Source organism: Heptranchias perlo, chromosome 15, assembly GCF_035084215.1.
Source record: "Heptranchias perlo isolate sHepPer1 chromosome 15, sHepPer1.hap1, whole genome shotgun sequence".
NCBI lineage: Eukaryota > Metazoa > Chordata > Chondrichthyes > Hexanchiformes > Hexanchidae > Heptranchias > Heptranchias perlo.
Genome location: NC_090339.1, coordinates 36,598,193 through 36,670,281, shown reverse-complemented (window position 1 = coordinate 36,670,281; position 72,089 = coordinate 36,598,193). Strand labels below are relative to the sequence as shown.

Below are 72,089 nucleotides of genomic sequence, written 5' to 3'. Positions count from 1 at the left end.
TAGAGATCAGGCAGGAAAATGGAGTTGAGGTCGAAGATCAGCCTGATCTGATTGAATGGCGGAGCAGGCTCGAGGGGCTGCGTGGCCTACTCCTGCTCCTATTTCTTATGTTCTTATGTTCAGAGAAAGTAAAACACAGAAAACTTTACTTCACTTATATCAACTTCACAGAGAATTTCATGTCAGGCTTTGTATAAATGTGTGCTATGCATTTTGACTGTGCATTCCAGACTGGACCTTCATGAGACAGTTGGGTGACTCATCTATCAATTGTTTTCCCATCGTCCTTGCATGGAAATAACCTGAATTTACTTCCCTCTTTCTCAACAATCTGAGAAATCATAAGCACAAAGCCTGAATTCTAACATTCCATGGCTTGACTATGTTGATACACTTAACTACAGGTACCAGATTGCAACTTTTCGCCACCATAATCTTTACTGATATTCTGCCAGTTTATAATGAGGCCTAAATTCCTGCTGAGCCAATGATGTGAGCCAATGACATCACAACAATATCACAGAACAGCATTCAAAGGTAAAGCCAGCCCTTTCTAATTTGCTTGACAATTCTTTTTTTTCTCTCCCTCCTCTCTTAAAGTGGCTAGCTCAAACTGGGGTGCAGTTTCAGATATCTATTGTCCTCCACTACCTTGCCCAAGCAGCCATTCTTCATGTCAATATTGGCAGGTCATTTTACTGTGGGGGTCTTGCACAACCAAGTCCAATCCTGTCCTCACCCAGCCTCCACACATGCATACTTTCCAGCAGGAATGCCCATTCTTCTGGCCTCAAATATCAGCAGAGCATAGCTCCCTCTAGATCAACTTATCAGCACTCCTGAATCCGGTACAGCACAAGTGCAAAGTAAAGTTCCTTCTACATTACTGTCAACAATGTGCCTTAAAGCAACCAAAATGTATTCCTTGTTTGTTACAAACACGGACACCATTTTTCAAATTATATCAAAGACATAAGGGTCGATCTTCCTCTTTCGGTGCTGACCAGGAGCACTGAGAGGAGAGCATACCAGAAATTTTTCTTTGAAAGTAATGGGACAGGATCATTAGCTGGACAATGTCTGATGAAGAATGGTAACTTTTTTAATTAATGTATGCGTGCCAGAAGCATGTCGGTGGTCTTTACATTTCTTTAACGGGTCTATACCCTGTGAACTAGTTGATTTTTTGCAATATGGCTTATTTAGAGGTAGATGAGGGGAACCAACCACAAGACCATTTGACAGCTGCTGAAGTCATTCGCCCAGCTAACCCCTGAGCCACAAAGACCTATTTTCCTTCCACAGAGTGGGAAACCCCTGCCTCCCTGTGACGATCCGGATTCTTTCCCCTCAGTCTGGTTCAGTAATAACTGAAGTCGAATACATTTTAAAGTTCAACACATCTTTAATAGCAGGGTTCTTAGTCTGCAGCATTGATTTGGACTCCTGATAGAGTCCCTCTGTGCTGGCAGAGCAAGAACAAAAACATACAGAAATCCACACGTTTTTATACAGTTGAATAGGGGTTGGAACATACTTAACGAGGGTCAACACCAATCATAAGCCGGGCATAGGTTGCCATGTGAGGTTACATTATTGCCGGCCAATCATAGATCGTCCATGTGCTGATCATGCTGCTGTTAGACATCAAAGGGGATAACTTCCTCACTTTCCAACTTAGAATGTTCTTCCCTGTTCCTTCTGTTCCTTATCTCCCAACCTGGAATGTCTTTCAACTTTGGCTAAGCTCGTTACCTATATTGATCTGCCATAAACATGGAGACATTCAGACCAGTCCTTGACTCACATCAAAGACCTATCATTGATAAGACAATGCAGGCCTGCTGACTAAGCAAACATATGGCCCAGCAGGAGGGCCAGGCCACTTGTATCAATCTCAGTTACTAACTAATTAACCCTTTCTAACCATTTTGCATTCTGCTTCTTTGCCACGTAGACATTTTAATATTTTACCGAAAACTGACCATGTAGGGATTCTCACCTGACTGTACAACAGCTCCATGCCACCTAGAATGAAAAAGGAAGCCAGGGCCGGGATGATAGCAGTGCCACAACACTGTTGTGCCAGGGCTGGGATGATAGCAGTGCCACAAGCTGTAGGCTGGACACCCTCACAGTGTGCCTTGGAGGGAGCTAGCAAGAGGATGGTACCACTGTGCCAAGCTCCAACAGCACTCAAGAAGCTCAACACTATCCAGGACAAAGCAGCCCACTTGATTGGCACCCCGTCCACCACTTTAAACATTCACTCCCTCCACCACCGGCACACCGTGGCTGCAATGTGTATTAGCCACAAGATGCACTGCAGCAACTCGCCAAGGCTTCTTCGACAGCACCTCCCAAACCCGCGAACTCTACCACCTAGAAGGACAAGGGCGCATAGGAACACCACCACCTGCCACATTCCCCTCCAAGTCACACACCATCCTGACCTGGAAATATATTGCCGTTCTTTCATCGTCACTGGGTCAAAATCCTGGAACTCCCCACTTAACAGCACTGTGGGAGAAACTTCACCACACGGACTGCAGCTGTTCAAGAAGGCGGCTCACCACCACCTTCTCAAGGGCAATAAGGATGGACAATAAATGCTGGCCTTGCCAGCGACGCTCACACCCCATGAATGAATAAAAAAAAGAATGATGCTGCAGCAAGAGGAGGAAGTTGCTGCATTGACTGGGAGGCTTCCTTTTTTTTCTAGATGGCATGGAGCAGTTGTACAGTCAGGGAGGGAGGGGTTTCCCACACTGAGGTAGGGAAACAGGCCTTTGTGGCTCAGGAGATAGCTGGCCGAATGACTTCTGCAGCTGTCAAGGGGTCTTGTGTTTGGTTCCCCTCATTTGCCTCTAAATAAGCCATGGTGCAACACTGAACATGGCCTCCATCACTAACTGTAAAGGAATAACAGCATTCTGCAACAAGTACACAAACAGCCAAAAAGCCAAAAATAAAGATACTTCTTTAGCCTGTCCCTGGAGTTGCCATAAGACCATAGACCATAAGACCATAAGAGATAGGAGCAGGAGTAGGCCATTTGGCCCTTCGAGCTTGCTCCACCATTTAATGATATCATGGCTGATCTGATTATTACCTCAGCTCCACTTTCCCGCCTTTCCCCCATATCCTTTGACTCCCTTGCTGATCAAAAATTTGTCTAACTTAGCCTTGAATGAATTCAATGACTCAGCCTCCACAGCTTTTTGGGGTAAAGAATTCCAAAGATTCACGACCCTCTGGGAGAATTCCTCCTCATTTCGTCTTAAATGGGCGACCCCTTAGTCTGAGACTATGCCCCCTAATTTTTGATTCCCCCATGAGGGATAACATCCACCCTATCAAGTCCCCTCAGAATCTTATATGTTTCAATAAGATCTCCTCTCATTCTTCTAAACTTCAATGAGTATAGGCCCAACCTGTTTAATCTTTCCTCATGAGACAACCCTTCCATACCCGGAATCAACCTTGTGAACCTTCTCTGAACTGCCTCCAATGCAAGTATATCCTTCCTTAAATAAGGGCACCAGAACTGTACACAGTACTCCAGGTGTGGTCTCACCAGCACCCTGTACAGTTGTAGCATGACTTCCCTGATTTTATACTCCATCCCCCTAGAAATAAAGGCCAATAATCCGTTTGCCTTCCGGATTACCTGCTGCACCTGTATGTTGACTTTTTGTGTTTCATGTACGAGGACACCCAGATCCCTCTGTAATGCAGCATTTTGTAGTATTTCTCCATTCAAATAATATTTTGCTTTTTTATTTTTCCTCCCAAAGTGGGTGACTTCACATTTTCCCACATTATATTCCATCTGCCAAATTTTTGCCCATTCGCTTAACCTGTCAATATCCCTTTGCAGACACTTTGGGCCCGATGTTAGCAGGGCTGCGGGTTCTCGGCGGGGGGGCTATCGGGCGCGTGGGTAACGCGCCCGGTGAAATTAGTCAGCTCCCCGCACGATTGTAGCATACAATCCACTAATTGGATTCACTTACCTGCTCCTCCGGGTTCCCCACTGCTGATCTGCGCGTCAGGCGGACTGCGCATGCGCAGTAAGATCTGTCAGCTGGAGGAGCTCTATTTAAAGGGGCAGTCCTCCACTGACAGATGCTGCAACAAATAGGAAAAATCACAGCATGGAGCAGCCCAGGAGGAAGGCTGCTCCCAGTTTAATGATGCCTCACTCCAGGTATCAATACATGGGGTGAGGAGGAGGGGGAGGACAGAGATCTTCCTCCCAGTGGGCGGGAGGAAGCGGCCTGCCTCTGCGACCAGAAAGGCCTGGCTCGAGGTGGCAGAGGAGGTCACCAGCACCACCAACATATCGCCCACCTGCATACAGTGCAGGAGGCGCTCCAATGACCTCAGTAGGTCAGCCAAAGTGAGTACACTTACTCTTTCCCCTACACTCCGTCTGCCACATCACCGCCCCCAACCCACATCTCCTTCTGCACTGCCAACACTACTCTGTCACATCACCTCACATACCCACTCAAACCTCATCCTCATCGTACCTGCACCTACTCACCTCTCCAGTACTCATCCCGCCACTACCACTCAACCCAATCCTCAGACAATCTCATGGCTCTATCTCGTACTCACCCTCTCATGCATCTCTTTCACGGCCAGCCTCACTCAACCTGCCACTACCTGTGCTGCAGCCACAGGGCATGCATCACATATGTGCAGTAGGCAGCGTAAGGCAAACGTGTCGTGAGCATGAAGGGGATGCACAAGGGTGTTTGAGGGTTTGTTATGGTTGTTACTTATATTGAACTTCTGACCAACTCACATCACATATTATATTGGCACCACTACTGCCATGTCTTCGCGAATCTTGTCTGGTTTGTGCAATAATGTCCTTTCCTGAGGATCATAATGAAGACCCACACCTGATGCCACCCATTGTGTCACTGTAGAGTGGGTGTAGGTGTATTTGCAGGGCTCTTCTGTGCAGACGGCTGAGAGACGTCGGCGATGTCCCCGGTTGCACCCTGGAAGGATGCGGAGGAGAGGTTGTTGAGGGCAGTGGTGACTTTGACAGCGACAGGTAAGAAGATGGTGCTCGGGCCAGCCAGGAGCAGCTTGGCATGAAGGAGGCTGCAGATGTCCACGACTACATGTCGAGTGACTCTGAGCCTCCGTGTGCACTGCTGCTCAGAGAGGTCCAGGAAGCTGAGCCTTGGTCTGTGGACCCTGTGGCAAGGGTAGTGCCCTCTGCGACGCATCTCTCTCTGCAGTAGCCCTCCCTCCTGCTGTGCAGGTGGATGTGTCACAGCACTCTGTTGCGGAGCTCCACGTGTCAGAGGTGGACGGCGTGGATGGCGAGGCTGGTGATGCTGTTCGCCCTCCGAGGAGGTCATGACTGCAGCTACGGTGGCCCCCATCCGGAAGATGTACATCTGAGGGGGTCCGCAAGGTAGGTACATGTGTCTGGACACCGGGGTAAGTGTGCAAGTTGGTGACTTTGATTGTCTGGAGGAGGGTGGTGGAGGCCAAACTTTGTCCCAAGTGACAGAATGGCCTCCTGCAATGAGTGAGGGTCTCCCCCCCAACCTGTCAAATGGACCTTTGCAGCTGCCACTGGCTGATGGCTGCAACAGATCCATTTGAACTGGGAGTGTTTCCCCCAGTGTAGGAAACAGTCCCAGGTTGCTCTAAAATCCCACCCCTCCTCACATAATCCCTTAATCAGGTCAGTTAATGACCTGAACAAGCCAAATAAATACTTTCAAGTGGCATCCCGCTGGCTTTAATTGCCTGCGGGATTCCCACCAGCGGGGGCTGCGCGCGCACGCAGGCGCGTCAGCGGGGAACCCGGAAGTGCGCGGGTTCGAGGTGGGCTCCGGTCCCGCTCCAGGATTTCACGATTTTCGGGGCCCCCCCGCCAGGAACGCACCCGATAGCGGGTGCTAAAATGCTGCCCTTTGTGTCCTCCTCGCAACTTGCTTTTCCACCTATCTTTGTATCATCAGCTAATTTCACCACAATGCACTCTGTTCCTTCATCCAAGTCATTGGTATATATTGTAAATAGTTGAGGCCCCAGCACTGATCCCTGCGGCACCCCACTAGTTACAGATTGCCATTTTGAAAATGACCCTTTTATCCCGATTCTTCGTGTTCTGTTAGTTAGCCAATCCTCTATCTATGCCAGTATGTTAACCCCAACACCATGAGCTCTTATCTTGTGCAGTAACCTTTTATGTGGCACCTTATTGAATGTCTTTTGGAAATCCAAATATACTACATCCATTGGTTCCACTTTATCCACCCTGCCCGTTACTTCCTCAAAGAACTCTAATAAATTTGTCAGACATGATTTCCCCTTCATAAAACCATGTTGACTCTCCTTGATTGTATTATGAGTCTCCAAATGTCCTGCTACTACTTCCTTAATAATAGATTCTAGCATTTTCCCAATGACAGATGTTAGGCTAACTGGTCTATAGTTACCTGCTTTCTGTCTCACTCCCTTCTTGAATTGGGGTGTTACATTTGCGGTTTTCCAATCCGCTGGGACCATTCCAGAATCTAGCGAATTTAGTGAAAGTACTTTTTCTCCAGTGATAGTGATTGTTTTTAGTTCCTCCCTCCCCTTTGCCCCTTGATTATCTACTATCATTGGTATTTTTTTATTGCCTTCAACTGTGAAGACAGATACAAAATATCTGTTCAATTCCTCTGCCATTTCCTTGTTTTCCATTATTATTTTCCCAGTCTCATCCTCTAAGAGACCAATGTTTACTTTAGCTACCCTCTTCCTTTTTATATACTTGTAGAAGCTTTTACTGTCAGTTTTTATATTTTTTGCTCGTTAACTCTCATCATTTATTTTCTCCCTCTTTCTTATTATTTTAGTCATCCTTTGCTGGTTGCATGCAAGTTTCTCCTGCAACAGCAAAAGTAAATAAGGGTAAGGCTGGCAGGAGAGGAGTGTTCGACAAGTATGCCGGGAGAGGTGAAGGCAGAGATCTGGGGGGTGGGAAGATGTTAGAATAGATGAAGGTATTTTGATGGATACACAAGGCACTTTTTGTGTGTTAGAGGAAGTATATAGTCATACTGCAGGGAGTTAATAAGTGCCCTTAACCAGAGTGCAGTATGAAGAGTTATTAATGTGAGTGTTGCTTTAAGAGGGTAAGGACTGTAGTGGTGCCCAGTGTGGGCAAGAAAGAAAGGGACATTTTCAGGTTGGCAGGCTGTAACTAGTGGGGTGCTGCAAGGTTCGGTGCTTGGTCCTCAGCTATTTACAATCTATATTAATAACTTGGATGGAGAGACTGATTGTAATGTATCCCAGTTTGCTGATGATACAAAGCTAGGTGGGAAAGTAAGCTGTGAGGAGGACACAAAGAGTCTGCAAAGGGATAGAGACAGGTTAAGTGAGTGGGCAAGAAGGTGGCAGATGAAGTAAAATGTGGGGAAATGTGAGGTTATTCACTTTGGCAGGAAGAATAGAAAAACAGAATATTTTTTAAATGGTGAGAAACTATTAAATGTTGGTGTTCAGAGAGATTTGTGTGTCCTCATACAAGAAGCACAAGAAGTTAGCATGCAGGTACAGCAAGCAATTAGGAAGGCAAATGGCATGTTGCCCTTTATTGCAAGGGGGTTGGAGTACAAGAGTAAGGAAGTCTACTTGTACAGGGCTTTGGTGAGACCTCACCAACTGTGTACAGTTTTGGTCTTCTTATCTAAGGAAGGGTATACTTGCCTTAGAGGCAGTGCAACGAAGGTTTACTAGATTGTTTCCTGGGATGAGAGTGTTGTCCTAGGAGGAGAGATTGAGTAGAATGGGCCTATACTCTCTGGAGTTTAGAGGAATGAGAGGTGATCTAACTGAAATATATAAGATTATGAGGGGGCTTGATGGGGTAGATGCTGAGAGGTTGTTTCCCCTGGCTGGAGAGTCTAGAACTAGGGGGCAAAGTCGCAAGATTTGGTCGGCCATTTAAGACTGAGATGAGGAGAAATTTCTTCACTCAGAGGGTTGTGAATTTTAGGAATTCTCTACCCCAGAAGACTGTGGATGCTCAGTCATTGAGTATATTCAAGGCTGAGATAGAAAAAATTTTGGACTCAAGGGGAATGAAGGGATATGGGGATTGAGTGGGAAAGTGGTGATGAGGTCGAAGATCAGCCATAATCTTATTGAATGGCGGAGCAGGCTTGAGAGGGCGTATGGCCTACTGCTGCTCCTATTTCTTATGTTTATATGAAAACTACTGTGAGTGCCTCACCTTCCCAGATTTGGTGAGATCTTTTTTTTCTGTACTGTTCTGCTGTACTGGAAGTGAATTGACCAAGAGCGCCAGCACCACCCCCCTCCAGGCAGCATGGCTTACTGCTCTACCAGGCTCGCACGAGTGTAGTCCCAGGAGCCTGTGTCTCTTCTCTTCCACCTCTTGTAAGAGTACATCAAGGTACGCCTCACAGAAATTCACTGTTCTCCTCCTAGATCTTCTGCGTTGTTGCCCAGTGGGCACAAATGCCACCAGCATTGTCATGCTGCTGCCAACATAGAATAAAGATGTAGGTTAGAAATGATGTGTAGAGAATTGAGCAGAACTGAGAGAGAAAACACTTGCTGTAACCTTACCTGTCAGTCTCCAAGGGTTGCACTGAAGACAGGAGTCTGCAGAGTGCTTTGAAACAGTTACATAATTAATACATTCAAGTTTCCTCGGGTTCAGCTGCTTTCGCTTGTTTTACATGTGAATTATGCCAAAATTTATACCTGCTTATATGTAAATTAACTAACCCAGGAAACTTGCGTGTAACTCCCTCTGCTGGTGAATGGCATAACCTTGATGGCTCAATTGCAATGTAACTATGGCATAACTGACATCAAGGTTATTCAAGGCCTGTTGTCTTCAGATGTCGAAGGGTTAGAGAGCGGGAAATAGTTGGTCCAGGGCCTGCAGACATAATTCAGTTCCCACTTTAAAGTCACACAATATGTCCTTATTTTAATATAATAGTTTGACTTTATATTATTATGTATAGTTAAATAGTAAAACAATTTGGGAAGAAGAGAAAAAAGTTGGCTGGAGTGTAGCAATTTCTCTGCAGTACAGGCTGAGGAGCTGAGAGAAGCAAAACTGAGGCACTACAGCGACCAGAGGAATTCTTACCCATTGTGTAGTGAGAGAAAACAAAAGCGTGAATCATCTCAAGCTACTATCGCACACCTTCTAGTTTTTTTTTGTCTGTGCAACAGCATGAACTGGGTACATGGGAATAGGTCACATAAGCTGACAAAATAGCTTTTAGTAAGAACAAAGTGGAACTGAAGAGCGGGAGAGAAAAGCTTATTGCAGAAGGCAGAAAAAAACAAACTCTGAATCATTTTGTTTTTTGTCTTTGTGAGACATCAATAAGCTGTGGTACTGCCCGACTTTATACTTCGTGGTATAAATAGTAAACAGATGCAGTTGAAGAGTTGAATTTTCCAAACCTAAATTTGGGTCCGTGCTGTTGAAAGGATTGAAGTTAAATCAAACTGACCATAGACGCAATGGTGCATGTGGCTCTTCAAGTTGATTAAATTCTAATATTTTACTCTCTTGTGCCTTTTTCTCTTTTTTTCATGCCAAGTTAAATTACATTTTTTATAATGAGATGTCTGTTCTGTTTAGTATCTCCAAGCAAGGCCATAAGCTTTTGCTGGCTGAAGCCTTTCTGCCTTGTTAGGTTTGTTTATCACATAGTCATTAGCTCATGGTCGACTGGCAGATTCAAGTAAGTCAAATCAAAGATACAAAAAACGTGCAGACAGTGAGATTATATTGTTATACCCACCAGCTGATTTTTTTATATTCAAAGTGAGGTCATATGTGCCACATGCAAGCTCATCTCTTCCAGTACAGGCATGCCCTCTTAACCTGACAATCACAGCTCAGTAAAAGGGATGAGGATGGCAGGGGTAACTGAGTCAATGTGAGACATGATGCATCAATAAAGAGCAAGCTAGCCTGAAGCCAAAGCACTTGTCTGTGAAATGGGACATCATGAGATGGATGACAAGGGAGGGTTCAGCTAGAGTCCAAGGATAAAAGTTTGAAGCAGGTTAATGAACAAAAGCTACATTTGCCTTCAGATGAAGTTACGGTCAGCCGATCATTAATAGAATTTCACTACCCAAGACATAAGCCAAAGCATCATCAACAAATAGTCCATAGAGGGCCATATTTAGATAAATGCCTCTTTTTCATCATTATTTCCAATCTACTAACAAAATGGTAGAAATGTTCAGATTTGAAACATGAAATTTCATCATTAGTGGGAATGGAGAAAAGAAAACAATCACAATACACCTATAATAATAATCATTTAACAGTTCTGAAGCAACTAAGAAGCCATTTAATATGTAAGATTTATTAATCCAGGTGTGGAGTGACCAATATTTTTTGTGAAATAGTTAACCAGTGAGTTTCAAGCCCTGTTAAAAATGTGCTTGTGAGCTGCTTTATGGAGAAATAAGGGACCATTTTTGCTCACGTAGGTTCACCTCCAAATATGATTCAGAGGCAATAAGTGTAGGATATATCAGAGAGAATGTGACCTGAATGTCTAGTGCAATGAGGAGCTGGCAGGGAGTACAGAAGAAGGTGCAAAACTTAAAAACGTACAGCAAAATACTAATGTAAAAGGAGAATGATAAGGATCAGGCCACACACGAGTCCCTGGAGCATCAGACGACTCCATGTTCCTCCAGATTCTTTCACCTGGGTGAAATTAGATGATGTAATTGAGGATGTGACACCAGGTGATTGACGGAGCACGAGGGAGCTGAAGGATGGGGGAGTGGGTGAGAATGTGCCAGCTTCCCAGTGAAGGCTGCAGAGAAAGTTGCCCTTGGCTTCCAACTTATGGGACCTAGATAACATAGGTACTTGTCTGAAAAGAAAAATGTTTGAGGAACATCACATCTTTGCACAAGCTATGAAGTCAGTCTCTGAGCATACGCGGCAACTGACTTGTGTGACTCTGGTATCTACAGCCATCATTTGTGGTAACATCAGGGATGCGTTGTCCTCCTTGCAAACTTCAGTAGACCATGTGGCAGCTTCAGTGCTGTCTGAGGCATTCTCCCACCAAAGAAGCAGCTAGAGACCAGAGAGTGTCTCCTTCTCCACAGAAGTGCAGACTAGAGTCCTGGTGACTGTGGGGGACAACTTATACATAACCCTGCATACTGGCTTTCTGACACTTAGAGCTGGGATACAGATCATTGTCGCTCAAGGCTTTCAGAATTTGATAGTTGTCATTAGACCAGCCATTCCACTGGGCACTGGACAAACAGATGCAGGGCCCAGTAGAATGGCAATGGTTAGAGTGGAACTGCATGAGGCTGTCATTTCTCAGGACAGGAGCACATGCGAGTTATCTGAATGATACCTTCAGAGCATCATTCAAGTGATATGTAGGAAGCAACACCAGACTGACCCGGCAGAGATTGAAGAGATGCAGCCCTGCAGTGAGTTTGTTCCAGGACCAAACAGCCAACCACCTCTCACAATACTGACCTTAAGTTCACGCCTGGAGAAGCACTAGAATGGGAGAAATAAAGGTATGTTTAGACACCATGGGGAAACACGGGTGTGAAGAAGAATTAGGATGGCGAGCGTTCACTGATGAAATTGTTGCAATAAATGAAAAAATGCACTTATTTCATGCTCAGTTTTTTCTGGAGCTTATAAAAACTTGCATGGTCAGGTAGGGACAAAGAGGACTGAAGTACCATGAGTTTGTAAGATATGTGCTGCATTGAAGGAATTATAATTTCTCAGAAACAAGGGAGCTGGAGGAATAACGGTGTTGACGAAGGGAGACTATTAAACAGGTGAGAACACTTCATGGATAAGTTGGTTTCGGATGTCCTTTGCAGTCATCACTGAGGAGTCCTCTGTGTGACAGTCCTTATGCTGATCCAGTCCATGCATCTCTGCCTCTGAAGCAGCTGGGGCAGCTCCCCAGGAATCTCCATGTCCAGGTCTTTTTGGATGTTAAATTGTGCAAGACACAATAAGCTATGACTATGTGAGATACACGCTCAGAAGCATATTGCAAAGACCCTCCTAACCTGTCCAGGTAGCAAAAATGTTCCTTTAAGACCTCAATGGTCCCCTCAATGACTAATCTTATAGAGGCATGTAATTTTCTTCTTTGAAGAACTGAGGGAGGGCTTTGAAGAATGAAGGCGCCATGACAACTTCCAGCATATCAGGTGTTGATATGTAGTATCCTCTGTATGTTGTCACACACATTCTGTAGAGTTAGGGAATGGAAGGTCTTACCATTGACGTAATTGAGGGGGCTTTCTGTGGGAGCCCTCAAAGCAATGTGGGTGCCATCAATTGCACCCTGGACCTTGAGGAAGCCAGCAACCCTGTTATTGTGGAGGGCGTTATCTTGCTGCTGTCTTGCTATGATGCCAAATGTGATAAATTTGCCAGCTCTTCTGCAGGAAGGCTCAAAATGTGCAAGGGAACTCAGAAGAAGCATTTTCTAGTGGAAATCGAGCAGAAAATGCCTCCATCCGATTTTACTACCTAAAATAAATTCTGCACCATTTATACAGCACTAATGCACTGAAAACGGTGAAGAAATTCACTCCAATTTCTTTAAGATTTATCATGTATCTTACTTTGTAGATGAAAAGCTTTTCTCCCCATGTCCTACCCCACCATTCTCGGGTTCAAGTGCATAGACTCATTGTACAACTGCTTTGCTGCCCATTCATGTGGACATGATATAATCAGACAATAGAGAAGCACCAACAAAGCAACATGAAATTGATCTCATCAGCATCAATTAGATCAGATTGTGTAAATCAGTGGGAATGCTTAGCCTGCCAATGACCTACTTCATACGTTAAAGCGGACCCATAATCCTTCCCTATTGAACGAAAATCTCCTCTCAATTATAAATGTAGAAAAATGATGGTTAATGTTTCTTCTTTGTTTTTTGTTTTCTTTTTTTAAATAGTTTGTTTTCACTGGTGGGACCAAGGTTTGAATTGAACCCAACAAGTACTGGAGGGTCTCCATGTTGTGCATGCTGACATTGAAATGCAGGTGCACTATGTGAAGCCAAGTTCCAGTGGGCATGAGACCACACCACAAAACTGCTCATAATTTGGTACCAGTCAGTCAATCTGAATGAAATGATGGCTGTTGTGGGGGGAATGAGATACCACACATTTCTCGTGGGGGAGTGGGGAGTTATAGCACATGGTTAACAGAAGGCCAGGGAAGCTCTGCACAACACCCATAGTTCACCTGACATTGCATTGAGGGCCTAGCCCATTCTTCAGCATTGCATTACTTCACCTTGATCAATACATTAGGATTTTTTAATGTATTTGACCTTAGATCACGTTGAGTTGAGATTCGTCTGTCTTATTAAAGGTCAATACTGGGGCTTTAACTTACTTCATCCCTTCCTACTTCGGCAATTTCCTCCAACTCAATGCCTCAGCGCCAATGTAACACCCTTATTTAAAAAGGGTAGTAGGCAGAAGGCTAGAAATTATAGACCAGTTAGCTTAACATCTGTGGTGGGTAAAATTTTGGAGTCTATTATTAAGGAGACAGTAGCAGAACATTTGGATAAACATAATTTAATAGGACAAAGTCAGCATGGCTTTACGAAGGGGAAGTCATGTCTGACAAATTTGCTTGAGTTCTTTGAGGATATAACGTACAGGGTGGATAAAGGGGAACCAGTGGACGTAGTGTATTTGGACTTCCAGAAGGCATTCGACAAGGTGCCACATAAAAGATTATTGCTCAAGATAAAGAATCACTGGATTGGGGGTAATATTCTGGCATGGGTGGAGGATTGGTTATCTAACAGGAAGCAGAGAGTTGGGATAAATGGTACATTCTCGTACTCGCTACCTGTAGCCAGTGGTGTTCCGCAGGGGTCGGTGCTGGGTCCCCAACTCTTTACAATCTATATTAACGATTTGGAGGAGGGGACCGAGTGTAACATATCAAAGTTTGCAGATGATACAAAGATGGGAGGGAAAGTAGAGAGTGAGGAGGACATAAAAAACCTACAAGGGGATATAGACAGGCTGGGTGAGGGGGCGGAGATGTGGCAGATGCAATACAATATTGGAAAATGTGAGGTTATGCACTATGGCAGGAAAAATCGGAGAGCAAGTTATTATCTTAATGGCGAGCAACTGGAAAGTACTGCAGTACAAAGGGATCTGGGGGTCCTAGTGCAAGAAAATCAAAAAGTTAGTTTGCAGGTGCAGCAGGTGATCAAGAAGGCCAACGGAATGTTGGCGTTTATTGCTAGGGGGATAGAATATAAAAACAGGGAGGTATTGCTGCAGTTATATAAGGTATTGGTGAGACCGCACCTGGAATACTGCATACAGTTTTGGTCTCCATACTTAAGAAAAGACATACTTGCTCTCGAGGCAGTACAAAGAAGGTTCACTCAGTTAATCCCGGGGATGAGGGGGTGGACATATGAGGAGAGGTTGAGTAGATTGGGACTCTACTCATTGGAGTTCAGAAGAATGAGAGGCGATCTTATTGAAACATATAAGATTGTGAAGGGGCTTGATCGGGTGGATGCGGTAAGGATGTTCCCAAGGATGGGTGAAACTAGAACTAGGGGGCATAATCTTAGAATAAGGGGCTGCTCTTTCAAAACTGAGATGAGGAGAAACTTCTTCACTCAGAGGGTAGTAGGTCTGTGGAATTTGCTGCCCCAGGAAGCTGTGGAAGCTACATCATTGAATAAATTTAAAACAGAAATAGACAGTTTCCTAGAAGTAAAGGGAATTAGGGGTTACGGTGAGCGGGCAGGAAATTGGACATGAATTTAGATTTGAGGTTAGGATCAGATCAGCCATGATCTTATTGAATGGCGGAGCAGGCTCGAGGGGCCGATTGGCCTACTCCTGCTCCTATTTCTTATGTTCTTATGTTCTTATGCCCTCCACTCCCTTTTCCTATTGAAAAAGTTGGTTGTTTCTCAAACAGGGCACATACAACAACATGGTGCAGTCAGTTGGACCGTTTTGATTTCAGAACCATTCCTATTGATCTAGCACAACAGCACATGAAGGCTGTCAAATTTTATAGAGAGGCAGGATTAGCCCAGATGCAAGGTGCAATTAACTGCACCCACGTCTCCATACATGCTCCTTTTTAGAACACAATCAAATTTTCAATAAGAAAAGGGTGTGATTATAACCACCTCATAAGGCATCTGAATGGTCACTATAGGGGGAGCTGCCATGATTCTTCTGTTTTAAAGTGCACCATGCCACCAATGTTTTCTGGTGAAAGGCAGTTGTCTGGATGGATGATCAGAGACCAGGTCTATCCTCTGCACCAGTGACTGATGAACCAATTCATATCCCTGCTACCTCTGCTGAGCACCAATTCAATGAGGCTCATCGTGCCACCAGGATGGCTATTGAGCAGACCACTAGTATTCTAAAGTCAGCCTCAGGTGCTTTGATAGATATGGGGAAGCTCTTCGGTACAATCCAATCAGGGCGTCTTGAATTATTGCATTTTGCTGCTTGTTACACAATTTTGCTTTAATAAAGAATTCCTGATTAACGCCTCAGAGGAGGAAGAGGAAGGTGAAGAATTCTAGCTAACCTACATGTACTCATTTTGTGGTCTATATGTTTAATACTAATCCCTCTGACATGACAGAAAATGAAGAACATACTTTATCCTTAGGTGTGACAAAGACTTTGTGCAGAGGGCACGATGTAGTCTTTATCAATCTTACAGTGTGAAATCACTCCTAGGGAGTAGATACTGACAATCAGTGCAGAAAATTATTTTTTAATGAGTTTTAATGCAATGATAACTCCTTGGGGGGGATAATTAATCGCAGAATGGGCTAAAGGTTCCTGAATCAGTCTCTACAGAGATGGTGAAAAACCAGCAAATCTTGAAACAAGGTGGGAGTGGAACATTATTCAATGTGCTTCTCAATGACCTTCTCCATGCAACCTTGGTGTGGCTAATTGTCCTATAAGTTAGTAGCATGCCTGACAATCATTAATTTTTTTCCCTCTGATCAAATATTATTGTTGTTTAAAGGAAGTGGGGGATCACTGTCCATAGTTCACAATTTGTTTCACTTTTCTTAATTCTTTTTTCATAAGTGTTATAAAATAAAGAATGCTTATAATGTAGTTATTACAGTGAACTTCAAGGTGACCTAACTGAAATGTTCAATATTATGAAGAATATTGGTGCTCAGCAGGGGTAGCAGAGATCTAAATTGGTCATCAGCCACTAATGCAGAGTTCACAAAGTTGATTCAGTCAAATTTATCACTATATGGCAAAAGGTTCAAATATATGTAAAAATAGAGGAAGCTGTGAGCAAGAAGGGAAGTCAGTCAGAAAGAGAAAGAGAGTTGTGAAATATGTTACCTGGGAAGGTCTTTGAAGTGGACAGTATAAATGGGTTAAAGAGACAACTGCAGGAATTTCAGCAGAGAGAATGGTATGGATATGGTGAAAAGGAGGTAGGTGGGGTTGTGCCATCAAAAAAGAGATAGCTTTGTTGGATCTAATAGACTTTTCCTGTTAATAAAAATTCTTATGCCCTAGTGTTTGATCACGGATCAGAAATCATGCATGAACTCAAGCATGAAGGGTACTTAACAGTGAATGGGTGTCTTGAGTCTGGTGTCTTACCAATTACTTGCTATTTGTAGCCTGACCATATTATGTTATAGATAGCTAATGTCACGTTGGTAATCATTGGCAATTTTATTGACACAGAGAAAATGCAAGAAATGTCAGTGTGTCACACCTATACTTGCAGAAATTCTATTTATCCAGATACAGTGGGATTGAAATTCTACAGGGGTTCCATCAGTCTTCCACCATAACTTGGGCAGAAGACCAGTGGAACCCCCATGGAAATGGTGGACTTGAGGTTTCATCAGCCTCCTACCAGAGTTACGGCAACAGATGGGTGAAACGCCCGCAAAATTACAACCCCAATGTGAAAAATGTCAGTTTGTCACACTAGTACATGTCAGCAAATCTATTTATACAGTGTGAGAAACGTCAGCTCTCATCCAGCCAGAGATTTTTGATTCATGTCATTTTTTTTTGAAGATTAATTTCAGCTGAAGTATCAGTTTCCATGGAGTTGCAGCCCTTATCTGCCAGAGAGAAGAATGCGCATCTCAGGAGTTCTTGAGCCTTCCTTGATGGATGCCTGTAACACTTCTCTGATGGACATTGTGCCAATGGGTTATTGCAGTAGCCAGTACAATTCTAATTGGTGATGCTGCCTCAGAAATAGCACCTCCATACCAGACTAATCATCCATCCTTCCCAGTACCACAGGATGGACTCATGGTGCTTCTCCACACTGGCCAAGTGTTCAATAAGTCTCTTTTGAAATGCAGGAAGATTTAATAATACAGCCAAAGTCTCTGGAAAGGGGCAACTGATGCAATGGACCCCTGTCCTGCCAACTAATATGGTGGCTATCCATTTAAATTGACTCACTATAGGAGTTTTAAAGCCATCTGCAATTAAATTCTATGCCCCAGTCTAAATCGATATCCAAACAAACATACACTGTGTGATGTGTTTGACTGCCAGTTATTTTTGAAACAAGCTGCCAGTTATTCAAATGCAGAGCTGTTTTTTTTGTGTATATATATATATATATATATAAAATATAATATAATATAAAATATATATATACTCCCAACAGTTGAGTGGAATTGAATTGGAAAATCTTCTTGGAACTTTTAAGAATTAAGTCAGGCTAATTGAACTTCCGCAGTGGTGATAAATACAAGAAAATAATCACTATGTCGGTAAAATGTTAATTTAAAAGAATAATAATTTAGTGTAGAGATTGCAACCTTTTATTATGTTCTTTTTGAAGAGATAAGTAGTAAAATTCTAATGTAAATATATATGTCATATAATTTTTTTTTTGCTTGTTCATGTTTTCTTGCAAACTACTGCCCCATCTGCAACCATCCTTTTCTCTCCAAAGTCCTTGGACATGTGTTGCCTCCCAATTCCTGCAATTCTCTGTTTGGATTTCTCCAATCAGGTTTCTGCCCCTACCACAGCACTGAAATGGCTTTAATCAAAGTCACAATCAATCTTCTGTGACTGTGACCGTGGTGCATTTTCCCTCCTTGACCTCTCTGCAGCCTTCAACACAGTCGGCCAAACTATCCTCCTCCAACACCTCTCCTCCATTATCTAGCTCAGTAGGACTATCCTTGAGAATAATTGAGAATTAAAAAGTTAATACCATTGTGAGAAAAACAGAAAGTAACAGAACATTCCAGAGAACTAGTTGTGGGAGTTTTTACCAGCTGAATCTCAGCCTGAACTATTACTTTATTGTCATGAAAGGGAAAATGGATACATTATCCATTATCTGATCTCTCATCCCTCACTCTAAGTACAAATCAGTGTGTGTTAAGAGGGACTGATTTACTCAGCTTGGTGCCTCTGCCTTTTAACCATGATGTGAAGTGCCTTCCAGAGCCTCTATTTTTAAGTTAGCTTCGGGTCCCAGTGTTCCCATGTGGAATTTATATCAGTTACAAGCAATTCTTCAATGTGCTGGCTTCAATTCACTTTTGTTTTCTTTCCTGAAGCACTGACTGCTCCGATCCTATCAAAGTACATCAACATCATCGTTGTCTCACTTTCCTAGAATGCTGGCAGCCTCCCTACAGCTTGGTTCCATGGGGCTGTTAGTCTTCCAGCAACGGCTCAACACTGCCAGGTCTGCAAGGTCACTGTCAAGAGATGAAACATTAACGTACCCTTGATGTGTCGTTGCCAATCTATCACTGGGTGGAAGTGAGTTGAAGATGCCATGGTCTTTAACAGTCATAAAGTATTTTAAACAGCAGCTGTACTAACACAAGGGCAATTGCACAACTCAAACACATTGACCAGATTTCATTTTTAAAAACTTAGGCCTAGAAATTGGATCCATCAGGCAGAAAACATGTGCTGAACGGTCCAATTTGGCATGAGGTATGTGCGCGCTCATTCCGTGCCGGTTATGTGCCACACACCATATTGGTTAGAGTGCCCGGTAGTCATCCAGGGCTTCTGCCCAAAACAGGCAATGGGCCCATTGCCAATGTAGATTGGGAGCCTAACACCTATTTCAGGCTGATTCCTGGAATTGGTTGGCACCTGGCCACAGTATTTGCCATACATGCTGCGGTCGGTTTCCTTAGGCACAGAGCAACCAAACTAGCGGTCTTTAAAGGGTCAGTTGGAGGCTGCCACCAAAAAGGTAAGTAAAAATGTTTTTACTTATCTGAATGTGGAGCAAGAGTGCTCCTTCTGGCTCCACATTAAAACTATGGCCGTGCCGGTAACCGCTCGTCCCGTCCCGATCTCCTCCCCACCTCCCGGACTCACTGTTGCTCTGGCGCCGATAACCCGCCAGACAAGCTACATCCTCTTTGCACCCAATGCATTGCCTCTTGGGACACAACTGGCATCCCCAGCACTCCAGTCATGTCCTGGTGATGCAAAGGGACCAATTTCCTTTTGCTCAACAGTTCTGGAGTGGCGATTCGCATTTGCCTGCCAGAGTCGGGCATGAACCAATTTCTTGGCCATAGGATTTGAAATGATAACATGGGATATTAGCGCATGAGCACCTTAATGTGTTTGTCTGAGGTTCCTCCCTCTGCTATTTTAGCGGAGGTGTTAACACATTCAGTTTTAATTGGAACTTTAGACGAATATGTTCAGTATTCATATGCTGGTATCCCACAGTGTAATTTCAAGGCTCTAATTAATAATTTAGTTTGAATTTAACACTTAATATATACCAGATGGGAGCGACTTGTTTCCTTTTATCTAGTGTATACTGTACACGTTCAGGAATTGGCAGTGAGACAAACATTTTCTGTCAAGTACCAAACCGGGGTGAAATAGTCCTTTCAATCTGTGGGGGTAATTTTCACGTTTGTCATGGGCACTAAACTGGCTGTTGCAGATCATCCACCCCATTATAAGATGTTCTCCCCTTGATTTTACTTTCCATTGACTTCAGTGGAACTGAAAATTGGGCAAGGGGCATAAAGGCAATTTATTGCCCACGCCGAAAGTGATCATCGGCCCCAGTGTGTACTGGGTTTGTTCTGGGCTACAGTTCCATAGATGCCGATACTTCTACCCTCTCTATGTAATGTATGAGCCTAAATACTGTCAGCAGGCTATTCAACTGTAGGGCACTATAATTAGCCTCCGCACCCTGGGATAGAAAAGTGAGAAATCAAAAGTAGTTTGGAGGATGAGTTCATGGAATGCATTCGAGACAGTTTTCTAGTACAATATGTTGAGGAACCAACTGGGGAACAGGCTATTTTAGTCAGGGTTAATTAGTAATTTTGTAGTTAAGGATCCTCTGGGGTAAGAGTGATCATAATGTGATAGAATTTCATATTGAGTTTGGGAGTGGTGTAATTAAGTCTGAAACTAGGGTCTTAAATTTAAACAAAGCCAATTACGTAGGTATGAGGGGCAAGTTGGCTAAGATAGATTGGGAAATTAAATTAACAGATATGATGGTGGATAAGACGCAATGGCGAACATTTAAAGATCTCGTTCATAATTCTCAATGAATATACATTCCCTTGAGGAATAAAAACTCCACAGGGAAACTGATCTAACCGTGGCTAACTAGAGAAGTTAAGGATAGTATTAGATTAAAAGAAGAGGTTTACAATGTTGCCAAAAAGAGTAGTAAGCCTGAGGATTGGGAGGGTTTTAGAAATCAGCAAAGGATGACCAAGAAATTAATAATTATCGAGTATGGTTGCATAGTGGTTATGTTACTGGACTAGTAATCCAGAGGCCTGGACTAATAATCTGGAGACTTGAGTTCAAATCCTGCCATGGCAGCTGGGGAATTTAAATTCAGTTAATTAAATAAAAAATCTGGAATAAAAAGCTAGTATCAGTAATGGTGACCACAAAACTACTGGATTGTCGTAAAAACCCATCTGGTTCACTAATGTCATTTAGGGAAGAAAACCTGCCGTCCTTACCTGGTCTGGCCTATATGTCACTCCAGGCCCACAGCAATTTAACTCTTAACTGCTCTCTGAAATGGCCTAGCAAGCCACTCAGTTGTACAATCTGGTTATAAACAAGAAGGTGGCTCACCACCACCTTCTCAAGGGCAATTAGTGATGGGCAATAAATGCTGGCCTTGCAAAATAAAGAGGGAGAAAATTGAATATGAGAGCAAACCAACAAAAAATATAAAAACAGATTGTAAGAGCTTCTGCGAGTATGTAAAAAGGAAGAGATTAGCAAAAGTAAATGTGGGTCCCTTAGAAACAGAGACAGAAGAAATTATAATGAGGAATAAGGGAATGGCAAAGATGTTAAACAAATATTTTGTATCTGTCATCACAGTAGAAGACACAAAAAAATACCGGAAATCTTGGGGAATCAAGGGTCTAATGAGAGTGAGGAAGTAATTAAGGTTAGTAAAGAAAAAATACTGGAGAAATTAATGGCACTAAAAGCCAACAAATCCCCTGGACCTGATGGCCTACATCCTAGGGTTTTAAAAGAGGTGGCTACAGAGATAGTGGATGCATTGGTTTTGATCTTCCAGAATTCCCTAGATTCTAGAAGGTGCCCGAGGATTGGAAGGTAGCAAATGTAACCCCGCTATTCAAGAAAGGAGGGAGAGAGAAAACAGGGAACTACAAGCCAGTTACCCTGACATTGGTAGTAGAGAAAATGCTAGAATCTATTATTAAGGACATATTAACAGGCCACTTAGAAAATCATAATATGATTAGGCAGAGTCAATACAGTTTTATGAAAGGGAAATCGTGTTTGACAAATCTATTAAGAGTTTTTTAAGGATATAACTAGCAAGGTAGATAAGGAGGAACCAGTGCATGTAGTATATTTGGATTTTCAAAAGGCATTCGATAAGGTGCCACACAAAAAGGTGTTACACAAGATCAGGGCTCATGGGATTTGGGGTAATGTATTAGCGTGCATTGAGAAATTAGTTAACGGACAGAAAACAGAGTAGGAATAAGAGTCATTTTCAGGTTGGCAGGTTGTAACTAGTTGGGAGCCACAAGGATCGGTGCTTGGGCCTCAGCTGTTTACAATGTGTATCAATGACTTAGATGAGGGGACTGAGTGTAATGTATTCAAGTTTGCTGACGACACAAAGCTAAGTGGGAAAGTAAGCTGTGAGGAGGATGCAAGGAGGCTGCAAAAGGATATAGACAGGTTAAGTGAGTGGGCAAGAAGGTGGCAGATGGAGTATAATGTGGAGAAATGTGAAGTTATCCACTTTGGTAGGAAGAATAGAAAAGCAGAATATTTTTTAAAAGGTGAGAGATTAAGAAATGTTGGTAGTCAGTGGGATTTGGGTGTCCTTGTACACGAATCACAGACAGCTAACATGCAGGTACAGCAAACAATTATGAAGACAAATGGTATGTTAGCCTTTATTGCAAGGGGGTTGGAGTATAAGAGTAAGGAGGACTTGCTGCAATTATATAGGGCTCTGGTGAGACCACACCTGGAGTACTGTATACAATTTTGGTCTCCTTACCTAAGGAAGGATATACTTGCCTTAGAGGGGGTGCAACGATAGTTGACTAGATTGATTCCTGGGATGAGAGGTTTGTCCTATGAGGAGAGATTGAGTAGAATTGGGCCTATGTTCTCTGAAGTTTAGAAGAATGAGAGGTGATCTCATTGAAACTTATAAAATTCTTAGTGGGCTTGACAGGGTAGATGCTAAGAGGCTGTTTCCCCTGGCTGGAGAGTCTAAAGCTAGGGGTCATAGTCTCAAGATAAGAAGTCGGCCATTTAGGACCGAGATGAGGAAAAATTTCTTCACTCAGGGTTGTGAATCTAAGTATATTCAAGACTGAGATCGATAGATTTTTGGACTCTAAGGAAATCAAGGGATATGGGGATAGGGTGGGAAAGTGGAGTTGAGGGAGATCATCAGCCATGGTCTTATTGAATGGCGGAGCAGGCTCGAGGGGCCATATGGCCTTCTCCTGCTCCTATTTCTTATGTTCTAATGTTCTTATGCATGAAACTTTTTGATTTACCTCATCTCCCATATTGTGTATAACTTGCACAATGCACCTCGGCCCTCAGCTTTCTCAATATAAAGAAAGTTTACTAACGTGATAATTGCTCATATGAACTTCCCTCTCCTGTCCCTTCTCAGCTCCAAATGCACGTCCTTATACACTCATCCTCCTCTCTACATCCTCACTGTATTGAAATCAAGACTTATCATGCTCAGGCCGATTTTTATCCCCCCTAACCCCATCAGGTGGGAACGGGGCAGTAGCATAATGAATATGCAGTGCAGCACTTACTGTCCTATTCCCGCTGACATCCCCGCCATTTTGATGGGCTCCTTGAAATGGGCAGCCCAGGCTAAAGTCACAAACAGCCAGGAGCCTCATTAGCCCATGAAAAGCGGTGTTCAATGTTGTCAATATGACCCCGATGCAATTTTGAAACTCCAGAGGGCGGACTGCACATGGCACACGCTCTGCCCATTGGTACTTGGCATAGAGCAGGCTAACCAGCAGTCCTTAAAAGTGTTGCTGCAAGTCACTCAAAAAATGGTAAGAAACAGGTTTTTAAATGATATTTGTGGGGTCAGAAGGAGCATTAATGCTCCTCCAGTCCCACAAAAATGTTTCCTCCCCAATGCACAAGCTTCTGCACCCCCCCCACCCCAGATATCCCGCTCCCTCCAATTAGCGAGCTGCTCCGCACAAGTGAGCAGCTCACCAACGGAATTCAAATGAGGCTCGACCATGGACATGGTTCAGGCCTCCGACCCCTTCCATCGGGTGGGCAGTGGGCTCACTCTGTCCAATGGAAATGATCACTTCAAATTCAACCCTGGTGTTTCAAACTCTAACTGTCCCAGCAAAGGAAAATATGGAACTCCTTATCTCGCTCAGTCTTCCTACAATCTACAGACTTTCAAAACACAAACATGCTGTTACCTAACCACCACTTTCTGATTGACCACGTCCTCTCTCCGACTCTTTTTAGCCTTGGTGGTGTCATGCACTTTGGGCTTCAGCTCTTTACCTAGGTTTCTAAATAAACAAATGAATAAGTTGCACATGTCAAACTTGCTGGGAGCTAAAATTCAGATAAGGTGAGACTCATCTACAGGATTTCACGGTGATTTGTGAAGACTGGCGTTCTGTGTCCCTAAGGCAGGCTGAGAATCAGACACACATGTTATTTTGAAGCTGAGACTTTAAGGGAACATTAGGTGAAAAATGTTTTTTTTCTTCTTTCCCACCATTAAGTTATCCATGTTGATAATTACATCTTTCATTAGCAGTGAGCTCTGTAATCTTGGCTGGTGCAGAAATAATAGGCAGCAATAGAGATGGATTCGGACACCACTGACAATACAGTACTCCCGCTGAAGTGTCAACCTAGATTATGTGCTCAAGTCTGTAGTTGGGCTTAAACCCACAACCTTCTGACTCAGTAGTGAGATCCAAGCTCAAACTAGACACTAGTTACTAAATAGTGATCAAATGCAGGGACTGTAGTAACTCAGGTGAGAAGTTAAAAAGGGCAAAATCAGGGCACAAAATGTTCTATCAAACTGCTCAGAATTCTTGACTGCCCCTGTGGAGTGTGTCGGGGATGGGGAGTTCCCAGGCTTCCCCTAGAAATTCTGCCCTTTTTGTCTTTGAGAGGTCTCAGCGGAACTGAGGCCTTCTAAAGGCTGCAAACTTTCACTAAGCGATCCTGGAGGGGATCAATTACATCGTCTAGCTGAAGTGGCTCTAGTGGGAGCAGAACAGTTTTTTTTTAAATATTCTCCAGCCAATTGGGCCTCCGGAGGATTCTGCTCCTCCTTATAAGAGAAAATCAGCTCAAGCTAGGGCAGCTGCCACTGATGTGCCATGGCTGGTGCCGGTGGCTTGCCCCAGCTATGCAAATGACCCACCCCTGGAACTTGGAAATGGATCTCTGGCCTTCAGCAAGGGCTGGTGGGGGTTCTGCTCCACCGTACTTATGCCTTCAGAGCAAGGGTCCCAGGAATTTACAGGCCATTATGATTTGACATAAGGGAAAGTTCTGCACAAAATGTTTACTCCCAGCCTGACTTTAACCAGCAGTTTTAAAGTCATGTAGAAGAGGTTCGGGAGTTCAAATCTCCAGGGTTCATGCTGCAATGGTCCGGACGTTTTGCCATCTGTCTCGGCCCCCCACCTGCACAACTCCTGCCTCCAGTTAAAACCGGGGTTTTCCTTTCAAAACAGTGAGGATGCAGGGAGGAGGAAGGACTGTGTATTTATAGCTTAGGAAGGAAAGTTAAAGGGAACACTGGCTATAGTAGTATTGATAAAACAGAGTCATCCATTTTCTGCTTGCCTGCAGGAAAGCAATTATCTGGGGACAATAAGGGAAGAAATAACGGACAAATATCAATTTTTCAAAAACGGCATTTGGTGGTAATTTTCTAACTTTAAGACATGGCCAATCACAGAGTCATTGCAGATGATGACTGATGTGTACATGAATTGTTCACGCACTTGACTGAATAAAATGAATCCTATTAAGGTAATTTATGTCAGGCCTGTCTCAGTGCATTGTGTTCATGTTTTAAGATATAATTGCTTTCATTTTCACTGGCACAGCAGCATCCTTTACAGTAAGATAACTCCTTCCCATAATTTCACCCAAAAGATTTGTTGTCAGTAGAGCAGAGCTCACATGGACCACAGGGGCTGATTCTAATCCAAGTCAAGAGCCCACCCCACAAATAAACACCAGACTCTCTCTGCCCTGCTCCATCACACATTCCACTTGGTGTTCAAGCAAACCTGTTGAGCTCTAGTAAAGGCCACATCAAAACTGGAGTTGACTCGTCCCAGCTGGTTTCATTCCTCTACCGAGGAATAACATGAAAGATACATTTGGTGCCAAGTGCCAGGAAATCTTGCCAGGATTGCTGTGCATTCCTTGACTTCTCCGTTCCCACATTCTTATTCAGAAAAGATATTATCCAAAGTATCTCCTAACATCAAAAACTGGCTTTCTTTTTTATCTTACAGAGGGACTATGTGAACTGAGTAGATAGCCCTGGTCATAATATCAGTCCAGATCCAAGTATTACAAGGTCAGTCAGTCAGACAGTGATGTGCTGTATTATCAGGGAGTCATTCAGTCAGTCACACAGTGATGGGCTGTATTATCAGGGAGTCATTCAGTCAGTCACACAGTGATGGGCTGTATTATCAGGGAGTCACTCAGTCAGTCACACAGTGACGGGGCTGCATTATCGTGGGATCAGTCAGTCAGTCACACAGTGGTTCAGTGAGCCATACTGAGACTCACACGAGCTGTATCAGTAACAGATCGGAGTGAATCGATCCCCATTACCCAGTATGTACTGTACATACAGAAGCTGACACTGAGGTGCACACAAGTCACTCAGTATCAAACAGGAATGAATTATTACCATTCATTCTCTGTGTACTATGTGGTGAACATACAACCTCAAAACTTCACAAACACAGGATTGTATTTTAATATAAAATGACAGGCTCAGTAAATGTCATAGGACGTGTCACCATCATATATCGTACTGGGGCTGTCCTGTGTGCTCTATTGTGTTTGAAACCGCACTTGGGCGGCAGCCCATTGGAAAGAAAGTTTTGAGTTAGCTAGGATCTCTTCAGAGGCATTTTCAAAAAATAATTAATAAAGTGTGTAGTTATTATTTAAAAGGATTAGCAACACTTGGTAGCATTTAGAAGGGCATTGTAATCTTACAATTTTCTTCTCTTTTCCCCCAGAGGCACTGACTGTTCAGCAGGGTTACATATTGTTCCACAGTTGTCAGCCACCTCACCTAACTAATTATTATTTATGCATGAGCCTGGACAGAGAGGGTCAACAAGCTATTTGTCTATGGAGGTCAAAGATCGATCCTATCCTCACCCAACATCCGCATGCAGTTTCCAGCAAGAGTTACAATCAGGAGCAAGGACCCTGGCCAACTTTAGCACCCAAAGGGGCATTCTTGTCTTGTGAAGTGGTATTTTGTAAGCATGTGCAACCTCAAATGGGACACATTCCATCTTTTCTCCCTGGTTTTCTCCCTATCCTTTAGATCAAACACTTCCCACTACCAGGAGGTTGAGTGAGCTGCCTAATCCTGATCCACCAACAATATCACTCTTCGCTCCAAGAGGCACAGAATGCAGGAACGGGCACTGAAACACAGTCCACTTGCCCTACTTCATTCCCTAGAACTAGACCCAGCACGTTCCTCGTTGGGCTAGAAACATACTGATTAAGAAAGTTCTCCTGTACACATTTTAGGAATTCTTCACCCTCCTTGCCATTGTTTTTTCCCCTGCCTGTATGGGGTAATTGAAGCCCCCTACTATTGCTGCTCTATTATTTTTACATTTCTCTGAAATTTGCCTACAGATTTGCTCATCTATCTCCTTCTCACTATTTGGGGGTCTATTGTAAACACCCAGCAATGTAACAGCTCCTCATCTGTCCTTAACTCTAACCAAATAGGTTCAGTCCTTGAACCTCTAGTATATCGTCCTCTGTAGAACTATAATATTATCCTTGATCAACACTACCCCTGCACCCCCCCACCCCCCAATCCTTGCTTTTTTCCTTCCCTATCCTTCCTGAATACATTGTAGCCAGGAATGTTTAGCCCCCATTCCTGCCCACATTTAATCCAGGTCTCCGTTATAACCGTTATATCATAACCCCATGTGGCAAATTGTGCCTGCAGCTCATCAACCTTATTTGTAACACTCCTCACATTAACACACATGCATTCCAACACCATGCTAGTCTGCTTTGCTTTTTTCCTCCATCTAATTCCTGTTCTTTCTACACTATTCTTTATTCTGTTGCTGTTTATCCCTCCTAGTTTTCTATGCACCTTGGGGTAAATTTTAACCCCCAAGAACGGGTGGTTTGGGGGCGGGTGGGCAGTGAAATTTGTTGGTTTTGGGAGCGGGGCCGAATCCCGGCTCCAACCCACCAACTTCCGAGTTTGACCCAGACGCATCTGGATACGCGCGCTTCTGAAACCCGGAAGTCCCGCTGGCACTTAAAGCCAACGGACTGATATTTAAAGGTCCAATTAACGCCAGTGAATCAGTTAAGGGGATTAAATTTCGGTGTATTCAGTCAGACAAACGATTTTAACTTTCCCTTAACATGTATCCCGTGGTCTCTGAAAGACGCCATGGAAACGGAGGCAAGTTGCAACCGGCACCCAGTTGGAGCTTTAAACCAGTGATTGACACATGTGAAGAAAAGGTAAGTTTTTGCAGCAGGGCAATCAGTTTTCTCAGACAAACCTTTGGCCGGGAGTTCTTTGTGTTTAGACTGAGATTTCTTTGTTCACACTCAGAATTCTTGTGTTCACACATATTTACCTACATTTGGACCCCCTCAAAGTGACATCATCAGGATGGGGGCGCAATGGATTTATTCAGCAGTACATCTGAGGAGGAGGCACATCACCATCCACAGTTCTGGGAGTTGCAGCTCCACAAGACAGAGGTGGGCCACAAGGACCTGCAGAAGAGCAGAGAGGGGACCAATGGAGCGGCCGAGGTCACAGGAGGCATTACCCACGTGAGAGGGTCTACAGACAGTGGCTGAGCTACCTGGACCTCTCTGAGGAGCAGTGCCTACAAAGACTCAGATTGAGCCGCCAGGTGGCTGCAGACATCTGCAGGCTCCTTCACGTAAAGCTTCTTCCGGCTGGGCCTGGTGGCCACCCGTTGCCCGTCACAGTTAAAGTCACCACTTCCCTCAATTTCTTTTACTCCAGATCCTTCCAGGACACCACCGGTGACATCACCAGGATCTCTCAGTCATCCGTGCATAAGTGTATTCGACAGGTCACAGTTAGCTTGTTTGCCAGGGCATCCAACTACGTTAACTTCCCCATTGGCGACATCAGCCAGACTGCAAGGGCAGTGGGTTTCCACTCTCTGGCTAGCTTGCCACCTGTATAGGGCACAATTGATTGCACACACGTTGCAATCCGAGAACCTGCACATGAGCCAGGACTGTTCATCAACCGGCAGGGCTATCAGTCCATTAATGCACAGCTGGTTTGCGACTACCGGAAGAGATTTCTGCAGGTGCGTGCCAAATTCCCTGACAGCTGCCATGATTCATTCATTTTGCGCAAATACAACAACCCGGCCCTCTTCAACGCACAAAACAGACGTAAAGGGCTGGCTCCCTGCAGAGGTGGCTCATGACACCTGTGAGAAACCCCACCAGCGAGGCACAGCAGCGGTACAACAGTCACATCACCGCCAAATCTGCCTTTGAATAAGCCATAGGAATGCTCAAGATGCGCTTCAGGTGCCTGGATCGATCTGGGGGAGCCCTTCATTACTCACCGGTGAGGGTGTGTAAAATAACAGTCATGTGTTGCATCCTGTACAACATCGTTCAACAGAGTGGGTTACAAGTGGATGAGGTCCCATGCGCTCATGAAGCATCTGCACCTGCCATCAACATTGAAAAAGATGAGGATGAGGAGGAGGAGGAGGAAGATGACGATTGGCAACCAATTGGCAAAGCAGCGGCACACCGGGCTGCTCGTGATGGCAGGGAGTCACTCATTTTTGATAGATTCTCATAAGGAGATCTGCAAAGTGAAAATAGTCAAGTATTCAGACCACCTGGAATAACCACCAACACACCAACACCACCAACCCCACTCCCCCCCCCGTTTTAACAAAACAGTCCTACAACCACACGTACACCCATTGTAAACACGCCCAAAGGGTGGCATCAAGTCTCGCCTTTCATGACGAGGGACATGCAAAGACTCCTTCACGAAAGGGACTCAAAACATGGCAATGGTGGTGAAAATTATCACATTTAATGTGCAGGTAAGGAAAAAAAATCATAAATGAAAGACATGACATTGCATCAGACACCTTTGTACATACCCACGGTGACCACAAAATCTTCGCCTTCCTCTTCCTACTACTTCTACAGGGTGCATCACTTGTGGCATCAGCAGAGGTAGTGGCAGGTTGCCTGGTCCCTGTCCTGACTGCTGAAATGCTCTTGGCCTATACCCTCTGGGTTTTGGAGCCCATGAGGGCCCCTCCAAAGACTGCTCCACCTGCACCTGTGCAGGAGCAGATTTAGCCACCTGGAGAGGAGGCCGCGTTGCGGGTACCGATTGAGGGGGGGGGGGCAACAGTTGAGATGTGGGAGCGTTTTCAGTGGAGTCCCCACTTCCACATCCCCTCTCCTGGATCAGTGCCACATCACGCCTACCACTCTGCTGAACAACAGCTTGGAGGACATGTGTGATACATTATGAGGCCACTGCTAATGTATCTGCCTGCCTGTTTAAGGCGGCAGAATGGTGTTCACCCTGAGTCCGCATGGCCATTGTCAGGGCCTGAATGGACTCATTTGCGAGCCATGGAGGCTGCCATTCTCTCCATCACAGACATTCCCGCATTTACCTGCGTCACCAGTCAACTAATGCTGGAGGTGGACTCCTCCATCCTCTCCACTAATGTGGAGACTGAGCGTGGCAAGTCTTACAGTACGTCACAAAGGTGCGTCTGTACCTCAATCATTCTCCTTTTCAAGGACGGCACTCGGGGTTCAGCTTCTCTGTCCAGCTGAGCAGAGCTTGGAGAGGAGTGCACCCAACGACACGGATTCTCCACAGCTGCCCCTGCCACCAGTGTCTGCTCGTGCTCACTTGTGTGTGGTGACTCACCAGGTGACAACCAACTAACTCTCTAATAGGACCTACCAAGATGTGAGTATTCTGCGCTGGTGCATGGCTTGCTATAATGTGACGTTGCGCCCTGAGAGGCATGGAGCTCCTCTGAGGAACCATCCTCGCCCGCGTCATCGGCCTGTTCAGCACTCCTTGAAGACCCTGGAAGAGAACATACAGCAATATTAACAATCATCGCAGAAGTGATGTTGCGATGAGCATCCTGAAGTGTGCAAGAAGTTAATCATTGATAACATCAATTCCTATTGTGTGTGAAGGATGTTAAAGTTCTGTTACCAGACGTTTGTGGGGTGCCAGTCTCAGCATCTCCGACGGCCAAGCATTCCTGTGTCCGGCTTAGTTCTAACACCTCTTCCTCTGCCTCTGTCAGGGCCACTATTTGTGGTGACCCCCCTCCAGTCCTACTCCTCTTCCGTGCATTTTACGCTTTCTTCTACAAGGGGAGAAAGAACAGACATGTGAGTGAGTGAGGGTGACGGGGTCACTTGATGCTTTGGGCGAGGCTGCCCATGAAAGAGATGCATCAGAGGGTGACTATCAGGCAATTCATGACATTGATTCAGGATTGGGGTGAGTGGGAGTGGTGGGTTCACAAATGGGGAGGTGAGGAAGTACACTGTAAGTGAAGACAAGTTGATAATGAGACTTAAGTGGATGTGAGGAGTGATGTGATAGAGTAGACTTGGCAAGACAGAGTGAGGGGGTTGGGGGGGGGGGGGGGGGGGTGATGTAGGTGAATCAGTAACTGTACTCACTTTTCCTGACCTGGTTAGGTCATTAAATCGCTTCCTGCACTGCAACCAAGAGCCGGGCACTGTGCTCCTGCTGCTGATCTGTTCTGCCACTTCCAGCCATGCCTTCTTGGTGGCAGAAGCAGGTTTCTTCCTCCTGTCACCAGGGTATAACAACTCCCTCCTGCTTCTCACAGCAGCGAGTAGTATCTCAAGGGAGGCATCTGAGAACCTGGGTGCTGCCTTTCATCTATGTCTTTCCATTCTGCCTGTTTACTCCTTTCCCCTTCAAAATCCATTCTTGCACTGGCCTTTTAAATGGTGGACTTTAAATCAGGCCATGCGGATGCGCAGTACGCCCACTGCGCAGCTTGGAGACGCAAAACCCGGAAGTAGAATTAAGTGCCTTCAATTGAGTCGCGATCGCTCGAGAACACGCACAAAAAGTTTTTCCCAATTTCCCACCCACTTATTGACCCTCTCCACCGCCCCCCCTCCCCCCACCACTGAGATTCCGCCTCATTGTTAAAATATACCCCCTTGTTTTTCCTCTCTGCTGGCACATCCTGGTTCCCCTCCCCCTGCCAAATTAGTTTAAACCCTCCCCCACAGCACTAGTTAACTAGATAGCAAGAATTGCTGATGTGAGAATTGGAAATGCCTCACTGGGGTAGAGGGAGATATTATCTGTGTTATATCTAGCCAGCAATAGCTTGATAGAACAATGTAGAGGAAGTTTTACTCTGCATCTAGCCTGTGCTGCACTTGACCTCAGAATACTTAATATGCGGTGTAGAGGAAACTTTAATCTGCATCTAACTCATGCTGTACCTGACTTGGGAGTGCTTGGTGGGGCAGTGTGAGGGGACATTTATTCTATAGCTACCCCATTCTGTACCTGACTTGGGAGTGTTTGACACTGGCCCTGGGGTAAAAAAAAAATGGGAAAAAACTTCCGTTCTGCAATATTGACATCACGCTCCTCAATAAACATTAAATTCACAAAAACATAAAAAAACAATGTTAAAAGCTTCAAAGCCTCAGGGAGAATCAAATTAGAAAAAAAATTGCAATGCAGCCTCCCCAGAAGAAGATAGAAACTTCCCCCCACCCCCACATAATATTGTCAAGTGGAACCTACCAGCCCTGGTAAGGAAAAAATATAAATATTGAGGGGGGAAATAAAAACAACAAACAAAAATAGAACATGAATCGACTCCAATGGCTTGGTAAGTAAATGCTCTGCCCGGTATGATACTGAGCAGATTTAATTCCCTGCTAGAGCTCTCGAAATAGCACTTGGGATGGAGACTGCTGCCAGGCAATGCCAGCAAGTTATAGACCACAGAATCCATCAGCAATGGAGTGAACAGGGGCACTCAACTGTGTTGGAGGTGTGGTAATAGAAATCATCATCCAGACCGATGTTTTTTAAAAAGGTTATATACCATAATTGCATTGAATCGGGCCATTTAGCTAAGTGTTGCCAGAAGCCAGTAGGTGCTGCTAAATTGGAGGCAGGAAGAAGAAAAGAAGGCCCCAAGTCATATCATAGCATTGTGAGGAGTGAAAGAAGACAAAAATCGAGTGTCCATTATGTTGATTCCGACTAGGAACCTCAGGAAAAAACAGTACCACAAGGTCAAACAGATGAAGAAGAGACTTGTTTTCCTGAATACCATAACAGGAAAGGGGCAATGCAAAATTATGGTCCCCGTCTGGATAGTAGGTATTAAATGTGAATTTGAATTGGACACTGTGGTTGCAGTAACTATTACCTCATCAAAAGTATATCAGGAAATGCTTTGGAAAATTGAAAAAAAGTTTTACTGAAAAGTTATTCTGGACACCCATTGTTAGTCCTTGGTAAAATACGTAACTTAGATGAAACAATTGTCTGTTATTGTAGTTAAGGGAAAAGGTCCCTCATTAATGGGCTAAGGTTGATTTTGTAGCCTGAAGTTAAGCTGGGCCAATGTTACAAAGATCACCACTCAATGACCCGTGAGCATACTCATGGAAGAGTACAAGTCCTTATTCAGTTTGAAATTTCGTACAGCAAAAAAGTATCCAGGTTCATCTTAATGTGAAGGAAGGGGCAAAGCCAAAATGTTTTTAATCCCAGAGTGGTGCCTTATGCTCTAAAGAAAGGGGTCATGCCTGTGATAAAACCTGAATACCATTTCTGAAAGCGAAAGCACCAAGACCAGCATCAAAGAAAGTCCTGACGATAGTCTGGTGTGTGGCTGCAAAGAGCAGTGGAAATTGCTCAATTCAAAGGGCTAGAAGCAATATAATTGGAATTTCTCCTTCATTTCCAGTTCATACCAGCCAGTATCCAGAAACCAGATGGTTTGCAAGCAATCAGCGATGTTGTTCTTGACGAGACTAACCGGACCAAATTAATGACAAGACCTTTAGACCCCTCACAAATAATGTCCAGGGACCCAAACTTCACACCATCCTATAGAATTGGTGTGATGGGAAGACAGTTATAAAGCGAACGAGAGTGAAGTCCTGGTGATCTGGAAATACAAAACAAAATATAGTAACTATTCCGAAGGAAGTCATGAAACCTGATTGTGTTGAAGCCGATCCTGAGTATTTACCATCTACTGCCAGTCCCAGCTTACCCACTGTAAATCCCACTGTAAGATATCCACAAAGATCAAGGAAACTTCCAAATCGTTTGGACTTGTAGATCGTTGAGTGTAGTGGTTTTCATTATGGTTCTAGATGTAGTTGCTGAATTTCTTTATTTTTTTTTAGCTGTTAACCAGGCTTATTCTTAGAGATGATCATTTTCACGTTGTAATCCTGAAGGGGAAGGTATGATACATGCACATTGTTAACTGAACACAAGATGCCCAACCCCTTTCTCCCCCAATGTATGTAAACGTATTCTAGCAATTACAATGTATTACTTTGTTACTCTTTAATGGAATGTTCTAGAGGATCTGGAAATAAAAGCAGCTAGTTATTACCACACCAATTCAAGTTTTATTCGGACATAACACAGTAGAGTGAATTAGGGTACAGGAGGGATAAACTTTGATGGGCCAAATGGCCTTTGATTTTTCTTGTGTTGTCACCTTATAAGCTCAGAAGACATAGCAGATTGGCTCAACTGAGGATGGGCATCAGCTGGTCATTTCTAGTACAGGACTGGCACCACTGGGATGCACAGTGACTTAACCAGGAGCTGAAATTGAGTTTGCTTCAAAAGCATTTAAATGCTGCAAAGTGACGCAAATACTTTCAATGGACTTTCCTTTTTAAGACTCAACTTCATTTTTTTGGCACTGATCCCTTCCCAGTGTAACTAAATTAATTGACTGTGCTTATTAGGGACATTTGGATGATTGGAGACATCTTAATAAACAAGCTTCAGCTGTGCTTGAGCTCTGATCATTAAGACTAAAGGAGGATACAGATAGCTGAAAGTTTCTAGTCTGCTATCCACTACTGCCATCCAGTGGCTTCATGTGTAATTAACTCTGTAAAATCCAACCGTCCAAAGCTTCAATATTGCTTTCATATTTGGACAGGCTTTTCTAAAACTCCTCTTGGAAACCTGGACAGGACACAAAAAAAAAGCTTGTCATCTGATTGCAATACCTCTCTCACCTCTAGCTTTCAATCTGTTTCTCTGTTGTATCAACATGGCCACTGCCATTGTTCTTCTAAATTTTCCTCTCAATTGGAGGATTATTATTTAAATCCTTAGAGTTATCCCCCCTCACCCACCACATACGCACACAGTCTTTGCTCTTAATCCTATACGTTCTTTCCCTACCAGGATAGACGGAGAATGTGTTTGACTCCCTTCACCTTTGAAGTGAGAAACTTCCAACAGAGAAACAGGTTGCTTGGTCGAAGGTAAAATCATCTACATATTAGCTAATCTTGGTTTTGAGCAGCAGTGGGATTCTGACAATTGGCCTCAATATTCTTGGATTAGGATGGGGAAAAATCTGCAAGGGTTCCTGCTCCAAATCACTATCCATTAACTTGCTGAAAAGTGTGCATATTTGAAATGTTGGATGAGGACAGGAACGGACTCAGCTGTAATGCTGCTTACAGTTTAACCTGCCATCACCATCAAGGCTCATAAATGAAAGTAGGCCACTGGGATGAGGTACAGAAGGCATGTGGAACCATACCCCACAAGGAATAAGGAGAGGATGACGAGAAAATATTTTTTAAAAGAATGTCAACTTCTAGTTTAAATACATGCATGCAATGGGATTACTTATACTGTTAGCCAGCCGCCTCAACACTAGCATCAAACACAGTCTCAAGAGCCAGGCTTTAAGAAGTGGAAGATTGCGAGGAGAACAGAATCAACTGCAAACACAACTCAGCTACCCCAGACATATCATTAAATGATGACAGGATTTCACTGCAACTCACCTGACCTCTCAGGATGCCAGGCAGTTCAGGAAATGGGAAATAACAGACACGAAGGAAACCTTGATATTATTAATTGATAGACAGTGCTGGAGTCTGAGTTTCTAAATTGAGTTTTTCATACCAGCAAAGCTCAGGGGATTTAATGGACGAGCCCTCACAAAGCATTGGGCCCCTCATTGTCACTCTGAATTTAGAATTGTCAATTACTTCTAGGTACAACCTGAAGGCTAGGATCACGGGCGATAATTTGGCTCCTCATGCTCTACAAAAGGCTAATGAGATTGAAATGGCTGTCGTCTCATGCCAGCTTGCTCTTGGCAGGGAGTCACTGTTGCCTGTGTCTCTGGAGCTTGCTGCTGGGTAGCCTGGTATTGCTTCCCATGTTCCACTGACATGGCACTCTGAAGGGGCAGGCCAGAAGCCTGGCATTTGTCCTTGTGCACAGAGATGGCAGTACCACATATGTGGACTCCAGCCGTCACCATTCCACTGGGCCATGGATCTGTGGCCCTACTGATCAATGGGATGGCTGCTTTAGTGACAGCTATCAGAACCAGATAGCCCTGAGACAGCAGCATGCATTGTGGCCACCATGGTCTGAAAGCTGCTATGCAGGCTGCTCTCTATTCTCTCCCCTATTCCCACCAGAGCTGCAGTCTGTCCTTCCACGGAGGTGGAGGCATCAACTGCGCCCTGGCCTCTTCTTAGCTGGGGATTTATTGCAGATTCCAATGAAACTGGCATGCATTCCATTTGTTCCTGCAATGAAGACAAAGCTTCCAGGATGTTGCCACAAATGAGAATTGTAGACTTGAGAGTCACATCGGTGAGTTGCTCCACATCCTTGGAGATTGACCTGAAAGCCTGCACGTAGGTGTGGTATTCCTTGAACGACCTTCTTTTCGGGTGAGTATTCATGAGTTCTGGGTCCCATGACTCCGAAGCCATAGGCAGCCTTCTTCCTAGCCTCTGTTGAGAAGGTGCCCCGTTCTCAGTATTGCTATCCAATTGCCCCCAGGTGAAAGAATCAGAGCTGGTGGCATTGAGAAGACAGAGAAGGGGTAGAAGGTTGCCTTTGTGTGATGCTTCACAGGGATGCCAGGGCAACAGTGTAGGCAATCAGTCACTAATATGGTGCTGGTAATATGGAGCAGACCTCACCATCTCCCATGGTAAGACTAGTGTCTGCCCATGAATTCCATGACCTTGCCGTCATGGGGCATGAGGGGTTTAAAGGTTGGGTTTCCCCTACTGGTGGCCTGCCTTTAGCAGGAATTGTACACTGTTATCTTCTGCAAAAAGTTTAAACACATGAGGGGAAGGCTAGCATTTGAGGAATGTATGCCAAGTGGCATGGAAGAGCTGAAGTATGAGATGTGGGTGTACAACCCTGTTAAAGTGGAGGATGGAGTTTTAAGGGTTGTGCATGTAGGTAATTACTGTTGGGGGAGATTGGTAGCCTAGTGCAAGATCCCGAATTAGAGACCCCCTAACTGGAGTGCATTGTGAAGCATTGTAGAAGTGTTTCTTTAAGAGGGTGAAGAGTGTGCTGGTGCCCATGGTGGGCAAGGGAGAAACGGGAGACAAGTCTGTTACCTTGCCTGCCCTGGAGGATCTTGATAACCTTCTTGCAGCACTGGTTGGCAGTCCTGGGGTGAGAAAGTTGGCAATCAGTGCCAGTGCCACCTCCCTCCATGTGGCACCAGAAACATTCCTGGCAGGCTTGCTGGCACGGACACCCACGATACTGTGCCTCCTTAGTTCAATTTCCTCGAAGAGGACTTGGAGTTGTGAGTGAGAAAAATTCTATGTTCTTCATTTGTGCCTGGGTGCCATCCCATATTTAGCTGCTTGCTCCCTAGTGTCCTGCTATAAAAGTTCTTGAAAAGTATGATAAGATTGATGTGGCTTACAATGAAGTTATCTGAGAATGGAGTGACTGAGCTCCTTTCTGACTTAGTTGTCCCCTAGTCCACTGCTGAAATGTGCTGGCTGAACTGTCTTTTTAAAGGCTGCACCCCAGTTTCTATGCACTGCAGCAGTTTGCACCTGTTTTACAGAGATTTACACCAAGGTCTGCAAAAGAGTTGACCCAGAAAACCCTTGTGTAAATACTTCTGATTACCAGCAGGCACAATTTTCTTTTAATAGCGTAACAGTGGCACAACTCACCCCATGGAAATTCTCCCCCATAGTCTTCAGGAGAGAAGAGGAGCTAATTGGCACAAAATGTAGGGGGTGAAATAATTTTTTTTAAATTAAAGTAAAAAGGATAGTTTATGACAATATAAACTATGTAAAAATAACCTTTGATAAAGTACAGCATTAAATCTTTCAAGAGGCTGACAGATGGTAGGGATTCTGAAAGACTTTTACACATTTGAGCATCTAAGCAGGCTGCGTGTGGGGAGGTCATTAGCTGCATGGTAAATTATTTATTTTACAGAATAGTGTTGGTACTGAATGCTGCACTTGAACTAATATTACAGGCAGAAACTTTGCTGTGTTCCAGCTTGTTATACTTTGCTGAGACAGCCTGCATCTCAAGAACAATGTCAGTATGAAGGACCAAGAGCAGCAGCTGGCAAGCAGGTAGGTTTAAGCTGTCATCGTCGCCTGTATCATTCACTTAAGCATGAAGTGTGAGCTCTCCTCGACTTGTTTGATAAGTGCACTATCCACCCAGTGCAGTACTGAGCCATACAGACCAGAAATGTCCCAAATGCTGAGTTGAAGATTGCAAAAGATGCTGTATTGTTGTAATAGAAGGCATTGGTAAGACAACATCTGTGTGTAGTTCTGGTCACCTAATCATAGGAAAAATAATACTGGCCTTGAGAGGGTAGAAAGAAAAATTAGTATTTATACAGGTGCACCTTTAGGTTGCCTTTAAATGGCAGCAGTCCCATTGGATTTCCTGCCCTCCCAATCAGTCTTGTACACTTAATTTGGGACAGGGTCCACATCTTTGCCTGGAGGTGGTCTGGTGTCCCACGCCACCACACTTCTGCCACTTTTGCAGGAATCTTGAAATTTTGGGGCCTATGATTCTATGATTCTAGTACAATGAGATCTTTAACATTCACTTAAAAAAGCAGAAGGGCCACAGGTAAAACGTTCAAAAGATGCTACCTCTGACAGTACAGCATTCCCTCAGTATTGCAGTTGGGTGTCAACCTAGATTCAGAGACAGATTAGGAATTCTTGGGACCCTGGGAACCAAAAACATTCAGGGCCCCTCTTAAACCCCGCACTACCCCCACTCCTAATCCACTGAAACACAAATGTGTAGTGAAACACATGAAGAAATAGGCCTGTAGAATGTTTACACGCTGCATTAATAATAAAGTAAAGCATTTCACAACACACTAAGTTTAAATGAGTTTTTGTGCCTTATGATGAGTCTTACTGGGGGCCCCTGGGAGCTGGTGCCATAGGCCCACGTGTTAATCCATCCGTCTAGATTATGTACTCAAGTCCTGATATGGGACTTGAATCCGCGGCCTTCTAACCCACAGGTTTTCGTGTCACCAACTGAGTCAAGTTGATATACAGGGAAGTAACCAAGATGATCCTGGTTTTCAGGATGTTAAGTTATGATGAAAGCTTAAAGTATTTGTGCTTGTTTTCTTAGAAAAGAAACTTTGAGGTAACCTAATTGAAGCTTCTATGGTCATAGAGGGAATTTAGAAAATTGATCCAGGAAAATTGTTTACTAAAATAACACAATTGGCACTGTTACTTATATAATCGGACTGTTGTGATTGTTTTTCCACATGGAGGAACTTATTCCAAAAAGATTTTGAAATCTTGCATTGAGAATGAATATATTTAATGATCCAGGAATGAATGATAAAAGCTAATTATATTGTTGACTTAGAAAGGTCATCAGGACCAGTGCATGGAAACTTAGGCAATTATAATCCTCCTGAATGCAAATCAGATTGAGCAACAAATTCATTGAGGGGAGGAGGAGGACCACTACGAAAGAGTTAATGACAGATTGCATCAATTGCTGAGGTACTGACCCAACACCTCGGTTAGTGAAAAGACTCTTAAATGCCAGGATTGGAGAGGGATAGAAATAGGTGAGCAGGTACTTTGAAAGATAGTTCTCTTCTGACAGTCCCCCGCCTACTATTCACTCCCTGGTACTGGTTCCTGGCCACTCACCTGGCAAGTGATCTGAATACCTTCTGACATCACTGACAAGCTTGAGCAAATTAAATTATCAAGTCAGAGGACAGATTGGCACAGAAGGTTCTTTAATCTCAGGATTTGACCCACGTCCCAATCATGAGGTGAAATTAATTTCCACAATTTCAGCCCAGTTCCAAGTTGCCACATGTATATAGTGCCCTAACCATCTACTCTCTAGACTATTTGAAACCCTCACAACCTACAGCACCAAGACAACCCCGGTCAAAGTCACTAATGCGTGGAGATCAAAAATGGACCGTGTCCGCAGGGACACGATGTACAAATCTCTGGAGAAAAGGGGGAGAGGCGTGCCCAATGTGGCCCTCATCCTGATGGCCACTTTTCTGTGCGGCTGCATCAAGCTTTGCGTGGACCCTTGGTACGAAAACACAAAATGTCACTACATGCTGAGGTTCTACCTGTCCCCGGTGTTGCGAAGGATGGGCCTGGCCACGCTGCCACGGAACACTCCAGTTGGACCATTCTGCCCCACCTGTCCTTTGTCAAAAAGTTTATACAAAAAAAACTTTAGACCACAAAGCGATCAGTAAGTGGTCCACACGTAACGTCCTCGAGACCCTTCGGGAAAAGGAGACGATGGATCCTGTCAGTCGGTTCCCCGAGCAGACTGTCAATGTCATTTGGCAGAACGCCTCATCGCCAGTGCTTTCAAACAAGCACCAAGACCTAGCTTGGCTGGTGGTGAGAAGGGCCCTTCCTGTCAGATCCGTCATGCACTCCCTGACTCTCAGCCCCACCGCGCACTGTCCCCGAGGAGGCTGCGGTGCAGACGAAATCATCACCCATCTCCTTCTGGAATGTGCCTTTGCAAAGAAGGTCTGGAGAGAGATGCAGTGGTATCTGTCCAGGTTCGTCCAGAGCAGTTCCGTAACACAGGACTCTGTGCTCTACGGGCTGTTCCCGGGGACGCACACCGAGACAGACATCAACTGCTGCTGGAAGACCATCAACTCGGTGAAAGACGCCCTTTGGTCTGCCCGAAACCTGCTGGTCTTTCAGTGCAAGGAGCTGTCCTCGACCGAATGTTGCAGACTGGCACATTCCAAGGTCCAGGACTACGTGCTCAGGGACGCACTGAGCCTTGGTGCGGCCGCTGCAAAGGCTCTGTGGGGAAAGGCAACCGTTTAGAGCCTTCCCGCCATTGTAAACAGAGGGGATGCAATCAGGGAAAAACCCCCCTCGGGCAGAATGTAAAATTCAAATTGCTGTAATGTACCTGTAATGAATCTGTAATGTACCTGTAATGAATCTGTAAGCAATAATCTGTATTGAGTATAATGCAATGAGACACCCCAGAGTTTTTTTTTATTTGTTCACAGGATGTGGGCGTCGCTGGCAAGGCCAGCATTTATTGCCCATCCCTAATTGCCCTCGAGAAGATGGTGGTGAGCCGCCTTCTTGAACCGCTGCAGTCCGTGTGGTGACGGTTCTCCCACAGTGCTGTTAGGAAGGAAGTTCCAGGATTTTGACCCAGCGACAATGAAGGAACGGCGATATATTTCCAAGTCGGGATGGTGTGTGACTTGGAGGGGAACGTGCAGGTGGTGTTGTTCCCATGCGCCTGCTGCTCTTGTCCTTCTAGGTGGTAGAGGTCGCGGGTTTGGGAGGTGCTGTCGAAGAAGCCTTGGCGAGTTGCTGCAGTGCATCCTGTGGATGGTGCACACTGCAGCCACGGTGCGCCGGTGGTGAAGGGAGTGAATGTTTAGGGTGGTGGATGGGGTGCCAATCAAGCGGGCTGCTTTATCTTGTGATGAACTGTAACTATGTACAATGTGTTCATTGAACTGTACTTGATGTAACCTGCTAATTGTATAATCTGTATTGTGTATGTTTGGAATGTGATATGACAACTGTATTGTATGTTTTTTGCTACAAATTTTATGAATAAAGTATATTTTTTGAAAAAAAAATGCGTGGACCCTTGGTACGAAAACACAAAATGTCACTACGTGCTGAGGTTCTACCTATCACCGGTGTCGTCCCGAGCAGTTCCGTAACACAGGACTCTGTGCTCTACGGGCTGTTCCCGGGGACGCACACCGAGACAGACATCAACTGCTGCTGGAAGACCATTAGCTTGGTGAAAGACGCCCTTTGGTCTGTCCGAAACTTGCTGGTCTTCCAGTGCAAGGAGCTGTCCTCGACCGAGTGTTGCAGACTGGCACATTCCAAGGTCCAGGACTACGTGCTCAGGGACGCACTGAGGATGGGTGCGGCCGCCGCAAAGGCTCTGTGGGGAAAGGCAACCGTTTAGAGCCTTCCCGCCATTGTATACCGAGGGGCTGCAATCAGGGAAAAAAAACCCCGGGCAGAATGTAAAATTCAAATTGCAGTAATGTACCTGTAATGAATCTGTAATGTACCTGTAATGAATCTGTAATCAATAATCTGTATTGAGTATAATGCAATGAGACACCCCAGAGTGTCATGAACTGTAATTATGTACAATGTGTTCATTGAACTGCACTTGATTTAACCTGCAAATTGTATAATCTGTATTGTGTACGTTTGGAATGTGATATGACAACTGTATTGTATGTTTTGCTACAAATTTTATGAATAAAGTATATTTTTTGAAAAAAAAACTAATGACATCCTGTGTGACTGCTCTATACTCTTTTCCATTTCTATACCTTTGATAACGCCAACCATTATATCCCCTTCCAATGCCTTACAATACCTCCACAATCCAGCTCCATTGGACTGCTCTGTCTCTCATAGTTTTAGCCCAGTTTACTGCTATAAAAGGGAGATTTTGTGCTGGTGTGCATCAGTGGCACTGAAGGAGGTGGGGGTGACTTCTTTCATTTTGTTATATTACATAGAGGCTTAAAAACAGTTTCACGAACAGAAAGTGGCCCTGCTCCTTTTGCTACACAATAGGTCCAGACAGATACTAACTGGGATTTTCCACTTTGGCGGAAACCTGGCATAAAGTTAGCAGGCTTTGCATCTGCCCGTTTGTAACACCACTCATCCCAGCAAATTTTACAGGGCTATTTCAATCATTTTGGCAGTACTCCTGGCAGAAATTCTGCCCGTATCAGGCAGCCCACTTCAAAAGAGGGAGGAAAATCTTGAGCATCTAGAGTAGCACAGCATGGCCAGCTGTGTCCAGGCCAGCTGGAGAAGGCAGAGGGGCAATAATTAATTGCTCCACGATTGATTACACTCCATTGGGGAAGATTTAAATTTTCAATTTCCCCCCCCCCCAACCCTGCCACACCCGCCAGACCAATGCTGTACGCCAGGAATGTCCTAATATCCAACATTGTTACAGCGTTAATGATGGGAAGTAAGTTTTTTTTTATTCGTTCACGGGATGTGGGCGTCGCTGGCAAGGCCGGCATTTATTGCCCATCCCTAATTGCCCTCGAGAAGGTGGTGGTGAGCCGCCTTCTTGAACCGCTGCAGTCCGTGTGGTGACGGTTCTCCCACAGTGCTGTTAGGAAGGGAGTTCCAGGATTTTGACCCAGCGACAATGAAGGAACGGCAATATATTTCCAAGTCGGGATGGTGTGTGACTTGGAGGGGAACGTGCAGGTGGTGTTGTTCCCATGCGCCTGCTGCTCTTGTCCTTCTAGGTGGTAGAGGTCGCGGGTTTGGGAGGTGCTGTCGAAGAAGCCTTGGCGAGTTGCTGCAGTGCATCCTGTGGATGGTGCACACTGCAGCCACAGTGCGCCGGTGGTGAAGGGAGTGAATGTTTAGGGTGGTGGATGGGGTGCCAATCAAGCGGGCTGCTTTATCTTGGATGGTGTCGAGCTTCTTGAGTGTTGTTGGAGCTGCACTCATCCAGGCAAGTGGAGAGTATTCCATCACACTCCTGACTTGTGCCTTGTAGATGGTGGAAAGGCTTTGGGGAGTCATATAACATTTTCTTGTCATTAATGTGTCCTTTGAATACATCCACCCATATTAGTGCAGAAGAATTCAACATCCCCTTTATCCTTGGTGGAAAATCATGGAAGGGATGGAGAGCCACAGGGAGTTGGTGGTTTGGCTCCACACCCAATCTTCTGCACCCCACCTGCCGGAGTTATGCCACAAAACTAGTGTAACTCCAGCGGAAAATCTATCCTATTTTGTCCACAACAGGTATCTCAGGGAGGGTCCAGCAGTTCAATTCAAAGACAAGGGGCTCGATATTAGCAGGGCGGCGGGTTCTCAGGGGGGGTCGACTGGGCACATGGGTAACGCGCCCGGTGAAATCAGTGTGCTCCGCACGGAATCGCAGGCTAATTGGAGCCACTTACCTGTGCTTCCGGGTTTCCGGCTGGAAAGCTGCGCATCGGGCAGACTGCGCATGCACAGTAAGGTCTGTCAGCTGGAGGAGCCCTATTTAAAGGTGCAGTCCTCCACTGACTGATGCTGCAGGAAATAGGAAAAATTACAGCATGGAGCAGCCCAGGGGAAAGGCTGCTCCCAGGTTTAATGATGCCTCACTCCAGGTATCATTGGTTGGGGTGAGGAGGAGGGGGAGGACAGAGATCTTCTCCCCGGTGGGCGGGAGGAAGCAGCCTGTCTCTGCCACCAAGAAGGCCTGACTCGAGGTGGCAGAGGAGGTCACCAGCACCACCAACATATCGCGCACCTGCATACAGTGCAGGAGGCACTTCAATCACCTAAGTAGGTCAGCCGAAGTGAGTACACTTACTCATTCCCCTCCCCTCTGTCTGCTACATCACCGCCCCCCCACCCGACATCTCCTTCTGCACTGCCAACACTACTCTATCACATCACCCCCTCACACCCACTCAAAGCTCATCCTCATCTTACCTACACTTACTCACCTCGCCAATACTCATCCCACCACTACCACTCAACCCAATCCTCATACAATTTCATGGTCAGCCTCACTCAACCTGCCACTATCTGTGCTGCAGCCACAGGGCATGCATCACATATGTGCAGTAGGTAGCATAAGGCAAACGTGTCGTGAGCATGAACGGGATGCACAAGGGTGTTTGAGGGTTTGTCACGGTGTTTACCTATATTTAATTTCTGATCAACTCACATAACATATTATATTGTCACCACAACTGCCACGTCTTTGCGAATCTTGTCTGGTTTGTGCAATAATGCCCTTTCCTGAGGATCACAATGAAGACCCACAACTGATGCCACCCATTGTGTCACTGTAGAGTGGGTGTAGGTGTATTTGCAGGGCTCTTTTGTGCAGACGACTGAGAGACGTCGGCGATGTCCCCGGTGGCACCCTGGAAGGATGCGGAGGAGAAGTTGTTGAGGGCAGTGGTGACTTTGACAGCGACAGGTAAGAAGATGGTGCTCGGGCCAGCCGGGAGCAGCTCGGCATGAAGGAGGCTGCAGATGTCCACGACTACATGTCAAGTGACTCTGAGCCTCCGTGTGCACTGCTGCTCAGAGAGGTCCAGGAAGCTGAGCCTCGGTCTGTGGACCCTGTGGCGAGGGTAGTGCCCTCTGCGACGCATCTCTCTCTGCGGTTGCCCTCCCTCCTGCTGTGCAGGTGGATGTGTCACAGCACTGTGTTGTGGGGCTCCACGTGTCAGAGGTGGACGGCGTGGCTGGCGAGACTGGTGATGAAGTTCGTCCTCCGAGGAGGTCATGACTGCAGCTACGGCGGCCCCCGTCCGCAAGATGTACATCTGAGGGGGTCCGCAAGGTAGGTACATGTGTCTGGACACCGGGGTAAGTTTGAAAGTTCGTGAATTTTATTGTTAGGAGGAGGGTGGTGGAGGCCAAACTTTGTCCAAAGTGACGGAGTGGCCTCCTGCAATGAGTGAGGGTCTCCCCCCCCCACCTGTCAAATGGACCTTTGCAGCTGCCACAGGCTGATGGCTGCAACACGTCCATTTGAACTGGGAGTGTTTCCCCCAGTACGGGAAACAGTCTCAGTTACTTTCAAAATCCCAGCCCTCCTAAAATATCAGGTCAATCAGGTCTGTAAATGACCTGAAGTACCTGTTTAAGTACTTTAAGTGGCACCCCGCCGGCTTTAATTGCCGGCGGGAGTCCCACATGCGGGGTCTGCGCGCGCATGTCAGCACGTCACTGGGGAACCCGGAAGTGGGTGGGTTGGAGCCAGGCTCCAGACCCGCCCCGGGAATCCTGGATTTTCTCAGCCCCCCCGCCACAAACGCACCCGATCGCGGGTGCGAAAATCGAGCCCAAGTACTCTGTGGGTTTTACTTGAATATTTATTTGAATGGCAGCTCTATTTGAATTTATATATATATATATATATATATATATAAATTTAGTTTGAGTCAAATTTTTAAAGTATATTGCAAATTGTCTCGTTCCAATTGAGTAGTCCATCTGCAGCCAGCATAGAAATATAGTCCGGAACTTTCAACTTTGATGGGGATGTAAAACGGGTGATATCGGAGCAGCCTCCCACTAAATGACCTGTCTGATTTTCCTTTCCAATGAAGTCAATGGAAAGGATAATCAGGCAGGGTGTATAGCGGGAGGCTAATCTGATATTGTCCATTTTACACCCCTGCCAAAGTTGAAAGTTAAACCCATAGATGGGTCATTTTGTTTGTAAGTATACATTCACTTTGCAAAATAATCTGGGCCGAGCTTGTGTACTTTACAAGGAAGCAAAGAATGAGAAAAGACCTTCTCCTTACACAGACCATGTGCAACCTGATTAAGTGTAAAAACAGCATTATGAAAATGTAAAGAGAAAGGCTAATATTACACATGTAACCTTCCATCCAAACTTTTTGGAGTTTAATTTCCTTTTGTGCTGGTTAATGTGTGCACATTAAATTCCTCTCTACACTACTTCAGTACACTCATTTACCTAATCAAAATACAGGTTAGCAATTGCATTAAAATATCACAAGCAGCTTTATTTTGCACCTAGCCCTTGCTGTAACAGGTAGAGAAGAGCTTGGCACTGACACTGAGTGCAAATATGAAAAAAGTGAGGGTTTTATATTCCCAAGTACTTATATCTATTTCCTCTTTGAGAACACAGCCCTTAAAATTATCTAATATGAAGATTTGCACATGAATTCCTTTGTCTGCTATTTTAGCAAAGTAAGCTGTTTAACACCTATAAAATAGTGAATAAAGCATTTCAAATGAAAATGTTAAGCATTCGGATGCACAGTGTAATTTCAAAGCCACAGTTCCCTCACTTCAAAAATATATATTAAAAGAAACTGAGAGAACAAATCAGAGCTTCCAACCTAGGGGAGAAGAGAAAAAGGACTGCAGCAGCTGAATGACAAACTTGCCTGCCTCTCAAAAATGACAAACAGCTCATCAGTTTCGAACTCAGCTAGCTCTATTGCAGTATAACAATGGGGCTATGCATGATTTTAAATATGAGTTTGTAACTCTTGACTTGGGGAACCTCCACCAGGAGCCATTTGACAAAGTGCTTTAGGCAATCGAGGGAGCCTGGGCCTAGGCATTTCTGAAGCCTTTCTGAAACAGTCTATCAGGATCTTGCTACCAGCTGCTCTGGCAATATACAAATGGAGCGATTTAGTTTCAGCAGGTAATATAATACAGCATAATGGAAGAACACCCATCAGACTAATTTAAAAACCCATCAGGGACACAGGAACACAGAGTCTGAATGAAAAATGTTTTAACTCATTCATGTACAAACCACAAGGTCTGACATCACTGCACATATGGACAGAGTACTGAGAAGACTAATGGCAAAAGGAGAGAAAAAATAAATAACTGAATCCTGATTTATGGTTTCCCCTTTTTCAATGTCTGCTGAGGTACTTGAAGTAATTACATCAATTTTTTAACATAATGATGATAATTTTGGATTCCTGGTATGATGCAGTCATGTGTAACCCACACGCCTGTCACCAGCTTTCATTCGGAAGAATTTTAACCCTTTCGGTTCCTAGACAGTTGAAATTTTATCGGAGATCCTCATCACGGCTGCACTCAAACTTCCTGCCAGAATCCCAAGGTTCAAAACAGCTCATGAGCCCAGATGTGGCCTTTCCAGGCACCTTTGTTTGTTACAGTTGTCAGTGCTGCCAAGCCCATGGATTTCCACAGGGCGAGGGCTCATTCTCAGCCAGCGCATCCAGTGAAAGCAGCTGGTAGCTGAAGGGCTCCCTCACAGTGAATGAAGAGGCAAGTTAACCCATACAGCATTTTCCAAAATCCTGGCTCAAGATCTACCTGCAAACTCCCAACGTGGTCTGTAGATTGACAATATGAACCAGAATTGAATTAGATTAAGGGGCTCTCTTTAGTGGATGTTCCATTAAATGAGCAATAAGCTTTTAGCTACAGCAGCAGCAACTGAAACATTCAAACTGCTTTGGTTGTCAGGGAGAGGTACTGAATTCAGGGCCTCTCAATCAATAATTCAGACAACACACGGTGCTACCCTGCCACTTGATACACAAGCAGAGAAGCACATTACATTGGTAAAATCACTCGCTGACCGTGTAGTGATCAGCTTTATCTGTTAGTCCATCTCAGTGAGAGGCTCACGTTACTAAATCAAAAGCAAAACGTAGTGTTAGCCTGGTTTCCGAGGTCCCAACGGCCTACACTGAATGACTCAGCTCAGCACTGTCACCAGGCTCCACTGACAAGATTTTCTCCTTTTAGTTAATGAAACCTTTCTTATTTGCTAATTTTCTGTCTTCCTTCTTTCCTGACTGGATTAATCAAGATTGCCGATATTTTCATATCAGAGTTAAGCTCTGTAAAATAAGTAGTTTAATGCCGGTGTTAATGCCAGTGACCTGTGCCTTTACTCAGTAAACCATCGGAGACTCAGAGCAGACCAGGGATTTGGTGCCTTTACTCATTGAACCTGCAGAGAGAGACTCACTAAAAAAAGGACAACTTCTGTTGAATTTGTGAGCCTTGCTTTGTGAAGTGCTTTAGTGTTTGGTGAGGTTGTTGATCCTGTGAAGTTCGGCACCTGTGGGCTGACAGTTGATTAATCAGATAATGTAACATTTTATTTTAACATCGAGGTACCAAGTGTACCGAGTGTCACATGTTTTGATCCATGTGACCTGGATTAATGGGGAAGGTCTTTTGTTTATGACCAGGACATGTCTCTTCTACTCTCTGCCATGCCTACGTAACCCAAATTCCCATTCACTATGCATTTTGGTTGTTATTCCAGACCTGAGCCCATTACTTCTATCTCCTTTTTTTTCTCATGGCACATCTCAGGCCCTTCTCTCCTGTTTCCTCCTCTTGCTATTGCCCAGTTATGCCACCTTTCATTTCTTCTCCCTTGGGTACTTTGCCCCCCCCCCCCCCCCAATCTCTATCCCAAAACATCTCTGCCTTCCGATCCTTCTTTCGTCATTCCAGGCTTGAATGTCCCTTGATTTAGCCCATGGCTACCCTCCAAACAGCCCATCGAGGCTTCCATCGCGGCCTCCTTAGGAGCAGCAACATCAACTGCCCCATCCTCCTCTTATACCAACCTTCCTGCCCAATTTACGTCCAGGAACATCCCAGAAAGCACTTCTGGGGTGCATCACAGCTAAGCACAATTATTTCCTCACCCAACTTTCCAGCAGGGGGTCACTAGACAGTGATCAGGAGCAGGAACCCTTCCTACTTCAGGGCACTAAGGCCAGTTGTAGCAGCCAACAACTGCACAGCTTATATCAGTTGACTCAGCACAGAAAGGGATGGAACTTGAGACTTTCTGGCCTGTATGTCTCAGCCACTCACTGCCTTCACCAACTGAGCCATCAGCAGAGCTTCATGAAATGTTTTATTTTGTATTTATCCAGTTGAGTATTCTCAGTCCCATAGGATGGAATTTCTTTCTATTTGTTTTTTCTGCGTCCAGTATCGGCATCAAACACTCCCAGGTCAGTTATGGCATGGGTCAGAGGCACAATGAATCTCCTTCTATGTCGTTCGATCAAATACTCCCAGGTGAAGAACAATATGGGTTAGAACCATAGAATCATGGGGCCCAAAGTTCCAATTGGGCCCTGAGTGCAGAACAGGCAGAATTGCCTGGTGGGGACCAATAAATGGTATGGAACCCAGTTCCGTCGGGATTCCACTCCAAATACGTTGCTCAAAAAAATTCCAGTGGCGGGGGAAAGAGGGTGAATCTTCTGCCTGTTACCCCCATGTCAAGAGGTGTTTCTGGGGGAGCTCCAGGGCTACCCCAGTACACCCTTGGTAGGCCTCAGATGAATTCTCACCAGTTGAGAGCTGATGTGAGTTCTGCTGAGGCCCCAAAACTTCAGCGGGCAAAGGTAATCAACCTTGGGAGGGATCAATTACATTAACTTTAAAATGAATTGCTCCTGTAGGAGCTTTGGAAAAATGTTACTAGTCTTTTGTCTTCAGCCCTAGAAGGGCCTCAGGTCCATTTAGTGAGCGGCTGTAGGCCACACCCAGCTACACCAGTAGATCAAGGCAGGTGCCTCTGGTGTGCCCTTATACGTGTGGGACGTGCACACCAACTATGCAAATGACCCCACCCTGGCAACTTGGAACAAGGTCTGTGGCCGCAGACATTCACAGATTTACAGCCCACTCCACTGTTGGTGGAGAAGACCCATCAGAATTTTAGGGCATTAAAATTTTACAGCACAGAAGGAAACATTTGGCCCATCACAGCTATGCTAGCTCTCTGAAAGGTACTTAGTCCCGTTCCCCTATACAGTCTCTATTGCCTTTAAACTTTTCCTTTTTCACGTGTTTAGCCACTTCCCTATTAAAAGCTATTATTGATTCTGCTTCCACCACTCATTCTGTGAGGGCATAAAAATTATTCTCCTGACCCCTCCCTTCCTTCTTTAGGTGATGATCTTAAACTTGTGTCCTCCATTTACCGACACACTGACCAGTGGTAATAGCTTTTCCCAAGTAAAGCTCCATCTGCACTTTCCCATCAAGTACTCCCAAGTCAGGTGTAACACCCACATATGGTGTAAATGTAAATAACTCCCTGATTTCTAGATCTCTTTTGTGGTATTTTAAAAGTTTCCAGTTAAATGCAGTAGGTTTGTCTGGGTGAAGTGCAAATATTACATGAGGTGATGAAAGCTTGGCCTGTTGCTTGTCTCAAATTTATCTCAGGATTAGATCCCTCTTGCATCACATTTACTGCATGGGGGGACAGAGTTGTAGGAATAAAATCTGGTCCTTGTTTCAGGAGCTTTTATTTAAGTTATCAATGTTTGCTTTGAATTCCATGAAGATTTCATACGCTCACATTTTAGTTCATTTTCCATATTCTACTGTGATTAATTTATTCAAAGCAGAATGGACCTCACTGTCAACTCAATTAAATCGCAGGGCTTGCTGGAGACAACTGCACTTAGCCATGAAACACTCTACTTATTCTTGCGGTGTGGGGGAGGAGGGACATGGTCTGCATCAGCGAAAAATTGGAATTTATGAAATCTGATAAACCAGTGCACAGAGAGATGTATCAGGGTAAGTCACCAGGGCAGTTCCATGGACTTACTGGCAGATCACAAGTCATGCATTGGCACAGAACTAAGACCTGTGATGTGTCTTTGAAATAAATACTTACATTTATATGGCAGCTTATTACATCACCCAAACAAAAATCTCAAAGCACTTCACTCAATGAATTACTTTTGGAGTGCAGTCACTGTTAGATACATGAAGCAGTTTGTCTACACCATCAACATTCCATAAACCTCCACAAGATGAATGACCAAGTAATCTGGTTTGGTGATGTTGGCTAAGGAACGTTGGTTCAGGACACTGATAGAATGTCCCCTTCTTCTTCAAATAGTATCACAGGATTTTCAACATCTATCTAATTGAATTTCTTGTCTGAAGGACAGAACCTGTAACAACACAATACACCCCTCTGAGCCAGAATCGATTGCATTGCCAAGCTGATACAGCCTGATTGGTTTGACACAGTCAGATCCGGCATTAATGTGGCAGGACTTTCGCCAAGTGATGAAGCTCCTTTTTTGTTGTGAATTTATCCATTTTTCTTCTGCTCCCCTAAAGCCATTGACTAGGCTGTGTATGGTTCCACACAGGCTTCTCTCCCTCTGGTACTTCACCCCTACCTGAGCCATCAATGCCTATCTGAGGTATTCAGTTATGTAAAGACTGTGTATTTTGCTGAGGTACCCCAACAAATTTGCGTTTGGGGAGGATATGGAGCAGTATCAGGGTTACAATCAGTTATGAAGAAGAGGCAAATCTCTGGTAGAATGGAGGTGCTTCACATTGGTTTTCGTCAGATACACTAATTTACAGACCATCCTAAGTGTCCTTAAATTGGGTTTTTTTACTAGAGCAGGAGGAGTTAATTACTGCCAAATAACCTCTCTGGTACTGCAAATTAACTTTTATAAGTGTGGAGTCTCATTACTTCAGCTTTTAATTATTGTTGGAGACATTTTTAAAAATTGTTTTTTTACTTTTTCTTTCTGTCTCCTTTATCTCGCTCTCTTAATCCAATCTTTCTTTCCCTCTCTTTATTTAGCTTTCTGTACCTAATTTGACTCTGTGCTGTTCATTTCACAATCCTTCAATCTGATTGTTTGAGATACACAGTTGCTTGCCCTGTTCACACAGGTCCCAGATGACCTGTTTGGATCTCTAACTTACAGTGACTTGCTGTGCAAAATCCCATAGAAAGTCTATGGGCAAGTGCAAGTCCAACGAATGGCTGGCACCATACGTTCACCACTCACAGCAAAATCCGTCCTATTAACATTAAGAATATCGGTAGATTTTGTTCAGATGCACACAACAACAACTTGCATTTATAAAGCGTCTTTAACACAGTAAAACGTCCCAAGGCCCGTCACAGGAGCGATTATCATACAAAATTTTACACCGAGCCACATAAGGAGAAATTAGGACAGATGACCAAAAGCTTGGTCAAAGAGGCAGGTTTTAAGGAGGTCTTAAAAGAGGAGAGAGAGGTAGAGAGGCGGAGAGGTTTAGGGAGGGAATTCCAGTGCTTAGGGCCTAGGCAGCTGAAGGCGCAGCCGCCAATGGTGGAGCGATTAAAATTGGGGATGCACAAGCAGCCAGAATTGGAGGAGCGCAGAGATGTCGGAGGTTGCGAATGGTCTGGTTCAGCTTCAGACAGTGGCCAGGGAAAGGGATGGAGCTACTTGTAAACTGCAGGAAGGAATGGTTCAAGATCAGTACTGTGGAGCTGTCATGTTACTTTAGGTGAGGTGCAATGCCATCGGAATGTTGCAGCCACTCAACATTTTTAATATATAATGCATAATAGCCCTTACTATTTCTCTTTATATTATCTGATTTTTTTTCATATTCCCCTTTAGCACTTCTGATCCCCCTTTTCTCCTCCCTGCTACACTTTCTATATTCCTCATGATTATCATTAATATTGTTAGTTCCAACTTTATCATATGCCTCCCTTTTAAGTTTCAACTTAGTTTTAATGTTTATTTATCCGCAGAACTCTATTCTTTGATGCATCTCTTTTCCACCTTATAAGAATATATTTGTTTTGTACTCTATGCATTTCATATTTGATGATTTTCCACTGCTAATCTCTCATCCTGTTTGATCATTTTTCTGGGCTAGATCATTAATTTGGGCTAGATCTCCTTTTGCCTCACTGAATATTGCCTTTTTCCAGTTCACCCCCCTTGTGTTTGACTTTACCTTATCTTTTTCTATTCTTACATTGAACCTAGCTACGTTCTGGTCACAATTTTCCAGTTGTTCTCCTATTCTCACATCAGTTATTTGCCCTATTTCATTTCCTAGAACCAGATCAAGCAATGCTCTGTAAACATATTGATCCAAAGGTGTTCCCCAATTTGATTATATGCATTGCCTTTATTACAGTCTATCTTGGGATAGTTAAAAATATTATTGCCCTACTGTTCTTACATACCACTTGAAACTATTTGCATATCTCCCCCTTTATCTCATCTCTGCTGTTTGATGGCTTGTATTACACATCAAGAATTGGACCATTTCCCTGTCTATTTCTTAATTCTATTCATATTCTGTCTTAGCACAACTCCCTAGAATATATTTATGTTCTAGCACTTTGATAAAACCTTTATTCCTTCCCTATCTCTCCAGAAATTGTTATAACTAAGAATATTAAATTGCCCGTCCCTTCCAAACTTGAGCCCTGTCTTGAGGCAGAAACCCTCATCACCTTTACAAAGTACCTGGATATGCACCTACAAGGCTATGGACAAAGTGCTGGAAAGTGGGATTAGGCTGGGTGGCTCATTTTCGGCCAACACGGACATGATGGGCAGAATGGCCTCCTTCTGTGCCGTAAATTTTCTATGAATCTTTCTATGAATCTATTAGTTATCATATCAGATCCCTGCATAGTTATTGAAGCTTCTAACTCTTCCATTTTGTTCTCAATGCTCATTTCAGGACTTTTATTGTAGTGCATTGATTAGCCTGTGCAGAACATCTGTGAAAGAGAATTCAACTATAAATTAAAGACAGGATAGACTGAAGATACACAGCATCTGAGAAAACATTTCAAGTGGGACAATTCATCAGAATTCAAATGGGTCCTAAACGTTAACCTAACGTCCCTCTATCAGGTGCTGACCTGAAAGGGAGAAGATAGATTTAACATTCAGACCTGCATTACAAGGTCAACTTAGTTCAGTTGATGGCATTCTGACCTCTCAGTCCAAAGGTTCTGGGTTTAACTCCAGAACTTGAACACGTAATCCAGGGTGACACTTAAGTGCCGCACTGCATTGCGGGAGGTTCTGTGCTAGATATGTAAAACATAGAAAATCTCAAGGCTGGAAAAGACATTAGTCCAGAAATTCCCAGAGCTCCACTCTGTCACCAGAACTGCAGTGGGGCAGGACTGCCACCTGCCTTGGCCATGACCCCATCCTAAATCCTGTAAAGGCAGGTGTATGCACCATTCATGACATTAATGGGATGCCATGACAACATGACACAGGGCCAACATGACATTGGAACGATACCACGTGGGCCAGTCTGGCGCATGTGTCTGAAGATTTCAAATTCCTGTCTCTACAATTTTGTTTAATGATATGAATCTCTCCTAATGGCAATCCATTTCCCTGAGATTGATTGGTGTTGGGATACAGCATTGTGGGGGCCCACTTGTGTACATTATGTGGCAATGGCTGTACGCTGAATGGAACTGGCAGGATTGGTGGAGGAGCCCAGCCTCCAAATGTGATGTCACAAAGGGGGGGGGGGGCAGACAGAGGGAGTACCCACCCCCTGTACAAGATCAGTACAGATGAGGGAGAACATTCGGCGCTTCTAGCTCATCCTACCATAGAAATCCATGATCACAACATTTAACTGCTTCTTTAAAGACTCAAGAATTTTCCCCTCCACCACTCTATTCAGATGATTGCACAGTGTTCAGTTCCATTTACAACACCTCAGATAATGAAGCAGTCCGAGCCCGCATGCAGCAAGACCTGGACAACATTCAGGCTTGGGCTGATAAGTGGCAAGTAACATTCGCACCAGACAAGTACCAGGCAATGACCATCTCCAACAAGAGAGAGTCTAACCACCTCCCCTTGACATTCAACAGCATTACCATCACCGAATCCCCCATCATCAACATCCTGGGGGTCACCATTGACCAGAAACTTAACTGGACCAGCCATATAAAAATTGTGGGTACAAGAGCAGGTCAGATGCTGGGTATTCTGCAGCGAGTGACTCACCTCCTGACTCCCCAAAGCCTTTCCACCATCTACAAGGCACAAGTCAGGAGTGTGATGGAATACTCTCCACTTGCCTGGATGAGTGCAGCTCCAACAACACTCAAGAAGCTCGACACCATCCAGGACAAAGCAGCCCGCTTGATTGGCACCCCATCCACCACCCTAAACATTCACTCCCTTCACCACCAGCGCACTGTGGCTGCAGTGTGTACCATCCACAGGATGCACAGCAGCAACTCGCCAAGGCTTCTTCGACAGCACCTCCCAAACCGCGACCTCTACCACCTAGAAGGACAAGGACAGCAGGCACATGGGAACAGCACCACCTGCACGTTCCCCTCCAAGTCACACACCATCCCAACTTGGAAATATATCGCCGTTCCTTCATCGTCGCTGGGTCAAAATCCTAGAACTCCCTTCCTAACAGCACTGTGGTAGAACCTTCACCACACGGACTGTAGCAGTTCAAGAAGGTGGCTCACCACCACCTTCTCAAGGGCAATTAGGGATGGGCAATAAATGCTGGCCTTGCCAAGCGACGCCCACATCCCATGAACGAATATTTAAAAAATCATTCAAAGTATTGATTATACTTAATGTGAAGAGGTGTTTCCTAACATCAGTCCTGAACTTGCCTTTTCCCAATTTGTTCTGCAGTCCTGGTTTAACTCCAAATAGTGCTCAGGATTAATCTATTCAATTTAGCATCTTGTATACCTTTGTACCTGGGTTACTTGTCTGCTCAGGTGGACATCAACGATCTCATGGCAATATTTGAAGAGCAGGGAGTTTTTCCAGTGCCCTGGTTAATATTCCTCTCTTAACCAACACCACCAAATAAACAGATTAACTAGTCATTCATCTCATTACTACTTGTGGGCAGAAAATGGTTGCCACATTTGCCTATATAAAATCACTGCACTTCAAAGTACTTCATTGAATGTGAGGTGTTTTAAGATGTTTCTGAGAGATGTGATTTAAGGTGCTATGCAAATGCAGGCCTTTCTGCATATTTCCAAAATGTTCTATTTTACTTCAGATTTCTGGCAATTGCTAACATGAAGAGAAAACCCATTCTGACAGCTTGCTACGATGCCCTGTAATGAACAGAGTCGCCCAGAGACAGTGCATGAGCGCAATAATGGTTGTACTCTTTGCAATAATGACTCTTTGCTGCCACCTATTGTACACAAGAGGTATTTCAGGGACACTGTTGAACAGTGTCAGCTGTCGAATGTGCCAGTATCAATGACACACACCAGTAGAATTGAAAATAATAAGAACATAAGAAGTAGGAGCAGGTGTAAGCATATATGGCCCCTCGAGCCTGCTCCATCATTCAAACAGATCATGGCTGATCTTCAACCTCAACTCCACTTTCCTGCCCAATCCTCATATCCCTTGATTCCCCTAGTATCTAAAAAATCTATCCATCTCAGCCTTGAATATATTCAATGACTCAGCATCCACAGCCCTCTGGGGTAGAGAATTCCAAAGATTCACAACACTCTGCGTGAAGAAATTCCTCCACATCTCAGTCTTAAACGGCTGACCCCTTATCCTGTGACTATGCCCTCTAGTTCGAGACTCTCCAGCCAGGGAAAACAATTTCTCAGCATCTACCCTGTCAAGCCCTCTCATAATCTTATACGTTTCAATGAGATCACCTCTTGTTCTTCTGAACTCCAGAGAGTATAGGCCCATTCTACTCAACCTCTCCTCATAGTACGACCCTCTCATCTCAGGAATTAATCTAGTGAACCTTTGTTGTACCACCTCCAAGGCAAGTATATCCTTCTTTAGATAAGGAGACCAAAACTGTACGCAGTACTCCCCGGTGAGGTCTCACTAAAGCCCTTTACAATAAAATCATTAGCAGACGTCTGAACAAGCTGAATCTTTCTTTTCCCCAAACATCTGTCTCTGGGCATTACCTGCTATCATCTAATAGCTGACTCCTGTCCTCCAAAATTCGCTTTTCATTTCATGCCCCAAGAGCCAGGCCAGTGTGAATAATGTTCCCAATTAGTGTTGTCACCTTTTGTCAAGTCCAAAACAGATCAGTAAAGGGAATGAGCAAGTGTGTTCACAGTTTGAGTTTGGATGTTTGCTCTGCTGATGATGAAAACTAATTGAAAAACCTCAGTAGCTAATGGCACCACATCATGAGAAACAGAAGAGGGGAAAATGGAGACCTATTTTTCTGCCCGATTACACTTTAGAAATTTCTGGACACCCTCTCAAAAACTAGGCTTCTAGTAAACTTCACTTCCAGTATCCATGAGTGAGTCAGGTTCTATCACAGGCATCAGTATATGCACAGGCTTTCTAAAATTGTGGGATTACTCTAAATGGTGTACTGTTCAAGATCCCACAGATATACAGTCCTAAAACATCCTCACGCCTGTGTACCTGCTCCTACTAACGGAATCCTTTTAACGCCACTCCTATTTAGTGAACCTTTTGTTGCCCGGATTCCACATCCGCAGACTGGTTCTGCCCTGTCCCACCAGATACCACTATACCAACCCCGATTGGAGTCTCTGCACTGGGTGCCTGTGTTTACCAATCCCGACTGGAGTCTCTGCACTGGGTGCCTGTGTTTACCAATCCCGGCTGGAGTCTCTGCACTGGGTGCCTGGGTTTACCAACCCCGGCTAGAATCTCTGCACTGGGTGCCTGTGTTTACCAACCCCGGCTGGAGTCTCTGCACTGGGTGCCTGTGTTTACCAACCCCGGCTGGAGTCTCTGCACTGGGTGCCTGTGTTTACCAACCCCGGCTGGAGTCACTGCACTGGGTGCCTGTGTTTACCAACCCCAATTGGAGTCTCTGCACTGGGTGCCTGGGTTTACCAACCCCGGCTGGAGTCTCTGCACTGGGTGCCTGTGTTTACCAACCCCGGCTGGAGTCTCTGCACTGGGTGCCTGTGTTTACCAACCCCGGCTGGAGTCTCTGCACTGGGTACCTGTGTTTACCAACCCCGGCTGGAGTCTCTGCACTGGGTGCCTGTGTTTACCAACCCCGGCTGGAGTCTCTGCACTGGGTGCCTGTGTTTACCAACCCCGGCTGGAGTCTCTGCACTGGGTGCCTGTGTTTACCAACCCCGGCTGGAGTCTCTGCTCTGGGCAGCAGTCTACACCACTCTTGTCCACATTCAGTGTATTTCATGGTCTACACCAAGTTATTCTGCATTCAGTTTGCTGGATGGAAGTCTATACCAAGTGAGCCGACATACACTGCACCAGTGAACAAAGTGCTTTGATTGCAAATGAAAGGTATTAAACAAACATAATGGAGGTGATTTTAAACCCCAAGAACGGGTGGGTTGGGGGCGGATGGAAGTTGAAAACAGTTGTTTTTTGGATCGCGACCGCAACCCGGCTTTATTTCCGGGTTTAACGTGAGTGTGTACAGGCTTCCCACTGGGAATGCAAAGTCCGAAAATGTTGCGGTTGCGACCCAAAAAAACAACTATCTTCAGCAACCACCCGCCCTCAACCCACCCGTTCTTGGGGTTTAAAATCACTCCTAACAAGTCTATTAAAAAAGGATGCACCTTAATTTTAAAAACGAAAATTCCTGCCTTAATAACCGTGCCTTAATTACCCTTTACCTGAATGCCAGGCTATTTCTTTCTTTCCACGCTGCACAAAATACAAAACTGCAAACCCATGTAAATGAGTTAGACACTATGCAATAGTCTAGTGATCTCCATTGGAAAGTGGACGCCAAGTGCGGACAGGACCAGCTGTAATGTCCCCACGGATGAATAGCCTGTCAACGGTCACTATCTAGGTTCACACAAGGAGAATGGTCACCGGGGTGAGGTACTGGAGGGTACCTGTGGAACTGTATCCCAGAACAGTTAGGACGTTCAGGAGAGGAGGAGGATTATTGGAAAAAGGACAGTTGGAAAAATGAGAACAGATCAACATATTTAAACAATCTATCAAAACCGAAACATTCAGTGTAAATTCTTTAAATTTCACACGATTCTCTGGACCATCAGCCTTGTAGCACTCAGTAATACTTCCAAGGGCAATGCACAGCAGGCCTTTGTAATCAGACTTGCGACATGAATAGTAAAAAGTCTGCGCTGGCAGCATGTGCCAAAAGCCGGAGACCCAAGGTCTGACTGAAATTCGGCCTTGGAGCTAATCTGAACAATTCTGGCAAGGCTGCGGGCACCTGTTGGGCCTCGTGAGGCAGTTCGCTGGTTTCCTCTGGACCAATTTGCATCTGCTGCGACGCGGGCAGGTAGGTCCTGCGGGGGAATCTTTTCTGGGAAAAAAAAAAGGAGCTGGGCCCTCAATTTCCAGAAAACCAGCATCATTTAGCTGGGTGGGGATGAGCAGTGGGATGGGGACCCCATTATGCCCCTTTGCACCCCTCCAAAACACCACTGGAAGTGAGGGCAGTCACTTAATAGCCCTGCTCACATATGGGCAGGTGTGTTATGACAACATAAAAATAAGAGATAAACATCATACAATTTCTCATCATTTGTGCTCTAGCAACACTGGGTGCAAAGGCCTGTGTGTGCCTGGTATCCTGTGTCACTAAGGGCCTGATGGGGAAACTAAATTTTAAAAGGCCAGTTTTGACATTGCAACTGTTCAGGTATAGTGTGACCCATAGGTGCACTGTCGGTCCCAATGTCCAGAATTTTTAGCCCATCCCTCCTACACTGTTGCCCTGAATTTCCTCGGGCATTCTTGCAATCAGCTGCTGTAGATTTAACAGAAGATTGGCAGAAACCTCCATTTACACAGTTTCTGCCAATCTCCTGCCAAAGTTACAGTGACCGATCAGGAGAATCCCTGAGGAAACTCCTGGTGTTTTTGTCTGTAACTATGCATTTACCAACCTAATTTGTCTATTTTTGCACTGGCTAGCACATGACGCTGGTAATAATCCGAAAATGATTATCTTTAAGGTCTTACTTTTAATTTGCCTCCTAACTCCTGGAAGTCTCTTTTCTGGACCTGAATTTTATTCTTCCCTAAGTCATCAGTTCTGTCACAAAACCAGCTGTCAGGTTGATCTCCCCCCCCTTTCCAAGAGTTTCCGCACCTGCTCTGTTATATCCTTTACCCTGTCTCCTGGGAGGCAAAGCATTATCTGGACTCACGTTTAGTTACTTAGTGATCTTCCCTCTCTATTGAATCTCACACTACCACTGCATTTCTGCACTTAACTCTCCCCCTTTGTTCTGCAGTCCCATGGCATTGTTTGTGGCTGCCCAACCCCTCCCCCTTGGGGCAAGTAATCTTTACTTAAAACTCTCCGCAGACCCCTGCACTTCCTTGTTACTGTATCATAATTAGAAAATCCAAGTATTAGGGTACAGTCCCAGCATTCATCCATTCTGAAATGCTATGAAAAACAAGGCAACTGACTTACCTGCTCACACTTCTAAGTGATGGTGACAAATTCCCAGTCTTAGATTCACTGAATGTTGCCATATCCAGGAATCTGGGAGCTCCATCAATGGTTTAATTAGTAAAGATGTGGAGATGCCGGTGATGGACTGGGGTTGACAATTGTAAACAATTTTACAACACCAAGTTATAGTCCAGCAATTTTATTTTAAATTCACAAGCTTTCGGAGGCTTCCCCCTTCGTCAGGTGAACGATGTTTAGCTGAGCTATACAGACCAGAGGGACCAGGTCTTGAGCCTGTGTTGAGTTAGCTCATTTCAGTTCAATAGTAAGAGAAGGGACTGAAATTCCTCTGTGCTGTATTTTTAGCTGGTGATTGGGTTACAATAGCCTACATAGAAATTTTGATTTAAATGTGTTAAGCAGTGCATGAAAAATAATGCAAAGGAATTCCATGCCTTTGCTGCCATCATGTGGTGGAGTGTAGTAATAGCACCTTCTGATAGAAACGTCTGATATCCCAGGTCTTCCATGCTTTGTAGTGGGAGTCGCTCACATGAATACATGAAGTGAAGAAAAAAAAAGAGAGCAAATCAAAAGGAGACATAGAGAATACATTTTATACTTTAGTCTGCAGTATTTATTCTGTGGGATAAAGTCCCTGAACAATATTTTCATATCAACATTTTGTTCCATTTATGAGCATAATGAAACCCATTCTGTTTAAGAGCCGCCTTCAAACACCCACACGCCTCTCTATCTAACCTGTGCTATACTTGATCTGGAAAGACTTGATGAGACAGTGCGGAGGGACCTTTACTTTTCATTGAACCCATTCTGTACCTGACAAAGTGTTTGACAGTGACACTGGGTGCTGACTTTCACAAGGCCACAAGATAAATATAGATGAAGGAGGCCATTCAGCGCACCTTAACTCATCCAACAGGTCATCTAACTTTATCTAAAATGAATCTAAGGTTTTCGCCTTAGTCGATTTCAATTGTTGGTCATTCTTTGTGTGAAGAAGTTCTTCTTGGCATCAGTCAGAAATTGCTCTTTCATAACCATGTTCTTTTGGAATGGATTTACAATGTCAATGCACAAAGAGACCCAGAACAATTCTTCCCCATAAAATGCTATCACCCAAATCCCTTTCAACTTCACCATTTGTTATGTCTACACCATCCATGCTATGACATCCATTTTTCTTTCCAATGTGGACTATGCTCTTGTCTGCATTGAATTTCATGTGCCACTGTTCTGCCTATTTAGGAAAGAAGAGAAAGAATTTGCATTTATATAGTGCTTTTCATTACATCAGGATGTCCCAAAGTGCTTCACAGTCAATGAAGTACCTTTGAAGTGCAGTCACTGTTGTAATGTTGGAAACGTGACAGCAAGTCCCACGAACAGCAGAAATAAGTGACCAATTAAACTGTTTTAGTGATGTTAGTCGAGGGATAAATATTGACTAGGACATTAGGTGAACTCCCCTGCTCTTCTTCGAATAGTGCCATGGGATCTTTTACATCTACCTGAGAGGGCAGATGGGGCTTTGGATTAAAGCCTGAACTGAAAGATTGCACCTCTGACAGTGCAGCAGTCCCTCAATTGGACCTCCCTCCAAGCTTAGTATCATCTGCGAATTTAAGCAATTTGTTTCTAAATCCAAGTTATTAATGTAGATAATAATCAGAAGCCATCCGAACACCAATCCCTGGGACACTGCATTCAGTTGCTAATCCTTTACCCCCACGCTAGGGTTGTCAACTCTGGTTAGATGTATTCCTGGAGGTTTCATCACATGACCTCCCACCTCCAACCACCCACCCAGCCAAACAGCCTTTTTTCCCATCTCCAATATTTTTATAATGAGTAAATAAAAGCATTCAAAGAAAATGGAAAAAACACACCATTTTTTTAATGCCCCTATGATTTTTCTCTTGAGTTGCTCACAGGAGTGTCCAGGAGATTCATCTTTAATTGCTGGAGACTCCAGGGCAATCCTGGAGGGTTGGCAACCCTACCCCACACTAACAAGTATCCGCTGCTTTCTTTCCTTCAGAGCAAAAAATGTTCTGCCATCATCACTCCACATGTTGAAAAGTCTGCAACTCTAGAAAAAAATCAAAGAAAAGTTGTGTTTGAAATGGTTAAAGTTTCCTACATTACAACAGTGACTAAACTTCAAAATTAGTTAAATGTCTGTAAAGCACTTTGGGACATCCTGAGGTCATGAAAATTCATACAATAGACTCATTGAATGATACAACACAGATGGAGGCCATTTGGCCCATCGTGCCTGTGCCGGCTCTTTGAAAGAGCCAAATAAATGCAAGTCTTTCTTTTTCAACCATGTTATTTTCCAAGATGCAGCCCTCAGTCCCACCAGCGGGGGGTGCTGGAAATCCACTGTAGCTGGTCAGTATTTGGCACACGGTTGGTATTGTGAGTTATAGGTATTTACATCACCAAGAAACTCTTGTCTGTAAAAGTTTGCTAAACCCACTGTGGAACTACTGCCTTTTTAAAAAAGATACATAAAGCACAGTGTTCTTATTGCCCCACCTCTCAGACTCAGCCTTGTTTAACTGTAAATAACCTGCTGGCTTTCATCGTGGTGCTGTGCAGTCTGCTAAAGTTGTGAAATCCATCACTTCCACATTTTCTATCACGATGGTCAAATACTGACCTTAGTGTTCCTTCCGTTGAGAGAGTGAGCTGTCCAACAGCCGTTACTACAAACGAGCTAGGGTACTAGAAAGTCCAGTGATAGCCAAAAGACTATATATACAGTCAGTGTAAATTATCAAGAGACTGTTACAGTTACTATATATTACTGATATTAAATATCCAACATTATGAAAGCAAGGCACACGACTGCTCCCTCCACACATCGTGTAAAATCTACCCTAACATGGGGCTCAATTTTAGCCCCCAAGATCGGGTGGGTTGGGAGCAGAGAGGGTGGGGGGGGAGCAGACAAAATCGATGTTTTTGGGAGCGGACAGACATCCCGGCTAGAACCCGCTCATTTTTGTATTAGACTCAGGCAAATTTGTTTGCGTGTGCACAGCAGTCACCAGGAAGTCCCGCCCCCACTTAAATCCGGGGGGCCGACACTTAAAGGGGCAATGTACCTCATTGAGGTACTTAAAGTACTTTTGGGGAAAAATTGGATAAGGGTCCGTTCTGAGCGATGGTAGCGATGCGCTACCACCCCGCGCCAAACGGACCCTCCGAAGGCAGCACGTGAAATTCGTGCTGCCTGCTACTTACCCTGAAGCCTCCGTGCAGCAAGCGCAGCCCTCGCTGCTGAGAGGCTGCATGGAGAATGAGGAAGTTGAAAATGGGGCGAGGGCAGCGCACGTCATCAGCTGCCTGCACTACTTAAAGGTGCAGGCACATTCCTAATGGCAGATGCACAGCCAAGGAGGAGAAGGGAGAATGGCGTCACGAGTAGCTGCATCAGCAAGAGAGCGGGCACCAAGATTCTCGGATGATGCTCTGGAGGCCTTGGTGGAAGGGGTGGACCAGAGGAGGGGCAGCATTGTACCCGCAGGGTGGCCGGAGATCGTCTAGACTACAGCTGCGTAGGCATTGGCAGGCCGTGGCACAGGAGGTGAATGCGAGGAGCATTGCACCACGCACGTGGGTGCAGTGCCGCAAGAAATGTAATGACTTGACACGAGTGGTCAAGGTGAGTGAATGCAAATGCCAAGTGGCACATCCTACCAACTGCACCAATACTCCACGCACGACACCTCCCGTCACCCACCCACCCTCCAACAAACACTGCCCATCCATACGCAATGCTGCACCTCACACGCACATAATACCACACTTGCAGGCCACACAATCACCACACAAGTCATACAAACTGGCAGCTATTCGACCATGACAGGTACATCACCCACACACCTTGCAGGACACTCACTGACACACTGTCCTCTGTCTTGCAGGAGAAGGTGGCGTATAACACCCGCCAGCAGGAGGGACCTGAGGCTGGACGGGCACGTCTACACATCCTCACCCCCCCAAGAGGAGACAGGGCTGCGGATCATTGGGGGGGCCGTTGCTGCAGCCGTTACTACGTGCTGTGGCTGCAGGTCCCAGTCAAGGGGGGGGCGGGGGGGGTCTCTGCATATCTAATGATCTTTTTCCTTTTCCACGTCTCCCTCCTCCCATAATCTTTTCTGACTCATGTGTTGCATTTGCTGCCAGCATGCACCTCTTACTTGCGCCTCTCCCCACTCCACAACTCAACCTGTTTCCCTTTGTCATTGCAGATACCCAAGAACACATGGCGGCACCCGAGGAGGAGGAGGAGGACACTGAAGCCACACCGTCACTCGATCTGACACTTGCTTCCACCAGCTCAGAGACTGACATTGCGCGTCCTTTAGAGGTTAGGTTACAGGAGGGATCTGCACGTGGTGAGACACCGAGCACAAGTGCGCAGGAGCCGGGGCAGAGGGAACGGATACCACAGGTGCCAGCTCGCCGGAGGGTGAGGCCGCTCACTAGTTCTGCTGCAGAGGAGTCAGATGAGGACTTTGATGGGCCAGGCTACAGAAGGCGGCTGATGAGCACACACCAACAAATGCTTGGCGCACTGGAAAACCTGCCAGATAGCCTGCGCATAATGAGAAGGGGCATGGAGGATTCCAGCTCCAACTTGGCGCAGGGCTTTGCGAAGAGCTTGGAGCCCATCCTTTCCAACATGGAACGGGTGGTCACCTCCATCAGCGCACTTGTGGAACCCACCATGATGCAGCGTCTGATGACTGATGTCACAGCATCCATTGCAGCACAAACATCTGCCATCCAAGGTCTGACTGCTGCATTGGAAGTTCAGACTGCTGCATTGGAAGTTCAGACTGCTGCTATCATGGCTCTGGGGACCACTGTGGAACAGGGCTTCCAGTGCATCACAGCACTCCAGCAATCCGTTCTCCAGCCGATCACCAGGATTGCTGAGGCACCACCCCGTGCGAGTGGCAGTGGCGCCATGGCAGTCGGACCTGCTGTCCTCTCTCAGGATGACAGCATTCCTGCTCCCACCCCTGCTACTCCGCCAGTGCCCCTGTTGTTGCCTGTCAGCCAGCCAGGCCAGACTGCTGCAGCCCATGCTGAGATGGTGCGGTCTGAAGCCAGGCCCTCCAGGCATAGAGCTGCTCGAGGTCGTCCTCCAAGGCCATCTGGACCTTCCTCCATTGAAAGCCAGCAGCCTTCCACCACCCATGCTCCAGCCACTGGGGAGCACCTCGTAGGAGCACTAGGATAGGTAACGGCACACGGACAACAGGCATTAAGGGAATGCACAAGGGTGAATAGTTCTATTATGTTTGCATATTTTCATTTATTAATCTATAAATGAGAGTTTAATTTTGCATTTAGTGGTGGTTTTTATTCATGCAATGAGCTGAGAGGGACACCAATGTGTAATGTGATGGAGGGCGATTTGATTGTCTTGTGGGAGGGGAAAGGTGGGGAATGTAGGATTGTTGGCGAGTTGGGGGACGTAGTTCCAATTATTGATACCGGGCACGGATCAGGCGAGCACGCAGAGCCCTTGCAGACAAGGCGTGTGGTTCCTGCTGCACCCTTGCGTCCTCCTCCACCTCCTCTTCCGGCTCCACCACCTCCTCCTCAGCCTCTTCCTCCTCCTGCACCTCCGCCTCTTCCTCCTCAGCCTCCTCCTCCTCCACCTCTGGCTCAGGATCTTCTGCAGTCATTGGTGGCAAAGGCTGGTCCCTCACAATGGCGAGGTTATGCAGCATGCAGCATGCCACCACGAATCTGCCCACCCGCTCAGGGGAGTACTGCAAGGCTCCTCCAGACCGGTCCAGGCAGTGAAAGCGTTGATTGAGGAGGCCTATGGTGTGCTCCACGAAGTTGCTTGTGGCAGCATGGCTCTCATTATAGGCCTGCTGTGCACGTGTGCGTGGATTCCTGACCGGTGTCATGAGCCACGTCGTGAGGGGATAGCCCTTGTCGCCCACTAGCCAGCCTTTGACTTGCCGAGTCGGATGAAAGATAGCTGGCACGTTGGACTGCCGCATGACGAAGGCGTCGTGACTACTCCCAGGGTAGCGGGCATCGACCGCCAAGATGCGATGCGTGTGGTCGCACACCAGCTGCACGTTGAGGGAGTGGAAGCCCTTTCGGTTGACGAAGACGACTGAGTTGATGTGCGGGGCACGCAGGGCAATATGTGTGCAGTCCGTGGCACCCTGCACCATGGGGAAGCCAGCAATGCGGGCGAACCCCCGTGCTCGCTTGTTTTGATTGTCTCTGTCGAGAGGGAAGGTGATGAACCTGTTCCTCATGTGGTACAGTGCGTCTGTGACATCCCTTATGCAGCAGTACACTGCATACTGTTAGATGTTGCACATGTCGCCAGCAGAGGCCTGAAATGCTCCTCAGCCGTAGAAATTCAGTGCCATGGTGACCTTCACAGCCACAGGCAATGCTGTCCTCGCCCTGCTCTGAGGCTGCAGTTGTGGCCGCACCAGTTGACAGATCTCGGTGACGGCTTCCTTGGTGAACCTCAGGCATCGATTGAGGTAAGAGAATTGATCCCTGAAGGCCCTCATTGGGTAGGGCCTCCTGCTCAGTGCCCTGCGCCTCCTCGTCCTCAATCTCCTCGCAGTTTGACCCGCTAGGCATGGCCTCTCTGCATGCTCCCAGTCATGCTCAATGCCCAATGGGAGCCCTAGCAGACCGCCCATGGATGCCAGGAATGTTGTTCCGCCAGGGTTGTAGTTTCCCGACCCGTAAGGCAATACCTGCCAAAGCACTCTCAAAAGTAGTGTAGAAACTCTGAATAAGAATAGGGAGCTTCAAAAAACACTTCCTACTCCTCCAACAGCCAGAAGCAATAATCCAGCAAGTAACCTGCAACACCTGCATGGCCCTTTAAATAGCGCTGGTGAGGGGTTCCTTCAGGCACTGTTAGAAACATTTAGATGGTCGGGGATAAGACTGTGAGTTGAGTTGAGCGTTAAGGTCCAAAATTGTGTGTATCACTTTAAATCAGCGTTGCACACTGATTGCAGCCATTTTCTCCCTACTTTACATGCTTCCAGCGTTCAGGGTTACAATGGGCGCTACATGGCCCAATTTAGCGCCCTTTATATTTTGTGTATTGGACACTTAAATTGATTTTAACCTTACCTGGGCAGCTTTCCCCTCGCTTCCGATTCACACCTGGTGAAAGCAGGTGGGAAGGGCCAGATCAATGAAAAATACACTAAATAAATTAAATATAATTAAATGTTAACAAACATACCATAAAACCAATGCTGCCTGGACCCCCCCACCCCCACTCCAATCTCTGATGTCGCCTGGAGCCCCCTCCCACCTCCAATCTCCGATGTCGCCTGGACTCCCCCCCTCCAATCTCCGATGTCTCCCCCCATCTCCGATGTCTCCCCTTCCCCCTCCAATCTCCAATGTCACCTGGACCCCCTCCCGATCTCTGAAGTCTCTCTCCCCACACCCCCTTTCCGATCTCTCTCCCAACGGCCGATGAGGTCTCTCTCTCTCTTTCTCCCCCCCTCCCACCTCTCGGATGTGCAACTCCTCTCTGCCAACAGGCAGTCAGCCTGTCAATCACGCTGGCTGCCGGGCACGAAACCCAGAAGAGGCATTGATTGGCCTCATTTAGGTTGCAATCTGCCTACTTCCCTTCCGGGCTTCGTACTCAAAAATCCCCCACCCCGCTCTCCTCTCTCATGCCCATGGATTCTAACCCACCCATTGTAGGTGGCAGCCTTGGCTCAATGGTAGCACCCTTGCCTCTGAGTCAGAAGATTATGGGTTCAAACCCCACTTTCACATAGTGGGAGTGAAGGGAAAGGGATATTATAATCCCTAATAAGGATAAGTGCCTGGTGTGCATTGAACCAACTCCAGTAGGAATTAGTGCCTTTACAACAATTTGCATTTATATAGCACCTTTAATGTAGTAAAATGTCCCAAGGTGCTTTGCAGGAGTGATTATCAAACAACATTTGACACTGAACCACATAAGGAGACCAAAAGCTTGGTTAAAGAGGTAGGTTTTAAGGAGGAGAGATTTAGGAGGGAATTCCAGAGTTTAGGGCCTAGGCAGCTTAAGGCACAACCGCCAATGGTGGAGTGATTAAAATCAGGGAGATGCACAAGAGGCTAGAATTGGATGAGTGTAGAGATCTCGGAGGGTTGGTGGGGCTGTAGGAGGTTACAGAGATAGGGTGGGGCGAGGCCATGGAGGGATTTGAAAACAAGAATAAGGATGAGGATTTTAGGAAAGGAACAGGCAAAATTGGCAAAAAAGAGCCTCGTTGCAGATGGTGAAAGAAAGGTCCGTTCTCCTCCGCCAGGCAGTGCCACAGTTTGATAAAGCAATTTCTTTATTATTATATATTTTATCATACCTGCAGAACAGGGTGAACCTAAGGTGCCTGTCAGCATTCTTCTAATCTATAGCTTGTTAATGCCTTGCGGGTTACATATTTCATTGGAATGTTCCCAAGCTTTCCACAGATGGCTGTATTTATGATTTCACAGTTTTCCCTTCTGAGTCCAATTGGTTCAGTGGGCTGTAATTTAACTGTGTGTGTTTGTAACAAGCCAAATCAAAATTGATCTCATTAAAGTCTTTAATGGGAATACTGGATCAAGATTTGGGCATCTAAATCCCTCGGGATATGCCGTGACTACACCTGCCCTCAACCAACATCACTAAAAACAGACTATCTGGTCATTTATTTCATTGCTGTTTGTGGGAGCTTGTTGTGCACAAATTGGCTCCTGTGTTTCCCTACGTTACAACAGTGACTACATTTCAATAAGTACTACATTGGCTGCAAAGCTCTTTGGGGCGCCCTGAGGTCGTGAAAGGCGCTATGTAAATGCAAGTCTTTCTTTCTTTACAGCAGTCAGAAGAGACGGTCCTTTTCGTATAACCCCACCCAGCAATTTTCTGAAAGGTATTCAGGGGGAGGGGAATGGTGCGCACAGCTTACATGACATTTGTGGTAACTCTAGATTGACAGATATATAAACATGTGGGGCCTATAGAAGGGATGGGATTAGGGCGAGGGGTGAAATAAACTTCGATACGCAGCTGTTGCTATACTTTTCATTCTGGCACTGTTTCAGAGTAATTTGTATTTTACCTGCAGGCTGTAAGAAGTAGTCTAAGTTTTTTAAACTGTAAGATAAAACTCTGTTTAGCGTAAAACACTCTCCGATTTCTTATTAACATCTGTGTTCCCCATCACGTTAAAGTAAATTTTTTTGTTGCAGTGCAGTAATGAATTTCTAATGAGAATTTTTTTTTAAAGTCTTAATGTGTTTTCACAGACGCTTCTGTTGTTTGCTCTGGGAACCAGCGTTCCCAACGTGTCATTTGGTGAATGGTGCAGGATTACCTTTTATATGGTGACCAGATTATTGGAACATGGAGCGATTGTCTAGATTCATGTTATTTTTGTTTCTTTTACCTGCACAAACAGCCAGACTGGGGGACACACACAAACATGCAGGATCTGAGTGAGAGGAAGGGGAGTATATCGACAATTATACCACGCACAGGGTATGAGAGGCAGTGGGTTATTAACAGTTATATCACATGCAGAATCTGAAATGCAGGGAGATATTCGTAGTTGTACCACGTGCAGAGTCTGAGAGGGAGGGGGATACTTACTGTTATTCCCCCATATGCAGGGTGTGAGAAATGGGTGATTATTTTTTTTTATTCATTCATGGTTATGTGGACGTCACTGGCGAGGCCGGCATTTGTTGCTCATCCCTAATTGCCCTTGAGAAGGTGGTGGTGAGCCGACTTCTTGAACTGCTGCAGTCCGTGTGTTGAAGGATCTCCCACAATGCTGTTAGGAAGGGAGTTCCAGGATTTTGACCCAGCGACGATGAAGGAACGGCGATATATTTCCAAGTCAGGATGGTGTGTGACTTGGAGGGGAACGTGCAGGTGGTGTTGTTCCCATGTGCCTGCTGCTCTTGTCCTTCTAGGTGGTAGAGGTCGCGGGTTTGGGAGGTGTTGTCGAAGAAGCCTTGGCGAGTTGCTGCAGTGCATCCTGTGGATGGTACACACTGCAGCCACGGTGCGCTGGTGGTGAAGGGAGTGAATGTTTAGGGTGGTAGATGGGGTGCCAATCAAGTGGGCTGCTTTGTCCTGGATGGTGTCCAGCTTCTTGAGTGTTGTTGGAGCTGCACTCATCCAGGCAAGTGGAGACTATTCCATCACACTCCTGACTTATGCCTTGTAGATGGTGGAAAGGCTTTGGGGAGTCAGGAGGTGAGTCACTCGCCGCAGAATACCCAGCCTCTGACCTGCTCTTGTATCCACAGTATTTATATGGCTGGTCCAGTTAAGTTTCTGGTCAATGGTGACCCCCAGGATGTTGATGGTGGGGGATTCGGCGATGGTAATGCCGTTGAATGTCAAGGGGAGGTGGTTCGATTCTCTCTTGTCTGGCGCGAATGTTACTTGCCACTTATCAGCCCAAGCCTGAATGTTGTCCAGGTCTTGCTGCATGCGGGCACGGACTGCTTCATTATCTGAGGGGTTGCGAATGGAACTGAACACTGTGCAATCATCAGCGACCCTCCCCATTTCTGACCTTATGATGGAGGGAAGGTCATTGATGAAGCAGCTGAAGATGGTTGGGCCTAGGACACTGCCCTGAGGAACTCCTGCAACAATGTCCTGGGGCTGAGATGATTGGCCTCCAACAAACACTACCATCTTCCTTTTTGCAGTCATACCATAGAGCATGGTCTGGGAGGAAGGCTTTACT

The 72,089-nt window shown here is 45.3% G+C and overlaps 1 long non-coding RNA gene across 1 annotated transcript; it reads right to left on the bottom strand.

Moving 5' to 3' along the window:
* Window positions 1-61,532: 61,532 nt before the first annotated feature.
* LOC137332721 (uncharacterized) lies at window positions 61,533-64,603 on the bottom strand. The gene is made up of 3 exons (XR_010965725.1): window positions 64,558-64,603; window positions 63,192-63,394; window positions 61,533-62,542 (listed from the first exon to the last, which is right to left on the bottom strand). It is a non-coding gene; the product is annotated as an uncharacterized lncRNA (long non-coding RNA).
* Window positions 64,604-72,089: the final 7,486 nt, after the last annotated feature.